At 38.5% G+C, this 72,089-nt stretch overlaps 1 protein-coding gene across 2 annotated transcripts; it reads right to left on the bottom strand.

Annotated features, from left to right (window-relative positions):
- Window positions 1-4,986: 4,986 nt before the first annotated feature.
- LOC145978048 (salivary peroxidase/catechol oxidase-like) lies at window positions 4,987-52,497 on the bottom strand. Of its 2 annotated transcripts, none has more exons than XM_083110451.1 (14): window positions 52,397-52,497; window positions 39,310-39,444; window positions 37,307-37,592; window positions 36,593-36,801; window positions 31,235-31,408; window positions 28,958-29,154; window positions 26,274-26,469; window positions 25,075-25,272; window positions 24,057-24,204; window positions 18,218-18,356; window positions 17,613-17,783; window positions 13,420-13,618; window positions 9,630-9,735; window positions 4,987-6,148 (listed from the first exon to the last, which is right to left on the bottom strand). In XM_083110451.1, the coding sequence occupies exons 1-14, from the start codon at window positions 52,446-52,448 to the stop codon at window positions 6,055-6,057; spliced, it is 2,304 nt and encodes a 767-aa protein (XP_082966577.1). In that variant the 5' UTR covers window positions 52,449-52,497; the 3' UTR covers window positions 4,987-6,054. The 2 variants fall into 2 exon arrangements, with proteins under 2 accessions (XP_082966577.1, XP_082966576.1); XM_083110450.1 differs by lacking the exon at window positions 52,397-52,497 and adding an exon at window positions 45,912-45,987.
- Between the last annotated feature and the right edge of the window lie 19,592 nt (window positions 52,498-72,089).

Below are 72,089 nucleotides of genomic sequence, written 5' to 3' on the forward strand. Positions count from 1 at the left end.
TAAATAGTGACCCTCGTAGATGTATCTTTGTTTGCAAATTTTCACATTTCGAACTCCTGATTTTCCATTCCGTTAAATTCAAATAAGGCCAGAACGAAGTCCAGAGCTTTATATGTTTCAGAATTGTTATCTGGTTTTAAAATCTGTTTAAAAAAACATAAATTCTAAGAAAAACATAGAAAAATAGTTATGCAAATTTTGCATTAAATAACAGGACATTCGTGTGTGCTGTTCTAAAATAGAATATTTCCTATGCCTTCACATTATACCTAAGTATCAAAGATGTATTTAGGAGGGGGTCCGGACACTCCCCCGAAAGACTTGCCAAGAGGTAAAAGTAAATAATCAAAATATAATTGTTTAGCATTTGTTATATAATCGATGGTTATTTCCGCTTAACTTATGAAAAGGGAAGGCAAGGAATTTGGCTCATACGGCTTTGAAGGGTTCCAAAAGATTTATGCACACAACTAATGATAATATCCATAAAATATTAATCAGAAACTTTACTTTTCGTTAATTGGATGTAACTTATTTGTTATTCAATAAATATTCAATTATTTTTTCTATTTGACATTAAATTCCTTGCCAGGGCAGTTGTTTTATGCAAATCTTGGCGATCTTAACTACACGTAAGCTAGATAATGAATATACTGTATGCTTTTATATCTCTATTCTTTTACTATCTTTTACCTATTCATGTAATAACAACAATACAATATTAATTAACTTACATATTTAATTAATATTTATATTTAATTAAATATAATAATTATAATTATTTATTATTATTATTGTTATTATTATTGCAACACTTGGTTGGACCCCCGAAATGTATTTCTAGGTGCAGTAGCATGTGGTTTATATATACATGGGAGGCTGAATTTTGTACTCCCCCAAATGAAAAACGTTCCTGCGCCACTGTTGACAGAAATCCATAAATGACTGCATCACTGCACTGGAATTGGTTTTCTGCAACTCATACATGTTTAGTAACATGGGCTTAACTTCCTCACCTGTCAGAGGAAAAACCAAAATGTTCAAAACATATCGTTGCATTGAGTCTGTCGTCTCATGCAGAATGACACTTATATCGCAATCTGACACTTTCACCTTAATTTTACGAACAGTTTCTTCATACTCAGGTTCAATATAGTTTTTCCTTAACGTACTCTCATCGGGCACTGACAACCGTGTGTACTTTTCAAGGAACCCTTTCAAGGCCGGATGGTTCACCTTGTTGAGTGGAATCCTCGCCTGTGTAAAAGATGCACACAAGTCAACATTAAATTCCTTTAAATTTTGGTTCTTGGAAGAACACTGCTCAAATGCATTGCGTAAGAGAGGCTGCCGAGATTTACTTCCTTGCAGATTCTTGTTCTTTTGATGCTTAGAGCTGGAAATATGTTGCTGGATGCGATCTCTCTGGTGTTTTTCATCTAATGTGATTCCCGTATCACAAACCGCGCATCGAATAACAGTTCAATCACTTTCTATGAACTCGTGCTTAAATTCTTGAGCCAGACTGAGAAATCGGGATCTGGGCACTTTCGGCATGGTAAAGTACATGAATTAAAAGGATCTAAGAGAGTGAAAAAGCAATCAAGGAACTTACATCCACAAACAATATCTGTCCACTGCGCACACATGAAACGTGAAACCCACCACTTCAGAAACACATTGTTGCTTCACTGCTTCCAAGACCAAACTGCGTTTCCTTCTTCCTTCTATCTTAAAAAAAATAACGGTGATCTGGTGCATATCAGTAGCGGTCTTTCCATTGTTGATTTCAAATAGGCAACAATCAAGCACAGTTTAAATACATTCAATTTCAGTTAACAATGTGAAAACATATTAAAGAGAAAAGTGTCGCGAAAAAAGAAAACAAAAATTCAATGATTTGCTGAGGAAATATATTTAACAACACCAGTAAAAGGACACAAAAGGGAAGGAAAAGCGATTAAGAACACGAAAAAGGGGAAAATAGATAAATGTCCCAGAAAAGGGAGGGAAGGGGAAAGTTTATCAAAAAAGGGGAAAAAAGGTGCTGGAAAATTACCTCCATTCTCACGTTGAGGCAACATTTCACACACTGAGTCCTTCCAGAGAGGTTTCACTTTCACTACGAAAAAAAGGTGCGCACCTAAAAATCCTAACTCTGCTTATCACATTCATTTACCAAAAGAACCAAAGTACAGCATTAGCCATTTTTACATTGGACTGTACGTTCTAACAGAAAATAACAACATAAAGTAAATTTGCATAAGTAAACTGACTTAAAATTTTGCCAGAACAGTTATATAAAACGTGCCCGATTTTCAGAAATCTCTATTTGGTTTGGTATATTATTGTATTAGCTGAGTAGAACAAGGGGACACTCGATGAGACAAAATCTTGACTTCTTGCAAGCAAAAAAATTGAGTGCGCAACTCTATTGGTGTCAGGTTTTTAACTTGGAAGTCAGTGTGTGCATATATTAAATTGGACTGTACCATTAATAATTTTCAGATCCACTGCAATAACAACAAACGCCTTTCTATCTGCCTATGAAAGATCTCACTTTAAGAGCAAGATTTCTTCAAGTAAAAACAAATCTGAAATACATGCCTCTTTCCTTCGGCCACCTTGATTAGAAAATATCTTTTGAGACATTTCTCTGCTCATATAAATAAAAGATTTGAAGGAATAGTATCGATAACATGTGTGTTTCATCTACGTCACAAACTGTTCCATTGTGGCTTCGAGCAGCCATGTTTGAGGCTAGTTCTTGTGAGCATACGGAATTCAAACGGGCGGGCGGGAGATACTATGCATAACACAGACATTCGTGATTTAAAAGAAGCGTGAAGTTGGTACAGATGTTACGAATGCTACGTGATGGACATTTCCTTGGAAACGATAAATGAAACTGGTTTCAAACATGGCGGCTGTGCGGATGCTGACGTCACATGAAACCCACCTGTATTTGATTGATTCTTTAACATCTCGAACGAAACTTGACATTAGGCAAGTTATTATAGACATTATTATGGAACGTTCTACTTTTTTGATAGCTCTAAGTCAATGACACGTGCACCCTAGAAACCATGTCCAGCAATATTATTATTTTCTTCAGCTTTTCTGTAAATGGTAAAGTATAGCTACAGAACAAATATTAATGGTAGAAGAGTTTAATGTTAAACTAGAAGAACTAAGAACTACAGTGGGGATACTTAAGGCATTCGATCATAAATTCCTGTTGATCCCACATCTTAAGCTGTCTCGTAGTAGGTCCATTGATATTCAAGGTGCGGCAGAAAAACACTCCCACATTTCAAAGGTTATAAATAGAAGCATGAGGAATGCTATTCCAATTTTTTCACTTGGTTTGGAAGTAATACCGTCAAAATGGTGGCCTCTTTTTATCGCGATACACATTTACAATCAATTTCTTAATAAGTTTTGCATCACTCCTGGGTGAGTTGCATTATTATCGCTGCAATTTCTTGGCGTGCAGCAAACTTCAGTTCACCAATTGTTCGTAGCGAATGTCAGTAAGCATTAGCCATCAGATGACCCCAAAGGACAGATCGCAGGTCACCGAATGTCACCATGTAAAGCAGTAGCGGCTCGTGCTTAAAATAACAGATGAAGAAGTACATTTATAGGCAATGAAAAACAAATAGTAAGTGTCACTGGGCCCCCCACAATTTAAAACGTCTTTTTTGTCTTCATCCGTCCATCTGGAAAATGGTGTCTGCAACAAACATGGATGTCCGCAGGATTTTTTCCAGGGAGGGGCAAGGAAGGTATTTTTTTCCAGGGGGGGGGGGCAAACAAGTCACATTTTTCCCCAAAAGAGTGTTGTTCCCTAAAAAAAAATTGCTTAAATTTGAATTTATGGTGTTCATGAAATAATTAATACATATTATTTTGGCTAAAATGAAATTTTATGTGTGAAATACATAATTTTTGGTTGACTTTCATTTTCCAGGGGTTGGGGTCACGGCCCCCCTTGCCCCTCCTTCCGGACGCCCATGGCAACAAATTACACATTAAGTCATTTACTGGGTTCATTGTACAAACCACAGCTCAACACATGAATACAACACACGATAGGTAACGCGAAACACACACGCGGAACAAGTTCTCGCGAGAACGGAACGATTTTGCCTCAACCACTGGATGCAATGTTTTCTGTCGACGAGAGAACTGCTGCACCTAGATGGCGACACCCGTTCAATTCCAATGCTAGGTGACGTCACCGTTGCCATGACAACCGGCTAAAGTCTTCCGCAACCTGGGGGCGTCTGCTCTTGGTTTGTTTATGCTACGACGAACTCTTCACGTGCGTATCGCCGAGCGGTGTATTATTTGAGTATTATCGTGTGCGTTCTGCTGGGAAATAGTTTAATTTAACAAGCAAATGAAAAATGTCAATAGTAATTTGAAAATTAGGTGAAAACATCTGCACTTGTTGCACTTCGCCAGCCGCCACTGATGTAAAGAGATCAAACTTCCAGGAAACAGTTCTCTTAGAATATCCCATCGATCTTCTGGCTGTGTGAGCAGTGGCCCCATCTTGTTGAAACTACACTAGCGCGGTGAATGAGTTTTAGTTTTAAAAAAGTGTCTCTACATTAACTCTAATCATTTGGCCTTATTCCTCAGATAAACGTAAGGGCCATAAACACCACAATTTGCAACAGGACACAAAACAGTAACACGTGGACTCTGTAGAAGCCTTTCACGAAACTGTCGAGGTTTGCTTTCTACTCAGTAATGGAAATTCTGCTTGTTCACAGAGCAATTCAAGGGAAAGTGAGCTCTGCATCGTGATTTGTTATTTCGAATAAATGATTCAATAACAAACGTAAGATGAACGCCAATCGAAGCCATGGTGACATCTGAAGGCTACCGCCGGCGCAATGACTCCGCAAAATACGAGAGATTTTTCTGTCTCACCCTGTACAATAAATACCACAATTAATTCCCAGAATCTTGTTTGAAAATAAAAAATGTATTTGCATATGAATGTGTTTACAAAACTTACATTTGTACCCCTCAGAGCACTAACGAGCATTAACCTCATATTTACAGACATGAAAATTCTTAATTCTATGTGTTACAACTTGTGTTTTTACACACCAATTAACATGCATGGTGCTTTATTTTCCAATATTAACTTAAAACGATGAACATTACAATGTTGAATATATATGCTAAACAAGTACAGATTATTGTGTTACTTTTCGATCATAAATACAGTGAAAAATTGTACATGAATGCATTTTTTCCAGTCTCTGCATCACCTGTTCTTGTGTTACTATGAAAATACAAAAATAGATATGATTACCATAAATATCAAGCCATCTAACTCCATAATATCAACAATTCCGTGTTTCTAAACTAACAACAGGACTATATACATACACGAAATATATAAGTAAATAACAGAGTAAATAAGAAATCAGTCTTTAAGATTTTGATGTAATGAATCATATTATTGGATTATAATTCAAGAAATACTGCAACTATATGATGAAAATATTTAATGAAGAATACATGTTAACGTCTATGGAAGAAATCGTGTTACAAATCATGGTTTACTTAAAGGGCATGTGGATTGGAAACGGGCATTGTTGAGCTTTCTTTAAGTGAAGTTGTTTTGTGAAACAATCTTATTTGATTTCTTATTTCAAACCGAACCTACTCTATGCAGATGAGAATTAAGTTTCAAGCTGTTCCTTTATCAGGAAATATGTTCCTAGTTCGATGAACAATGTGAGCTTTATAAGCACTCGGGTAAAAGTGAGATGTAGCTTATGAAATTCACTATTATCAAAGTATTATCACTACAAACTATTATAGATAAAGACTGCTGGAATTTGTCTTTAACAAAATGATATTTGGCGACTGATGATAAATGAATTCACATGAAGTAACATACATAAATGAGTTTCTATGATCAATACTGGATGATTTTATGTACAATTCCAAAGTGTCACAGTTGTACATTGAGATTTCTAAAATGAAATCTTCCTAGCTGTTCACAATGTCTTATTGCCCTTCTTTTCATCTGTTGGTACTTCTGTCCTCCAAATCTTCTTTCCATAATGATAGATTCAGTCGAGCAATTGTCGAACCATTGCACGGTGCAACAGAATTCCTGTAAGAATAAAGAATTACTTGTTAAGTCGTATTTCTAATTTATAAGCTATTATGCATATAATATAGAAAGTTACTTATCATAAAGTACGTTTTTAATCTTGTGGTAATATATACTTGGTGCACGTGTTACACGTATAATAACTTTTCGTGCTTCATGTGGATTTATTCCGAATGTTAACTCATATTAACATATTTTTTTCTTTATTTGCCATTTGTTCTTATACCAAGCACCACTATATATTTCATATGGATATCCTTTAAATCGTATATTGGTATAGCACTGAAACATATTTTCTCTTGCATATAACCAACCAACCATCACTCATAACACAACACATGAAGAATTCTAAAACTATAGAGTATAAACGCCATATCTTCACATTAACAGCATCGTTAATTTGAAGAGTTAATATTATAATTATCAAATTTATTCAGATAACGTATTAATGATGGAAAGCAGGTGAAATAAACCGCATAGGGCTTCTTCTAGGACTAAATTGAAATTACACAGAGTATGAGCACTTTCGTCACCTTTCCACACTGGAAATTGCAACTTTTACATGCGGTCTTTTGGACCCCTCAATATTAATTCTAGGGTTAAGAAAGATTTTTTGAAAGAAATATTATATTGCGGGTTGAAGCACAGATATTATTTTTGTAAGTAAAATATATGAAGTCTTTGGAGAATATGTGCTAGAACCTGCACTACAACACTATGAATTAGAAGTAGATTTTAGTTTGATTGATTGATTTGGTTTTAAGTCCAGTTTATGCACAGTAAGGCTAATTTGGACTCAACCTACAGTTTAACGTGGGATCCGAATCACCATGTGCCTCCACTGGGTACTGAGGATGTTTGACCAAGCCTTTAGGCTAGCTGAGGAATGTTTGGCAGAGCCTTGTGGATACCTGAGGAATGTTTGGCCGAGCATTGAGGCTAGGTGAGGGATGTTTGGCCGAGACTTGTGGATAACTGAGGAATGTTTGGCCGAGCCTTGAGGCTGGCTGAGGAATGTTTGGCTGAGCCTTGAGGCTAGCTGAGGAATGTTTGGCTGAGCCTTGAGGCTACCTGAGGAATGTTTGGCTGAGCCTTGAGGCTAGCTGAGGGATGTTTGGCCGAACCTTGTGGATAGGTGAAGGATCTTTGGCTGAGCCTTGAGGCTAGCTGAGGAATGTTTGGCTGAGCCTTGAGGCTAGCTGAGGAATGTTTGGCCGAGCCTTGAGGCTAGCTGAGGAATGTTTGGCCGAGCATTGAGGCTAGGTGAGGGATGTTTGGCCGAGCCTTGTGGATAGCTGAGGAATGTTTGGCCGAGCCTTGACGCTAGGTGAGGGATGTTTGGCCTAGCCTTGAGGCTAGGTGAGGGATGTTTGGCCGAGCCTTGAGGCTAGCTGAGGGATGTTTGGCCGAGCCTTGAGGCTAGCTGAGGGATGTTTGGCCGAGCCTTGAGGCTAGCTGGGAGGATCTTGCAAACATTTTGCTACCTGGGAGGATAACACCTCACGCACCCCCTCTCACTTCAAGCACTAAAGTATTAAAGGTAGAATATCTATTTGTGTTGTTGTCTCTTTAATTAATGTAGTTTCAAGTTGAAAAACATGTTCCTATCAGGAAATTAGATCCACAGTGGTAACGTAAAATAATATATAGTGCTGATTCGATATGCTAATATGTACAGTCACCGTCCTGAAATACTAGCGTCTCTGCAAGGTGCTATGTGGGTTGCCTAACTACGGCGATAAGTGGATTTCAAGATTTCAATAGCAAATTTTCAATGGCAACGTCTACCACAGCCCTAGAGTTAGGCAACACACATAACGCCTTGCAGGGAAGGGAGTATTTCAGGATGTAAGTGTCCCATTTTATTGCCGGTGACTGTATATGTTTCAAACGACTAAATAACCTGAGAAAACCTATTCATCACCATTAATTTGGAAAGCTAAACAACTTATCTAAATGAAAACCTTTTGTTATAACTGCGATAATCTGACAAAGCTGATTGGCTCAAGTCAGTATTTCACTCCCTATTCAAATAGAGAAGAAGAGCATTATCTCCTATTAGTATCCAATGAGACGAGACAGTAAGATAAGGAAAGAAGGAGACAAACTTTTAGGTCTCTTCTGATAATTTGATCCAGTCTTCATGCCGGAATCAATGTAGTGATCTTTGACGGTTTCCATGGCAACGACGTTGGTCCAGAGTCATCCCTGACGCCGGGCTAATGAAGAGAAACTTCACCAAAGAGGGTCAGGGAAGGCGTTAAGAAGTAATTAACATGAAGCAGAAACCAAGATTGGGGCGGTTTCTATAGGCCTGACTCAATTAGCAAAGCTTGGGAACTTGGAGAAAGTTTGTTTCGTTCGTTGGATGAGCAGGAGAAGAAGTATGAAATGATGACGAAAGAAACTTTATTTCCAAGAAAATTTGAGAATTAAAGATGGACTGTCAAAGATGAGGCTTATGGCTGTAAAAGTCTCAAAAGTTTTGCTCAGATATTGGTCACGTGTTATTATGAAGAACCAACTCGAAAGCTATGGTTAAGTCTAATGAAAATTTGAAGTGCAAGGCATCACCGCATGTTGGCAGCATGCGTTACCGCCAGTGATGTGCGTCTACGCGTAAACAACGATAGTCTACATTCTACACGTAGACTATTTTATACACGTAGATTACCTAATCCATGTAAACAACATGGCGAAAGGTGTAAACTTAGCAAAGGGCGCCGTGGAATTAAAATGAAATTATACTGCGTATCAGTTGCAGGTGTGTGAGGAGAACTTTTCATACTCTTTCTTCAAAATTCGAACAATTTCTCACCTAGGAAGAAACCTAATATAAGAAATATTCTAGTGTTTTATGGGGAAAAGACCACTCTTTCCTCACAACTGCCATCTGTTGTCTTTCTTGCATACTATTTATCTTCTTTCATAGTTGATGATAGAAGAGAAGATAATTTTTGTTGTAAATAGGATTCTTTTCATTTCTTTAGGAACCAATATAGTTGAAAATGTCACTTTCCTTTCATGAAACCCTTGAAAATTAATTTTAATGCACTTTAAATTGTCTACGTAGTCTATGTAAACTACAACCCAATTTAATCTACGCGTAGATTACGTGTAGACAACGCACGTAGACGTAAACTTATAGTCTACGGCACATCACTGGTTACCGCTGGATATTTGGAGCCTTACTCTTGCAGTGTTGGCAGAACAAATGCAAGTTTTTATGTCTCCATATAAAAACCAAATGACAAAGTATGGAGTTAATTTGCGGATACTGAAAGATACATTCAATTTTTTACCTCCTTAGTTTTATAACACCGATTAGAATAAGTAATGAACTGAGAAAAGGATGAAGCACACAGAAATTTCCTTCCAATCGCTACTATTGGATTAGACTATAAACTAGAAAAGCGACGTTAAATATGCATTGAAGCCAGTGCTTCAGCAACCTAATTTAGATGTGTATAATTATACTTACCCTGAAGTAGGACTTTGAAAGACCATTGGTTGTAGAGACGTCAGGGTGTCGCTGTTGTCGCATATTATCCTAGATAGACTCGCCTTCTTGATTTCGTTTAATTGATCTGAAATAAGAAAAAATAAAGTTACTCTTAAACGAATAACTCAAAGGAAACTATATTTTAAACTACTTTGCTCTTTTTAAGAAATGTGCAAGAACTAACGTAACTTGTCACAAGAATTATGACAATTGTTGTGTTTGATTTCCATGTTGCATGTATGGAAAAGAGGCATCAGTGCTGTTTTTCTTTTGTCAACGGTTGAGATGTAACATATACTTACAGAACTGACCCTAGAGGGGAGAAGTAGACGTATTCTCTCAAGTCAACAATCTCACATTCGTAATAGAAAACAACAACTTGGTAATGGCACTTAATTGCACACAAAATATGAATTTTCATGTGATATTTAAGAGGTATAACAAATGTGAGAACCCCAACAAATTACTACAGTCCTCGTCTACACTTTTGCTGGCGATGTTACTGTGTCTTGTAGTGATCTTAAACTTGAATAAAAATCCTTGGATTCCACCAGCCATTAAGTATGGATTTATGGTTGACAAAAATTAAATGTGTGTATATTAGAGAGAATTTGGTAAAGGCATTACTATGCGTTTTGAGTAACATTCGGGAGCAATTGAAGGTGACGGGAGTGTTGGCGATATTTCTCCGGAAAAAAGTGAGTTTTGTGGAATGTAGCCACTGATTTGCGCTGTCTACAGTGTTGCCACACAGTGTGTTTCAAGTTAAGCTTAGTGTTATTTGAAGTGTGTTTGCCAAACCTAACGTAACTTAACCTAACCTAACGTTACGTGAAATTTTCAAGTTACAGACGTGACCGGGAAATTGTAATGTCAGATTTGTGTTCAGAAGGCCTCATGTAGAAAGTATACACAATTTCAAACAAATCGGGGAACACTCCCGCCATCTTCATTTAAGCCAACATTCACATGATAAAAGCATAACGTTAGTGTACATATAAATGTCGCTTTAAATATAAGTTTATACATTTCTTCAAATGGAATCATATACTTCTTACAGTATTCAGTTCTAACAAATTCTGTTAATGCTGAGAATGTAACACTACTGAGATCAAGTGATTAACAAGTAGATACATATTTTGGAGATAGAAAGCTTACTAGCGTTTTTTTCTAAAAACCCATTTCAAATAAAAAAATGTTTTGTGAGAATATTAGAGCAGATACGGGGAGGGAGGATTTTAGTCAGCACTCTTAAGGAATTTTGGAGTGGCAAACATTGCCCTGTCCTCTCCTTCCCTGCAATTTCCAACTGTAATACACACAACCTAACGTGGCTTCGTTATCCTACATAAAACAAGCAACAAGACGAATATATTCGCTGAATATTATTTAATAAGATAATACAACAATGCCCGATTGCTTCAGATGAGAATAAATTTCAGTCATAGTCGAGCACTGTCTCACACAAAATTTGATCATTGTTGAAATAGGTTTATAAAATGGAGGCATGAGCTTCATAAAATGGTCATCAGAATATTGATTGTCACGTTAGATCAAATCTATAAATTGAAACAGTCTACGTTATATCCCTCTGATGAGTTCATGGAAAGTTTTATGATCACAATGCGTTTTCCTCTGACGTTGCAACAATTAGACGATTTCTATGTAACTTGCATGAAACGGCACTAACGATATGAAAGGATTATGTAATCACGTGCACATAAGCTCAAGCATCAAGGTGTAATAACGATATGGTTATCGTGGATTCTTTCAGAAACAATGCCATTCAGAAGTACCAGGTAGTAAATCAACAATTGTTATCATCACCTGGTAATTCCTTGTATTCAAACTTCAACAATTTCAACGTCATAATTTTACCCATTTGGATAATGGATAATAAACCTTTTTCGAGCAGGCCTCATCTCCAGGAAGGCATCAACTCGGGGCAACCTACCGACCAGTTGGATGAGATGGGTCAAGGCAAATGGATAATAAACCTTTTCCTATTCCCACAAAAATAGGCAATAGGCTGGAGAGTTCAATGAACCACGAAAATAGGCAATACAGAAGGTCGTTCGGGATCTCTGAGGACAATGTTGGAAGGGTGATAAGTTCATGAAAACCCATGTCGCCACCAACGATCATGCTCAATTGGAAAACCAGTATTCCGCGCTATAGCCCGACAACGTAATTTCCATTGCAACAGACTTTTCCAAAGAGTTATCATGTCCAACGTTTCCCACTCCTCCTGACAGGCTTTCCAGAGACCATTGAGAGTGCGTGGACGTCTCTTACCTAAGGCCCGTTGGAGGAGTCCAAATGCACACAAGTCCATGGGTGACCCATCTGGCGCCTTGACCGGAATTTCGCTGTAAGGAATTGCACGGATGGCAGTTTCCACCTCCATTCGCTGTAAGAACAGACGAGTCGAACGGGAGGTATGGCTGGATGCTTTATCTTGGTGCACCCAGACCTGGTTTTTGGCCCCCCATACAGTGCCGGGATATCTATGTTATAAATGGGTGTTAAAACCTCATCCTGATAGTACGTGGAGTTCACCTTCACATTATTAGCTACACGGCGAATTGCTAGCTTGCCATTATAGCAGTATCCAGCGATGATCATGAAACCCCGTGGAAAACTTTCCTGGCATTCTCGATACAATGTTTGATAATTGTTTTTGTCGCGAGGGCGGTAGTAAATCTCGCGGGGTTTGTGACAGTCACTAAGGTAGACATATGCTTCGTCTAATGTCACCACATTTTTCCATCTCTACCCTGCAAGATAGGTCTCATAGAGCTTTCTAGCGTTCGTGCGACGTTCCGCAATGTGACGAGGCAACAGCTTGTGAACTCGCCGCTTATGCCGCATTTCTAGTTGCATGTCCTTCTTGATTATGGTGTTCACTGTTGACACAGACATTCCCAACTTACGTGCGATACTCCTTTTGGGGGCAGGGTTACCACCTGACACAAGGGCCTTCTCTTTTCTCACTATGTCCGGTGTACGACTCGTAGCTGCTCGTGGATTTGCCCGTCTCTTCCCCTGTGGAATTAGGCCCAGTCGGCCTTTGCCTTTTTTGTTCAATACCGCACCGATTCCGTTCTTCGATATCACAAAACCACGATTCTTGCACATTCCTTTGATCGCCGAATAGCTATATTTAGCATCGGAAAGGGCTGTTATGTAGCCCTCCCAGTATGGTTCAATTTTCTTCGGCATCATTGTAGGTAAATGGCACAAAACTCTGCACACGTGTTCTCGGTACTGACGTGACTCAGCATGCACCGTTTGGACGGACTGACGTTGATAACAACGCCGCCAGCGGCTTTCAAAATCGTCACCAGAGATCCCGAACAACCTTCTGTAGTTAGGCTGGAGAGTTCAATGAACTAACCTATCTCCGTTTTGTTCATCCGAGTGTATGGTATGGAATGAATAATGAAATGTGTTTGCAAGGAAATGATCCTTTATGTCCTTACCTGGCGTAACAACTAACACACAACACAACTATATTGTGTACATATTTTCTTAATTTTAAGCTATTAACTTCCTGTAATAATTACCGAAAATCTTCACCTTTTACTTGAATACAAGTGCGAGCACATGTCATTGTGTTGCGCGACATCTTGCGTCAAAAATATCCCTACATGTTCTTGTCCATAAACCTGCATTGTTGCAAATAATTCACCAACTCTTGTGGGATCAAGAGCATCTCACGTATTAATGACATACTTTCTCGAAATTAAACGAGAGATTTTTCACTTACCTTTCGAGAATGAATGACTCTTGTTTCCAAGATCGTAAAAGAATCTGTCTGTCAATCTCAGGCGAACGAATTGCTCCCCAACAATACAACGGAAAGTTGGCCCAAGGAGGCTACCTTTCACAGGTCGCTCAGAGATCCCTCCAATCAGAATGTCCACATCATTAACGTGATTGTATAAAGTCTTTAACTTCCTTACAACCTGTAGAAATAAACAAAAAAAAAAACTCAATAGAAAGGTATTGTAAAGAACTGCGGAGAAATCAGGTAATGAGCTTACTCATATATCTAACGTTTGATAATAATAACAATTTGATATTTGTGAAATGTTATCGAAATCTCGAACAGCAAATCTCGATCTCGTCTCGATTGTACAGAGGTATTTGATGGTCAAGGCCGTACAATAAGTATATGTAGTGATAGTTGTAACTCTGGATAATTGAATTAATGCTGAAATAACTCGGATGAAAGATTTTAGGTAGGAAGAATGAATGGACAAGAGTAAGTACCTGTAACAGAGTTACTTCTTGCAATAGAAGTAATGTTGTCAACAATTAGTTTACGACACTTAAGTGATTATCTTGAAAATTTACATAAGGGAAGAGTTAAATTTGGCAACTCTGTATCCAACTATGTGTCTTCTCTGGATGCTAAGGTGAAATATTTTTCGTGGAATCCTCTAAGGCAAGGAGGCTAGGCTTCGATAAATGCTAAATTTAATAACATTTACGCTTTATTGCAGAAGCGTCTCCTGAAAGCATGCATCAATTGTGGGAAAAAGGACAGCTTGGTCTGCGAAGACATTAATGAGCATTTCTACATTCTAATTTCTTCATATAGGAGAAGTATTTATTTTATACGAGAGCGCTGAACTAAGATTATATTACATTTCTTGGATCTGAAGTGAAAGAAAGTAATAATTCTTTCCCACAATTGACGCATGCGTCACTTCAGATCCAAGAAATGTAATATAATCTTAATTGGGTTGTGTTCAGTTGGTTGGGTGCCACTTGTGTAGGACGTCTGTGTGTGAGATTTCCACCCTCCTAAACATCCCTCTGTCCACTGTTTCCAATGTCATAGTGAAGGGATGTGTACAACCCAAAAGCGTGCAGGCCAACCTCCCATGTTGACCTCCAGAGACCATCGAGTGTTGAAGAGGGTCGTACAGCATTATCGTCAATCATCCATCGCCACCATCATACAGGAATTCTTAACTGCATCAGGATCTATTCCAAGCACCATTACTGTTTGGCGCAAGGTTCGGCAACTTGGTTTCCATGGCCGAGCAGCTGCCCATATGTCAAACATCACACAGACAAATGCCAAACGCCGCCGCATGTGGGGCAAGGAGCATTGAAACTGGACCATAGAACAGTGGAAAACCCTTGTGTGGAGTGATGAATCACAGTACATAATGTGTCGATCCGATGGTAGGGTGTGGGTGTGGCGAATGCCTGGTGAACGACATCTACCAGCCTTTATAGTGCCGACAGTAAAATTCGGAGGTGGCGGGGTTACAGTGTGGTCATGTTTCTCCTGGAAGTGGCTTGGCCCCCTTGTTGCTTTACATGGCAATGTCACGGCACAAGCTTACGTTGACATTCTAACAGCTTTCATGCTGCCTACCGTCGAAGACCAGTTCGGGGATGACCATTGTGTCTTTCAACACGATCGAGCGCCCTTCCATACTGCAGGGCTTGTGGGGGAGTGGTTTGACGACAACAACATCCCACTAATGGACTGGCCTGTGCAGAGTCCTGATTTGTATCCCATAGAACATCTCTGGGATGTTTTGGAATGCCGACTTCGTGCTAGACCACACCGATCCACATCAATACCTCTTCTCATTTTGGCGCTCTGCGAGGAATGGGCTGTCAATCCTCAGGAAACCTTCCGGCACCTGATTAAAAGAATGTCTGTGAGAGTGAACGCTGTCATCAAGGCTAAGGGTGGGCCCACACTGTATTGACTGCCAGTGTTCCGATGAAGGGTTGCCCAAACTTGTCCTTTATTTTCAGGTGGGTGTCCGGATACTTCTGATCACATAGAGTATGTATAATGGAGAGAGTAATATAAAAATGATCATTTCAGCAAAGCTGCTTCATTGTTCTATCATTTTTATTTGTTGTAATAATATAAGACCCCATGAAGACAAGTCTAAGGTTTATGTATCAGAAACAATCGTGTCAATCTTCTCAAAATAGAGAATTGTATCAAGCCAGAGTTCATATAATCTCAATGAGCAGCCGTTGCGCTCTCAGGCATTCAAGGAATGTCATGTCAGTAGTTAATATATCTTCCTGGATCATTGGCAACTAAGGTGCTGATCAACGAGGGCAATGAGCAGGGAGACAGGGGAAGAAATAAGATAGAGAGCAACGGGTGGTGAGTGGTCTTTTGTCTTTGGTCCTAGAACGGGAAGCAACAGGAGAGATTGAGCGATTCAGTACAGGATTATTATTAAAAGCTTTCTACAAGGTTCTTCATCATCGGTGATACTGACAATCTTTATACACGCCTCACAAAAAGTTTCGAATATTGTTATGTTAGACAATAGGTGATATACACGGCCTTGGAATGCAACAACATATGATAGCTGTCTCGTCTTTTCGCCGACATAGGCTACCGGGTGGCCAGAATTAAAGTTACCCAACTCAGAGCCCTCTGTAGCCTGTTTGAGGCAACGAAATTTGGTGAATCCACTATGCAGACCAACCATGGGGAAGAGGATGGCGATAATAAAAATAGTTCAATTTTCCGCCACCAGGTTGAAATGTGGCGCTGAAATAATGAATATTGAAAGACGTAAGTCAGTGTGCAAATCTTTATTGTTGGTTTCTGCCAGTACAGCAGTGTTCAATATGCGTGCCAGCAATATTACTACCGTTCTGATAAAACGCCAGCAATGCACGTTCTTTATTACTTAATGGCATGGTGATCACTTCCGAACTTTTGTTCAGCAATCACGTTAAGTGATTTAGTTGAGTTATTAATTAGAAAGACATTTGTTAGTGGCTGGAAGTTGCGAGAAAATAATCTCTCGTTTATTGCAAGATTGCAAGGTAAAGGCAAATCCATAACCAATTGGAGCAGTTTACGTCATTATTACAACCATCATGGAAGTACAGCGCCACATTTCAACCTGGTGGAGGAAAATTGAACTTTTTAAATATATATATAGCCATTCTCTTCCCCATGGTCTGCATAATGGAGTCACCAAATTTCAGAGTTCTACGATGCCTCAAACAGGCTACAGAGGGCTCTGAGTTGGGTAACTTTAATTCTGGCCACTCAGTATGTCACCGTGCCTATCATCTATTGTCTAATATAATAATATTACAAAATTTTTGTGAGGAGTGTTTATTTATTTTATTTCAATTATTTTATCAATTATTTTATGTGTAACTTGTTTGCAAGAGTATTTCCAGCAGAAAAAAACTGTAAAAGTAACTTAGTTAGTAACTATAACTGAGTTACTTTCTTATTCTACTGTAACTCGGTTAATTTTGAACTCAGTTCCTTTTGAAAATAACTCTCAGGAATTCTATTCCTGAAATTGAATAAACTGGTTCGGTATTATTTGTTTTAATTTGCATTATTTTGTATTCTATATGCATCATCCTTATAAAAAGGATGTTCAGTAACCCTTTGTGTTTAATCTTCCTCCACACTCGAGTGATTGTTTTCCCAACAAACACGGAGAAAGCATTGTTCGATTTGCTCATTGTTTCTTCCCACTTAAATCGTTCCATTCAGGTTTTCTAGCATTCAGGATTAGGACAACCAGCACTGTATATTGATCTATAGTCTCGCCAAGTCTCGAATGATATTATCTCGTTCTCACCTCTAGTGAGTTTTGAAAAGTTCCCCCTCAATATCCTCCATATTGCAATGCCTGCATATTAGAGTGGACGAGTTATATCTTTGCGGGTGAACCTTGACCACGATTGGTTGCGCAGTAGCAAAGGGAGGAGCTACCGGCTGCCTTAGCCAATGGGTGTCATTCTCCTTTAACTTTGTAAGAGCTGTCGACCACTCAGCGGCGAGTAGGTAGCATCTACGGACTTGTATCTGTGCGAATTAGTCAAGGTCACCCGCAGACATACAGCTCGTCAACTCTAGTATATATCGATAAAGTTCAAGTGGTAGGATCATACAAAGGTGAAAAATTATTGAAGGGAAATGTTTCTTACCGACTTTGGGATCTTGTCGTAGAAGTCTTCAAACTTCCTTGCCAAGGGGAGTCCGCAGTGTTGCCTGTATTTGTTGTAGCCTGGCAACCCGTGATCGCGGCCTTTTTGAATGTCGAGGCTCACCAGATCGAATCCGTAAGGGGACGATCCCTTGAAGAGCATCTTCGTTAGCTGCATGAGAACAGACAAACAAATAAATACAGAGTGAAAAGGCTTACAAGTAAAAATCCAAGACATCATCATTTGTAATAATTATTGCGCAACTTGTATTGGTCTTTTCATACAATAATCAAAATACAATGAATTATTACTGTTGTAGAGAGTAAAGTGAACAGATTAAGAAAAGAAATGAGCAGTAATTTATCATTCGAATAATATTCGAACAGTGACGGAAACTATGGTACATGTTAAATACATATCTCGTATATTTATTCCCACGTGTGAAGAGAAATTGAGAAAATTGGATAAATTTGATACATGAGCACGATGACAAATATTTCAAAATACGCTGAAATGGCTATTTCAACAACCTAGACACGTCAGCATCTGGAACTGTCTCACCGCAGAACTACGACTTAAAAAATATTAAAAAAAGTGACACTTACCTCGTCGGCGAAGTATCTGTCCACTGATTGGCTGTTCTTCGTTACCATGTGACTAACGTACATATCAAGGTTATCTGCGACTTCTGTAATCCTATTTCCTGATGTGTTAGCAGACCCATTTAAATTGTCTCGTTCTAGCCTGCAGAAAGGAGAAAAAAGTAAGAAAAGTGTACATGTGCGTGTGCATTCCTTTTGAAATATTAAAAAATATGGGGTCAAAATATACAAAATATGTCTAAAGTACATATGCATCACAATGAAATAAGAAGACTAACTAGTAAATAGTGGAATACTATGAAGTGTGCAGATAATGTTCAGGAAAGGAAATATTTGCATGTTATTCTGCCATCTAGTGGTAGTACAGGGTGACTACTCACCGGGAATTAATTGAATTGTGCTTGAATTATTGGTTCTGGGAATTATACATGAATTCTTCGTGAATGTTTCTCCGTAGACGTGAAAAATTGCAACCTTTATTGATCCAAAATGCTATTGAATTTATACATTTAAAAATGCCCTGAGGGAAGTTTTCCACACTGTAGCTACTATTTTTATCGAGAAAGGAAAAGATAGCTGCGTGGAAAATAAGACAGAATTCTCTCAATCCGTTTACTTTTTATTGTCCTTTGCAGAACAATCTATCCGACAGTAGATGGATGCAAGATAAGCTACCGTGAAGTATTAAGTAAAGATGAGTTTGAAATTCCTTAATTAGTAGGTATCTATAGGCTATTCCGTAACAATTGTTACTTGTGTTTGATAGGTATTTCGAGTCTGCATACAACTATATGAAATGGCAAATGAAAACTTCACACTTTATATTTTAAATATACAGGGTGATTCAGAATTCCTATTACACACTTCTAGGGGTTGTAGAGGGGACTTAAGCCCCGTTTCCATTACCACAAATTTGCCGCGCAACATGACGCGGGGCATGTGGCGCGCAACATGACGCATGTGACGCGGTATGTGCGAAGCATTTGTTGAAATGGAAACTGTGTTCAACATTCCGCGGCGCAAGTGCCGGGGACAAAATTGCCCCAAACGATTTTGACGCACAACATGCGCCGCGGACAATGGAAACAGCCTGCAGCAAGTTCCCGTGGCACGGGCATGCGCACTAGAGTAGAAACAGACGACGCGACACGTGCTCGCTGTTCGGACTGAAGCGGCGTCACGAGTGTAGTTGTTGTAGTTTGTTCTGTGTAGTTGTACGTGAGTGTTTGTTTTGAGGACAATTTGGAGTGGTCGAAAGATAAAGTAGTAAAACTTATAGAGCAATATGAACAGGAGTCAGTGTTGTGGAATATCACCAGTATGTGCCTGCCATAACTGTATTGTCCATCTTTACACAAGTTAAATCACCACCAAATTATTACAATAAAAGAAAAGAAACGCTGAACTACTCTAAAGCACTGCACAACGCTACACTGCGGTTCTGCATTCCAGTGTTGTTGCGGGCGTATTTTGCAGAAGTACAGAGCATTCCCTGACATTCGCTACGAGACTCGACGGCAAGCGGTCCGACATAAGGCTTGTCTTTCCCGGTAAACGGGTTCTCGACAGTCGCTAGAGTCGGCTATTAAAATTACAGTTTTCATATTGTGTACTAACCTTCACTAAAGAAGGTGTTGAAAATGATGTCCCTCTGCTGCAACACATTCCTGGCATCTCCGAAGGAAATTGGCATTTACACGTGCGAGTTCGTCTACTGTAATTCTCCCGATTTTTCGTACAATACTCTCTTTTAACTCACGGATGGTGTGCGGATTGTCTTTGTATACTTTATTTTTTAGATTTCCCCATTTTTGTTTCCACTTTTATTCAGAACTGACCCTGTTACTCTAAACTTTTTTACGAGGTTTAATATAATGGTCCTATGTGGAACGGGAAGAACAGGAAATTTCGTTGCAAAACGTCGTCGCACTTCTCCACAATTCCTCTTTCCGAAGTAACACTCGACAAGATAAATCCTTTGAACTTTTGTGGTGCTATATTAAGCCACAATCTTCAGCAGACGGACACGACACAGCAGAACTTCCGAGGGAGGATTATACTGGCGTCAGTCTGCAACGTCAACAGAAAAGGAAAGAGAGCGAAGGCAGGGAGAGCGAAAAAAACAGACTGTAGCGTGCGACTGTCGCGGACCCGTTCACCGGGAAAGACAAGCGCTGATTCCGGGCCGCTTGTGGCCGAGTCTCGTAGCGAATGTCAGGGAATGCTCTGTAGTTTTGAATTGGAAACAGTGCACTAAATGACGCGTAACATGCCCCGTCATGCGCGTCAAGAGTGAAACTTGTCAGAATGGAAACTAGGCTTCAGTAGATCAAGTTTTGATAAAGAACCCATACCCGGAAATGTACCGTTTCAGTACTATACAGATGACAAGATCACATAATTTCACATCTCCCTCTTCACGGTAGGCAACCCGCATTGACGGAGGGCGACGTCTTCGGTCACCTGATGTCATGTGTGCTGCTTCCAACGTCCTCTGCTTTCAATCCGGTGTGCTTCCACCTTCACGTCAGTTGCTAATCAGTCGTTGCGGAAGACAGTACAGTATGGTTGAATACACGTTTGCCAAGAACACCTACATGTTGTTAATTTCCGGCGAATCTGGACGCAATGGCAGCGCTGCGCAACGTCTGTATGCAGAGCGGGATTCAATTACTACATTTGATGTTGGTAGTGGCTCACGTTCTTGTATTTGCGACAGGGTGGAAAGCGGCACCTTACTACGTTAAAAAGATTACTCTGTGTTCAGAGATACGGCCAAAACTAGGCACGCAGTCGCAAATCTAAGGTAAAAGTTTGGCAAATCTTGCACACTGTGGCAGATGAGCCAAATGGAACTGGATATGAGAAATGTGCTCGCAGTGAGCACAGGACTCATTGATTATAAAGCGACAGCATTAGTCACGATGCTAATGGAGATTTGATTGCAAGGTAGCCAGCCAGTTGATTTATTGTAGGTAGGGACGTGAAGTTTCCGCTTTAACGATAACACCAAAAAGTTTAGGAAAGCAAAATAAAGCATTTAAAATGTATTTGGTAAAGGAGACACGTTTTCGGTGCTTCGGAATCTGGAAATAAAGCGAATTATGCCATTTTTACAGAATAACACCGAATTTTGCACTTTAACGCGAAAAACGTTCGCGAATATGCAATATGAACTGGGATAACACTTCTTATGTTCAAAACCAACTACCTGAAGCGCTATTAGATCTGTCATTTGTAGTCTAGCTCGTGATATTTCGATTCAAAAGAGATTGTCAGGCATAACTTATTACAGTTTGCGCAGACATGACTGACAGTGTTTAACCTCGTCCTGAAATAGAATTTGTTCGGGGGGTTCTTCCAGAAGGAAAATTTCGTAGGAATGGAAAAATTTTCAGGGAAAAGCAGCTGTTGTGTTTTGGAGGGGAGGGCATGTGTGTGTACACAAAGGGTAATTTTGAGGTCGCAGAGGGATTTTTTGGCATTGTTAGGGAAATGTGATGTGTATGATTGTGTTCAAAGATTTGGGTGTTATCATTCAATAAACATTTCATATTTAGTTGCTGATGAGATGAAATAGCTTTTTTTAAATGGAAGAAATTTGTTCATTTCTCAAAATGCTAAGCCATAATTCGGAATTCCATGTTTATTCACTTCAAGGATTAAAGATTGAGGATCGTTAGAGAGCGCTAATATATATAAATATTTACAAAATGTTCACTGAAATTCTGCAAATTTATGAAGAAAGTCTGGTAGCGTCACCGATAAAAGATATAAATGTGTTCAAGTACTGTCATATAAAGTGAATTCTACAGTCAACGCAGCATTCGCTTCAAACGTCATTGCAAAATGTTTTCAATTAAATCAATTACTCTTCTTACTTTATGCATTTCGTGTTTGAATTAACTACAGTTATCTTTGTATGTTCTCTTTTGCTTTCGAAATATTAAAGGAAATACATAATACAATACAAGGGATTTTATATTACTATTACGACTACCATTGCTGATAAATTGTTGTATTTTTTCCAATAAGAACATACAACTAAAATCTCATGATAAACAATGCCGTTGCTCCACATCTACTTAGATTTTTCAATAAAATCTGCTTACCAACGTGACGTCATATCCCATCAAGGAGTACCCTAATCGACCAACCTGTATGTATCTACCTTGATTACGCGGAGATCTGGCAACATTGCCCTCGGTTGCCATGGCAAACGATGCTGCCATCTGTTACCAAAAAATTACCACAAAATTGCCTTTAGTGCGGCCTTAAAACTAAAATTTATCTCACTTTTCCAGAACTAAAGCAAGTGAAAGTTTTAAGCATAGAAAGAACAGAAAAAACGCATGTAAAATTACACCGATTTTATATTAATAGCACGAATTTTGCCCTAAACCATGAAAAATAACGCCGAATTGCAGTAAAAATAACCGAAATTTAGGGAAAACTAAAATTTTACGTCCTTAATTATAGGTTGTTATCAAATGCTGTAGAGTGTCGTATCAGTAAATATGACATGTAGCGCCACCGCGTGGACAGCTCTGATAGCCTAATAAGTAAGGTTATCATCTAATCAGTCTTGAGATAAATCCCCAGTTACAGCCTTGAAAAATTTCAAATCATTGTGGAGAGTCGTGGTAAAGATGTGAGATTGGGAAATAAATGCAATATTAATAAACAACAATGACTTTAAAAATGCATGTTATCGCATAGGTAAGACGAAGGATATAAATCAATAAGTGCATATTTCAACATTCAGTGAGGTAACAATGCATATGTTTACGTAAGAGAGATAATCTCCCTTTGAATGTTTCCCCAGAGCATGATCAGTTGTTGAGACAAAGGAAGCATTTTGCAATTTTGAGCGTCAAGTTTGTTTTTTAATCCATCTTAGGCTCCTGCAAGGGGGATACGAAACAATGGAAATTAAGATTGAATTACACTGCAGAATAAATACTTAAAACTATTGCGCATCCACCACAACATTAAAGTCATGAACAAATTCACGTGACTTCTGTGAGAAATTCTATTGATTAATTCAGGTGGCAGCACTTCCACTACAATAGTATGTGCAGGAATATAGTTTTTACGATAACTGTTATTACTATTAAACTAAGCGTCGTAAAGTTGTTAAACCTTGTTTTATGAACTATATTTCTGTGGCGAGTCTTATGTCTGAATTAAGAATTGTCTAAATGCAAAACATCTATTTTTCTCATGCGTTTCTTTTTTAAAAAAAAGTCTCATTTGAATCAGATGGCAGGTGTGACGCAACCGTATTAATTTGAAAGTAGTTATTTTTTGATAAACCAAAAGTTTTACATATTTCTTTACTATGACAGCTAATGTTATGGTGTGGTATGAATCGTGGTTGTTCTGCCGGAAATCGAACCAGAGACCTATAATTACAAGACGCAACTACTACCTTGTCAAGAGTGGACTCAATTATCTATTCAGTTCACTTGTATTTGCAAGAAAGGTTAGCAGTGAAGCCTGGTCTGGTAAATATGGAGGGTGTTTTGCTGTGGCGAGTGGTCTTACTGTCGGAGCTAGAGTAATGGAGATGCTGACGAGATTAAAAACGACACAGTTTTGCCTCATGTCGTGAATGGATACGCCTGTCTCGTTTTCTTACTTTTCGTCTAAATTCTTCCAGTTGTCTTTTGAATAGTAGTATAGGTCTCATCCAGGTACTGTCCCTAGAGTGTAAGAACATCTATAAACACTTCTTCCCTTTCTATATTGATTTATTTTTATAGTCCAACCCTCGGTCTCTCGCCTCGTTCTCTCTATTAAAAAAAAATAACGTTACTCACATTTATAATAATAAACGTACCTGATGTTGCCTTGCATCATGGAAGATATGAACCCAAATCCTGCAGATGCGAAGCTATTGCTGACTGATGGATCCATGTTTTCATCGTAGACGGTGCTGAAATCATTTCTCCTGACGTCCATGGCAGGAGTCTTCATGAAATCGTTTCCTGCAATGAAAAAGACACACCTTTTCATAATACAGACCTACATTCATCTCATAATATTATCAGAATAATTAAGAAGACTTTGATGGGGTGTCATTTGGTATGATTAGGAGTGGAAATGGAAGGTTTCTTGTTGGAAAGACTGACCTGTACGAGGGCTAAGACCTGCAGCAGGAGCGTACCCAGCAATTTCGAAAAGTTTGGGGTGTGCGTAAACTTCTTTCTTTTTGTAGTAACCCTCATTTTGGCATCATTTCCTGCTTTTGACGTTCTTTCTTAGGAATACTGAGCTAAAGTGGGAGATTATAACCCCCCCGTTGGCCACGCCACTGACCTGAAGGATATTGGCAAAGGGTGGTCAAGATAAGGACAGATAAAAAGCTTGTGTTGCCACGACAATAATCTACGGGCTTAGGTATGCCAAATGATTGGTACGTTAGGTTGAAATTTACAAAGATGTAACGTACCTTGCAGAATTATGAGTGTGATATGTTTTGTTTCAATTCTTGTAGTTCTCATCCATTAAAACAAAGTGAATATACATGGCAATGGACAATTTACTTGGTAATAGTTATGCATTCCACGCTACAACACGATAAACTGTGAGGAATAGACAGTAAACAATGAAAGAAAGAAAAGGGAAGATATAATGAGATTCAAAAGTAGATTGGCTACGAAATATGGAACGTATGAAACTAATAGAAACGTGGGAAAGTAAGTGTGAGAAGAAAGGAGATCTAAAACTAGGAAGACTAAGAAAAAATAGACAAAATTTGCTACAAGTTCTAAATGCTGTTAAATGACATAACACAGGAAGCGCATATCGAAGTCGAGATAGAATATGATAATAAGTGCCTGTTATTAAAAACTTACCTAGAATTATTGGCAGCCATTCGTTGTATGTAATATGCTGGAGTTCGGCAATGACAATCTTGCGCGCCTCCTGGTACAGCTCTTCGTCACTCCAGTGGGGATTTAAACTGGCGAGCTCGGTGGCCAGACGGTTGTGCTCCCTCAGCCAGAGTATGTGCATAACACTCAACAGAGGGTGGTTGTTGACGCGCGAATCTCCTGAAAGTCAAATGATGCAATCAGTAGCATTAAACAGATTTCAATTCAACAATTAACAAAACGTAGCATGTTTCTTGCCTTTGACGATAACGGCACAGGGTGGCTACAGATAATTCAGCGCATTTCAATAAAAGAACCAAACTCAGCTTTTAATTGTTGATTTCACCACTAGATCGCGTCAGCGCATAGAGTAACGTTAACGAGTCACATACAAAGCAATCCATAAGCTAGACTGAATATTGCCCATGCACAAGTGGAGCATATATAGTACCGAGTTACTGAAACCTTTGAACAGATTGTAATTGATTTAAAAGATTGTTCGTGTGAGAAAACTGTTCAACAGTATGTATGATTAATGTTTAATATACGTACATAAGTTCTTCGGTCATTTGGTTTTTGCTTTCCAGTAATTTCATTTATGTCTTTGATCTCCTGCATTACCCAAAATATAGGTCTACGCGTTGCTTTCGATTCTCTCATATTTATAACTAAATAGTGACATTTTCCCTTTATAACTAATTTTCTATATCGTACTAGAATAGGCTTTCATGGAAGTGTTATTCCGGTTTTAATAATAAATATTTTTACATATTTGCAGTAGAAAACAGGTATGCAACGCAACGAAAATATTGCAATATAGTCAGTGGCGTGCCACGTTTTGGTTGGCGGGGCATACTCCAATTTGAGCCAGATTAATGAAGAAAAGAGAACATCAGATGCACGTCTATGCTTTGGTATGAGAGTTACTGCTGAAAAGCCATAACATTCCTTACGCCCACCTTTCAAAATATCTCGGCACGCCACTGAATTATCTAGGTAACAGCGTATGATTCTCCTGAATTTTAAACATATCTAAATTTATCAAATTTAAAACAGCAGCAGCAGGGAGCTACAATAATCTGTTTTCTTTACCAATTCAGGCCGTATAATATCACCTACGCTTTCCTACTTACAACAAAATTGAATAAAAATTTTTTTTTTTTTATCTCTTGTCTTCTTACCTGACATATAACAAGGACCTTCGTTCGATTCGGTGTTGCAGTACTTCGCCCTGTTGCCGCTAGATGGGAGGAGCTGCTTTCCATTCTGTTCTGACGTAGTTAGTCGGCCTTCCTCTAACAAACGCAGAGATTTTGCAACAGAAGTTGTTGGTCCGTAAATCATCGAACCGTCCAGAAAATGTGTGGCTTGGTTCATCTGTGAAGAGAAATAATCGAGCTCTAAAATATGCTGAAGTTCATTCTGATACTTTTTTCATGAGTAAATAAAGGAAGTAGCAAGAACTTTTTTTTTCTTGATACCGTGAAATAATTGACTGTGTGATGGAAGGAGGGTTGCGTAGGTGGAAAAGCAGTTTAATGTTTTCTATGATTCGATATACCTTTCGAGAAGTTCTTTGGTTATCTTGGTGTGTGGTATATTTCTAAAAAAAATGAGGGTATCCTTGACTCTCTGTAGATAAATATTGAAAAATTGTGCATAGGTTATAATGATTATGTTATTTATGTACATTTTCCGTTGTTTTTAGCTCGCGGAGATGTGTTATGGTGAAGTAAAGTACCTCTGTTTCCTAAGCCTGCAGCAGCGCGAGTGAATACAGCACCCAAATCGACAAACCAAAACAACACCAGACGGTAAGTTGTCTATCGCTTCATAAACTCAAAATATTAATGAAAGAGTTAACATATTTGCAATAAATTTTAATTATTTTATATTAACATGTGTTATAAAGTAAATCATATGAAACACGAAGGACTGAAAACTTACAAAACCAAATTTTTGTTAAACTATCGTAAGGAGTGTCACATTTATTGGTGTTTATGATGTTACGTTGTCAGGTTCGATGTTTTGGTTAGGTTAGGACTGGTAGGTTTGGTGGTTATAATTTGCACGTATTTGAGTGTGTACTAATAAAAATAGGAGAAAGTGCTCCGCAATAGGAGTTTTTAACTTACGCGGGCCGTACTTTGGGGTCTAATATCTCGGTTATGTGGTTCCCATGAACTGAAATACATTTTATATTATATAAAACATAGAAATAAAGAATTCTATATGATACTCGACAGGGTTCCGGTCAGTCAAGAGCACCGGAATAAATTATATCACGTAACTTCCTTCGTTTTCCTCAAACATCGAATTTATTTATTCGATATCCAAGTCCACTACTCTGGTGCTGGAAGGATTTGTGACTGGGAATGCTCCCAGTTTTGCCCGGGGTACATCCGACTCTTTATGTCACTTTGATATTGATATAGATTTTTTTTTACCCAGAAATGAAAACTCATTAGTAAGATCCCTGAAATAAGTTGCTGGGGTATACACAGTGCGGCAATTTGAAATAGACTCTCTTTTTCTCTCGGTAGGTGGCGCCACTGTGCAAGCGTTCTGTGGTGCGAACAAGTGAGGGGTATCTCACGAACAATCGATGCAGAGTTCGTTGACTTTGAGCGACCTTGCCGCACTGTTGTATGTACAATCCATTTCGGGTCAATTTTCCTTTTAAAAAGAAGTCAAATGCAGGGAGAAATATGAAATATATACGAACTGACAACTTAAAATAATTGTAAATCCATTGCCGCGCTACTGGATATGAAAATAAACGAAGATAAGGGAAAGAACATTTTTTAAAATAGAAACGTTCTTAAAATAAATCGGAGAATGCAAAAGCCAGAACAATATCAACAGCATAACAAAACTAAAAACCAACTAGAAGGTGAAGATAAGAAAGAACTTAACTGGGAAAAAGACACTTAAAATTAAGGCACGTAATGCAATAAATTGGAATAAATGTAGTATGACGAGTTATTCGTTATGCAGCTACAAATAACACTTATTATTTAAAATAATGGTAAGGGTCCACATCACCTGCAGTATGGCAAAGATCGTGAGTATGTGTGATCCTACTTCCACTCCATCTATGTGCTATTTGTGGCACTTTTACATAATACGAATGGAAAAGTTATTAAATATTGTTTTCTAAGGTATCTACTTTTTGATATTAACATTTTTCATATTGTATGCAGTGACAATGGCCTCCTTCCAAAATTTAGGGCCGAGAAATGTTTTCTTGGTGGTTCGGTGTAGTCATATTTAACATGGCAAGAAATATTTAATTTGGCTGAAATATAATTTTGTTTAGATATTTACTTTTATTTTCTGGTTGCAATAAAGTTGATACCCCCCCCCCAAAGTATACACACCCTTCTTCTGGCATCATCATTAATTATAGGAATTCAACGTTTAAATATAATATACAAACCAGAAACAAAGAAGATTAAATATATTAGAAAAATATGCAAGCAATATCCAAAATATATCTCTCTCGGCTGCTGTGTACGATTATTGTGCTAGTTGCAGAATATGGCAAGAAACTTCTAACACGAACATTTGGTTTTATGCCTTTTTCACATGCAACCCAATCTACTTTTCTGCACATTTCAACAGAAGTGAACAAATGTATGGGATGCTGAACAAAATGGAAATAAAAAAACAAATCTTCATATGTGATCCTATTTATTACGTGTGACGTAACATTTTCAATTATTGTTTTGAAATTAGAAATTTCTTAGCTTTATATTTTCATATTTTTCTCAACATAATCATAATGTTTATTTCACTACGAGCTAATCCTTATAGAAAGTCTTACAGAATATCAACAATTTATGAACAATTAAGTGTACCATACCTGTTCTACTGGTCCGAATGAACAGTCTGATCTCATTGTACTCATTGACCTGACGTAAGTCATGCAACTCTGTCCGTGTTTGGAGTAGAAGGGGTCGTTCCTCGGAATAGGAATAGGTGAGCAGAGTGGGTGAAGGAATCTGGGACTCAGGTCGTATCCGTCATGGCTGCAGCAAAGAATAGGGTTTCCGGAGCTAGCTGAAAAGGTATTGCACGATGAGCCACGATAAATCGAAATCAGAGAAGTTTACAAGATGTACAATAATAATGTCCAATGGGAAATCATAAGATTTGTATTAATGACTTTTATTAGGCTCTGGGTTCTAGCGGTAGTTCCAACAGAAAACGCCTTCTCACGATTTGCTATGACTGCCACCTAGCGGCAACCATGGTAACTATATGCTCGTGTGCTATCCTACACACTATGCTTAATCCGTTGCATCTGTGGTGAATTTCTAAAATGTTTCGCGAACTTATATATCACAGTTAGAGCGTTGCAGATTTCAAATATGCATTGTGAAGTGAAATTAAGTTAACATAGTTAAAATCTGGTATGATCTCTTACCAATACAGTCAAATATGAAAATGAAATAGATGCTTGTGGGCTGAAACTGCCAGGACGAATATTTTTACGTATGAGTCATTAAATGCCAAATCAACACAAATATGTGCAATTTTCAACCTGACCATCTCCGATTTTCATGAAATTTGGGGAGTTGAAACTATGCATGGAACTTAGTAACTATGAAAATTTTGAGTCTCGTGCGTTTCGTAATTGTTAATTTATTCAAGGTCAAAGTTAGCATAAATTGCCCTTTTTAGCCCGCTTAGTTATACTAAATGTACTGTAACTCCGCCCCTATTTTACCTAGAAAGCTCAAATAAAACGTATTGTACAGGGAATTGAACAAGCTTTCCAGTGATATATAACAAGCCTACCTTTGGATAAAAATATGATTTTGTCACGTGACCTTGACATTTGACCTTGAATATCTTAAAACATGTCATCACCAAAAATTGTGAAAAAAATATATTTGGTCCCTGATTCCATACTCTAAAACATATCAAAAAATCATTCTGGGACTGCAATGGGATCAGAAGATACAAAATAATATGTGTAACTATGTAACTGATAGGGATGTGCCGAAGCCGATTACAGATGTATGAAAATCGGCCTAAATTGACACATCGGCATCGGTATCGGAATCGACAAAAATCCGATATTTAAACCGGTACAGATTATACTAGAATTTTTACCTTCTAATAAGTTTTATATTCTAATTTTGTAAGATTTATTGAAAATTAGGTTATGATTCGTCATTATTGTAGAGTTTTTGTAATAAAATTACTTTGTCTACAACTCATTCAGAGGATCAACCTAACTATAAATCAGAAATAAAACAGTACATTGCTGAACCAGGATCTTCTGTTGTATTGGAAATTCAAAAATGAATATCCAAACCTGAAGCAAGTCCTGAGAAAATACTTGGGCATACCTGCTGCATCAGTATTCAGTGATTGAGTGTTCGGTGTTGCTGAACAGATTTGCGATAAGAGAAGAAGTAGGTTACTTCCTGAAGTGCTTCCAAATCTCGTGTTTCTGAAGTTGAATCTGGCAGATCAGGAATTCATTTTATGAACTGCTTGTGTACTAATGTTTAATCTCTTGAGAATCCATGTTCTTCTTAAAGGTTCACATAACATTTTGTAGATGCAAATGTACATTCGCATCTCTTGAGAATATATATGTATATACATATGATATGCAATAGAAATGTACATAGCAAATTTATTTTTGTCATGCTGAAAATAACATCCCATTTCTGTTTAATAATCTTATGTATCGGAATCGGTTAAATATCGGCATCGGAATCGGTTCCAAAAATTATCGGTGAGTACATCGGCATCGGTAAATTTTCAGCTTCGTCACATCCCTAGTGACTGATAAAAGCCTCATTACGTGAACTATGACGAGTCAAATGTCCCTTAACACCCCCTACAGAGCGAGTGAAAGTGGTCCCATGCAGTACTCGAGTATATGCAGATCAGCAGTGGGTCCGTGATAGCTTGCAGCAAACTTATGCAAGCTTACATGCACAATTTTACTAGATTACAAAGAAACAACTTTCCCTCTTAAATGTTCTTAAAGTTACGTAAACGTATTAATTTTGGATGCATAGCTACAGTAACTTTAACGCGTTACTTTCTTTTAGTAACTTACCCAGCAAAAGATACGGGCAGATAAAAGACAAATGTTAGATGATGGTACGGTACTTACCCATTTTGGAAGTAGGGGTGTGGGAGAGATCGTGGCCTATAAACTCTCCCCACTCCATCAGGGCGAGGGTGTGACGGGCGTCAGGTCGATTGAGGTCACTAACGAGAGCGGTACTCACTTGACGAGCGCTGGGGAGGGGAGGCCCTTGCGTCGATACACGCAACCCTTGGACTCCTGTAAAGATCACAAAACAAACAAGCATTAGAAGCATCCACGACATGGTTTTTAAAATTGGCATTAGTCGAATTAGATAAAATACAGATACAAAATATTTAAAGAACTTTAAGTAAATTGCTGTACAAATTCTCCAAACTGAATGTCACATGAAAAATAGAAAGGTTAATGTATTGATTTATTCCCGGTTCAGGGTTCCTCGACTCGGAAACTATGGAAATTTCAATGAAAACTGTACTATACCAGTTGGACATTTCAGTGAAATATTTTCCCAACTCAGGAAGAACTGTTTCCCGAGAACAACGATAGATGGCAGCACGTCATATAAAGAAGAGCAGAGTTCATTGTAGAAACCAGGAGCGGAGAAGATTGATTATATATATTATAGTAAATGCAAAATACATAAAGGAAGAGTATAAAAATTATAGAAGGAGTGAATAAAATGTTGTAAATAGCCAATTAAGATAAATAAGAATATGCTCATACATGAAACAATTAGGAAAGTTAATAAGTGAACAAATGAATTCAGAAATGTATCGCCTTTTTGATCCTAGTGATCAAAATTTGACTTTATACCTCTGACGAGGAGATCATCGTCAGCTTTTGTGTTTGTCCGTCCCTCGGTGGCGCTGTGTTCAATTAGACGCCCCGAAGCACTTACGGTTGCGCTTCTTATTAGACGCACTGGGCCATAGGCAGCGCTTGCTGTTAGCGATCCTGGGCTATTCCCCTTTTGGTCGATAGGTAGGAGGTGGCGCTATTGTCAGTTTAGTCGACCCTACTCTTTCTATAAGTATAGCTTGTGTCGTTTGTATAATGCCAAACAAGCGGGGAAAACGAGCGCATGCATGTAATAAATGAGATTACGCTTTAAAGGCAAGGACAATAAAGTAGAAGAAAGAAAAGAAGAATAAGCCTTTTCCAAAAATAGAAAGAAGAAGCCTTTTTCCTAATCAAAGATAGAAAAGAAGAAGAAGCCTTTTACCAAAATAGAAGGAAGAAAAGAAGAAGAAGCCTTTTCACTAATCAACGATAGAAAAGAAGAAGAAGCCTTTTCCCTAATCAAAGATAGAAAAGAAGAAGAAGCCTTTTACCAAAATAGAAGGAAGAAAAGAAGAAGAAGCCTTTTACCAAACCAAAGATAGGAAGGAAGAAGAAGAAGCCTTTTCCCAAAACAGAAGGAAGAAAAGAAGAAGCCTTTTCCCCAAAAAATACGAAAAGGAAAAGAAGAAGAACATTTCCTTTCAATTATTCATATATGTATAAGAAGAATATAACCGACGTAAACTTGAAATCAGCATATATATATATATATATATATATATATATTTCAATGTATATACAAGCTTCGCTATATATTTTATCTGTATTGTGTACAGTTTTCAGAATATAGATCCGCATTTAACTATATCCTCTTGGCTATAAAACGCTTTCTTATTTGGAATTCTCGAATAAAGAACCTATCCCCTGAGATTAAGATATCTGTAGCCGTGGTATAAGTTTATAACATTTAAGAAGTGCACTAAAGGGACGTTGCATTACGCACACCTAAACTAAAGGTCGAATCACACGGAACTGGATTTCCGGTTAGTTGGCGCTGAACTGGCTACCTGCCCGGGTGTGATGGCTGCCTGGCTGGTTGCGTGACTGGTTTGGAGAAATAGGACATGTTATTGCTACTGGCTCTCCTCGATTGGATTCTGTGGAACAGCCAATCAGAGCAAAGTTTGGCCATGTGAAGATAATCTCTGAGTTTGCAAAGGGGACTTTTTTGTCTGTGGTTTCCGAGTGTTGGCGTGCAGTGCATTCATGTTCAGTTCATTAATATTTAGATACTTATGCAAAGCGATGAGATGTGTACTTGACAAATATGATTAACCGAAAATGAAAATTACAAGTGTATTAAGTTAAATGTTTGATTTTTGTTTAAAATTTGTGCATTAATCCTGCGAAAATCTATGCATACCCGAGTTAATTGAAAAGCTTGTTCGATTACCATATTTTTTGGAGCCAATCTCTAGTACATACTTTTCTTTCTTATTTATTAATAGAAGCCAAAGCTTTACAGTCTGCTCTGCGCAATGTCTTATGGGAACAAAAGTCTATCGACAAGTACGGTCACAAGTATCGTGAGAGGCAAAAACTAGCAAATGGGAAGCCAGTCCAGCGCCAACTAGGGCATTCCTACTGGAAATCCAGTTCCGTGTGATTCAGGCTTAACCTAACCTGCAAGCAAAATATCTGGAATATACTCAAAATATATTAGAGGAAAGAAGAAACACCCCGTAAAGCAAACTTCTTTTTCTGCAAATGGATATATGTACTTATATTTCAGGGCAACGTGCAATAACGATAAGAACCTCTCAAAAAAACAGGTCCTTCCTTACCTCTCCTCTTCCCTCCCGAGGCAGCGGTTCCTGAGTTGAGAACTTTCGTAGTTCCTGAATTGTAAAACTTTCGTAGTTCCTGAATTGTAAAAGTTTCGTAGTTCCTGAGTTGGGACATCACCAATGTATTCAGCGTTAACAACAGGGGCGTCTTTAAGGAAGGGGGTCCCGGGAGGCACTGGCCCCTTCGAGACCTTTATGTGCCCCACGAATTTTCCGTGGTTTACAAGAACATTTACTTTAATATTTTTAAACATTCTTGAAATTCTTTACTTAGAAAACTTGGCATGCAGCTCACGAGCGGTTTAATCATATATGGTATTATAGGGATATACTGTATCTTTTACGAGGTCAGATGAAAATGATACTCAAGACAACTGCTCTCTCTTTCTCTCTCTCCGCGTAGCCCCGTGACGGAGTGGTTAGCACGGCAGGCTACGACGCCAGGGGTCTCGGGTTCGGATCCCAGCCTTGGCGTGGGTGTTCTTTATTTGTGAGTGTCCCTTCATAAATTTCATCATATCGTCACTTATCCTCACCTTCGCGATTAGCCAAAAGTGGTAGAAAAGCGGAGTCAAATATACCAAATCAATCAATATATATCTCTCTCTCTCGTGTGCACGCACGCACGCACACACACACACACACACATATATGCAATTTATCTATCTTCCTCTTTTTCTTTCTATCTGCCTTCCTTCCCTTACTTTGTCTGTATTTCTTCCTCTCTCTTCTCCTTCATGTGTTTGTCTATCTCTTTAATTTGTTTATTTTTATGTTTCCTTCTTATTTGAAAGAATTCATCCATAATAGCAGAGCAGAATCAGCACTGGTCAGCATCTTAAGATACATGCTTTATTCTGTTGACAATTCTCAAGGCTTGAAGTGTGTTGCTATACATTTGACCCGTTGCTAATGCATGATGACTTTCAGTGTTTTTGTTTACATTTGACGAGGTCACGTGGAAATGAATGTGTGGCCAAAGTGCGTGTATCAAAACAGTTACCAGTTGGCCTTTGATAGCACAGAGGACATAAAGGCTGGGTTAGATTTGGGAGTGTCCGGTTATTGCTGTAATCTTACCAGCATTTGTCTATCTTTGATTCATGCTTGTTTCTGCTTTTGAGACTGAAAATAGCGGCAAGAAAGTACTCTTACTAGGGATGAGCCGATACCCTCACCGATACCTATAATCTTACCGATTCTCACCGATACCGATACCTTTACCGATTCCCACCGATAACGATACTCTTAACGATTCCCACCGATACCTATACCCTTACCGATTCCAACCGATACCGATGCCCTTACCGATACCGATACTCTTGCCGATTCGCACCGATACCGATACCCTTACCGATTTCCACCGATACCGATACTCTTACCGATTCCCACCGATACCGATACTCTTACCGATTCCAACCGATACCGATGCCCTTACCGATACCAATACTCTTGCCGATTCGCACCGATACCGATACCCTTACCGATTTCCACCGATACCGATACCCTTACCGATTTCCACCGATACCGATACCCTTACCGATTCCCACCGATACCGATACTCTCACCGATTCCAACCGATACCGATGCCCTTACCGATACCGATACCCTTACCGATTTCCACCGATACCGATACTCTTACCGATTCCCACCGATACCGATACTCTTACCGATACCGATGGCCTTACCGATACCGATACTCTTGCCGATTCCCACCGATACCGATACCTTTACCGATTCCCACCGATACGGATACTCTTACCGATTCCAACCGATACCGACACTCTTACCGATTCCAACTGATACCGATGCCCTTACCGATACCAATACTCTTGCCAATTCGCACCGATACCGATACCCTTACCGATTTCCACCGATACCGATACTCTTACCGATTCACACCGATACCCTTACCGATTCCAACCGATACCGATACCCTTACCGATTCCCATCGATACCGATACCTTTACCGATTCCCACCGATACCGATATTCTTACCGATTCCCAATGATACTGATACCAATGCTTGAGAATTGTACCAATTAAAAGTTGTTCAATATATTGATTAATATTAGTGAATATTCCACTTCAATTATAAGCATCAATAAATATACCACACTTTTGCTTTAAAATATTCAAAAAATCACAAGAGAATAGGCGAGTTCCATGTGACATCAGGATGCGCACAGCCGCCATGTTTGCAACTAATTTTATTTGTCGTTTTCATGGAAATATCCACCACATAGCGTTCGTAACATCTGCACGAACTGCACGTTTGTTTTAAGTCACGAACGTATGTGTTAGTGCCTCCCGCCCGTCCTATTGAATTCCATATGCCTACAAGAACTGGCGTCCATCATGGCTGCTCGAAACCACAATGCAACAGTTTGTGACGTAGGTGAAACATACCTATACAAAATACCTGTTATGTAATCACACAATGCGGTTTATTTTCACATAAGATTGCTAGAAAATTGTTGGAAATTTCGAATTATGCATAACTTCCAGGTATCGCGTTGCAAATTTGCGGACAAAACGCCTGAAAAGTATCGGCCGGTATCGGTAAATAAAATCCAAAGGATACTTTCCGATACCTATATATCCGTATCGGCTGATAAGACTAATCGGTACCTCACCTACAATTTAAATTGAATTCATCCATACGTGGAATCGAACCCTGGACACCGTTGAAGACACAAGACAAGGAAAACAATTAATGATGTAAGGATATCAAGTGGCTCAGAAAGTGTGGAGATATACAGCAATCATAATATACTGACAAATAACAACTTACCGTCTGAATACTGTGGTCTGAGCAACCGCCTATAAGCCGTTAATGATCTACCCCAGTTAGAGTGCTTGAGGTTATTGCACGTCCCGTCAGCGGATCTATATTTGGAAGCTTTGCAGCGAGTCTCCTTCAAGCACTTTTCAGCCAATGGCGTCTTCTTCAGACTCAGCGTTGTAATCAGGCCTCCGCACTGCTCTTCTCCAAGCCCGAACCTTCGTAAAGAACACATCATTACAATATAAATATACTCAACCCCCTAGAACAAGCCCTCATACAAGCAGAAAGGACAACAGTCCTGAAAAAAGCGAACCATAGCAATATGTTGGAACATTTATAATACGAGATCTCGGCACCTCTGGCTAGAAATCGCTAAGAAATACCCGGTGTGAGCCTATCTTCATAAAGAAACATACTTGGATATCTGTGCTTAACTGTATCGTATCTTTTGCTATTGTGTCACACAAGCATATATAATATTAAATCAAATACGTGCGTTCGTACATTTTTATATCTAAATATCTTTAACACACAATAAAATCAACACAAAATAAGTTTGAAATTATGGCCGATTCAGCCCATGGCTGCAAACTTAAACACTTCTGGATTGTAACGACTCTATTGACTTTTAATACAACCGTTACAGCCCAGAAGTGTCCGTGACTGTACAATGGCAATCTCTAGAGACATGACTACCCTTATTGATCTGTAAGCACTTACTTCTGGCACAGCTCGTGGGACAAGTGCAGAGATGCCTTCGTGGCGACCAGAGACGCTTCGTTCAGCTGGAGTGCCTCGGGTGATGGAAGGGAATCGATCAGTTGTCCTTGGGCTGGAGTACCTGGTGTTACCTTAATTCCAGACCGTTCCAGGTTCCGCTCCAGCCGCCCTAGACGAGACACTACGTCCTGACCGAGACGCACGGCGAATGACAGAGTGTCGTCGCCTATGTGGGGAACCCTTATCGCTTGACGTTTCTTCAAGTTGGAGGTTTCGTGTAAAGGGCCTGGAAAGAAACATTGAAGAGTTTATTTGATGATATCAAATTCTCTAACTGCTTACATCTCAGTAAGATAATGGTTGAAGGCTTGGGCGTCGAACGGGTCGGTGGACCCCCCTGGAAATTGACATCGTACATTTAAAGATACAATAAAACCGAAAGTTTGTTACTTTTATTGAAAGAACAGAAATAAAGTTAATTTAGTTAGTATTCGAACAGAATAATCAAAGTAAAAATGCATTGGATCGAAAACATTGAACAAGGAATAAATGGTTTAACAGTTTTTCAAAATTCTAATAATTAAAGTTGTTGGTGAGAGGTCACACAATATACTTTATGAAAAACAATTCCCCCTAACATTTAAAGCCTTTTTCTTGAACGAGACGTGCAAAAGTTAATATCAAAATGCATTTCAGATACTAACTGCATAAATTGCAAAATAAATAATGGAAAATGGTTGTTCTCTTATTCACTCGTTTGGTGGATCGAACCTCCCCATTTATATAATAATAATAATTATTATATTATATTATTATTATTATTTAGAATAAAATTTATTATTGTATAATACTATTTATAACCGCGGTAATAATAGGTACTTATTATTTTTCTCCTATTCAACTTTTATAATTTGCCCGACCCCCTGCAAAAATTTCTGGCGACGCCCATGCCTCAGTTGAACATTTCAAAGTGTTTGTTTGACAGTTCCAAGTCCATTATTGTTAGTGGAGAAATATAATTTCTGAGCGGTTTAGTACATAATTTCAAATTGCCTAATAACTTGTGAGCTTAGTAAAATCATGTCCGAGAGGTTTAGCTGGTAATTTAAAATTCCATAACTGCTTAACGTTTGTGTAAGATCATGGATCAAGGGTTTCGCTGATATTGAGAATTCCCTAACTACCTACAAATTGAGTAAAATCATTGCTGAAATGTTTAGCTGATAATTTCAACTTCCCAATGTACTTACAAGTTGAACAAGGTCATCGCTGAAAGATTTAGCCGATAATTTCAAATTCTCTAACTGTTTACAAGTTGAATGATATCATGGCTGAAAGATTTAGCTGTAATATAAATTCCTTAGCTGCTCACAAATTGAGTAAAATCATGGCTGAAAGGTTTAGCTGATAATTTCTAATTCGCAATGTAACTACATACAAGTTTAGTGGTTGGTGGGTTTAACTGATAATTTAAAATTCCCAACCTGATCACAAGTTGAGTAAGATTATGGCTGAATAGCTTACTTGATAATTTAAAATTCCCTAACTACTTAAATGTTTATTAGAGAGTTATCTTCCGAAATTAATACTTTCAAATTCAGCTGCAAATATGAAGATTCTAAGTACCCACTGAATACTGTGCAGCCAAATGATTAGAAAACAATTCTGCCCCATCTATGGGGAAGAAAATGAAACCATTGCTATTTAAATATTGTTATATAAGGGAGTAGACAATGAGAGAAAATTTGGATTTATTTTTAATACTACCATTTCGGTGATATTAAACACTAACCCTACTTTGGGCACGCCTTTGGTTTCAACGTGGTATTTTTAGTATGTGTGTGGGTAAATTATATCGTGTGAATACGATTCTGACAATGTGTTACGACCCATGGCCTATTAATAATGACGTTGCATAGTCTCTGCGCAGGCCTTGTTTATAAGAAGGCATCGGTGCATTTAAATGGGGTAACTGCACAGAATAAATGCGAAATATTTCTTACCTCCTTCCAAATTCAGAGACTGGAGTAGATAAAATTCTTCTTCTTTCGCAGAAATTCTCCATGACGTTGTAGCCTCTACGGCCACCCAGACTAGTAGAAGCATAACAATTACAGCCACTGCCCAGTGGGTGACATCTGAAAAGAAATTGTACCATTCTTAGGTTTTTTATGATGCTGTTAGTTGGATATATTGAAATAGTTCTATCTTTTCTTAGATTATCATTGATACATAAGGTGTTAGTAAGCGTTAATTTAAAGTTACCAATAGTGTGGTTTCGGGAGACACAGCCTGTAGTTTTGATTCTCATTACAGTAACTTTTGATTTGGTTACATTAGCGAGCACAGGAATATTAGTGGGATATTCGAAATGGTTCTCGTGTGGAATTATTATAACATTGTAGATAATTTCTAACTAGTTCCTTAAAAACCGACAGTGTTGCCACCTTCCACCTTTCTTTAACTCAGAATATTAGTGGGATATTCGAAATGGTTCTCGTGTCGAATTAATATAACATTGTAGATAATTTCTAACCAGTTCCTTAAAAACGGACAGTGTTGTCACCTTCCACCTTTCTTTAACTCAGAAGAACGCTCGTTTCAATTTTTTATACTACAATTAAGATAAAATTGGAGAAAACAAAAATATATAATTTATCGCCTATTTAGTACTAAACCACATTTGTAGCGGGAGGCTCCAATATAGAATCTCGGCTTTGCAGGTCATATGTACAAACGTTAACCAACATTTTTAATAGAAGTACAACTTGTAGAAACTTAATTTTGAAATTACTATAGCCCTTTGGTGCAGAGGGAAGAACACGCACTCGAGCATTGAAATGCTTCCAATTCGATTTTGAAACCTACGATTGTGTAAACGTATAACATGTTAACATTTCGTTTCCATTAAAATTACTTGGCGTAATGGTAGCGTCGTCGCCTTGTAATCAAGGGATCCCGGGTTCGATACCTGGTGGAGGCACATACTGGTTCGGATTCCACTTTAAACTGTAGGTCCAGTCCCGATTAGCCTTAATGTGCATAAAGTGGACTTAATCAATAAATCATTGATTATGAAATAGAACCAGGGTTGTTACAGGTTCAGGAACCCATAAATTTTAATGGGTTCTACTGGGTTGAGCTGCAGGACCGGAACCTTTCTTTTCTCTCGCACAATTTAAATTCGGTCCAAGTTGTGTATTGTTTTATTGAAAATAGGTTCCTGGACCGAATTTAAATTCAGCCGGAAAAAAGGTTCCTGGACCGAATTTAAATTGAGCCGGAAAAAAGTTCCTGGACCGTATTTAAATTGAGCCGGAAAAGTTCCTGGACCGAATTTAAATTGAGCCGGAAAAGTTCCTGGACCGAATTTAAATTGATCCAGAAAAAAATGTTCCTGGACCGTATTTAAATTGATCTGGTAACAAGGTTGCTGGACCGAAATGAGATACTTTACAGATAAAAAGGTTCTTTACGGTCCAGAACCCATTTACGCTTACTGATTTTATCTCCTGGACCGGAATTGAATTTATTTAAAAGTCTTGGACCTTTAAAAACCCTGAATAAAACAGTAAAATCGGTAGAGTGTTCAAATGTGGCCCAGTCCTCCATCTGGTAGGCTAACAGAGTAACGACGTTGTCGTGTAATCAAGATGCCTCGAGTTTGAGTTCCTGTGGATGCAAATAGAACCACAGTTATAGTTTCAACTATAAACCGTACGTCTAATCCAGATTAGCCTATCTGAGCATAATAAGGTGAACTTAGTTTGATTATTGATAAGGCCTTATCAAAATACAAGGTTTACAGAAGCAAGGCGGGTTTGGCTGGAAAGGACTGGAAGTGTTTTTCACGTATTGGAAATCCAGTTTGAAGTGGAGCGGAGAGGAGGGTGGGTGGACACTGATCTCGGAATCCCCTAGGCTGGTTACTCCCGCATGACACACCGGTTCACATCACTTTCACGTGCTTGGCTCGTGAAAAAGCGCAAGGAAATTCCTCGATTCCTTCCTGCCGCGGCAATCTGTGGCCTTGAACCCGAGGAAGAAGAGGTTCGCCTTCAGGAAGTGGATGTAGAGAGGGGGGGGGGGGGGCGGCATCATTACAGAGAACAATCTCGACATACGGAGGCAAGAAAACTAGTTTTCCCCAAGATTGCTAAAGTTTGCTTTAGTGGGCAAGCGAAAGCGAAAATCGCCTGTGCTGGTTCTACCGAGATAGGATTTGTTGATGTTTACGTGCGGCGTCTTTGGCTGTGGTGGCTCCACGATGTCGCTTTCGAAGGTTCCGAGTACGAAACGCGGACGTGCGTTTCCCTATGTTCCTGTCATAATGTTCATTCTCACCCAGGCACGCATCTAGTTAAGGGGGTCCGAACAAAGTGTCTCGTAAAAACAATAATGTTTAAATTAAAATCATTACAATGATATTCAATTAATTAAAATAGTATCAATATTATATATGAATAGCCAGTTCCCGTGGGGGAGTGGTTTTTCACATCGCTCCACGAAACCATGGGTGCCGGGTTCGAATCCCGGCCTGGGCATAGGTTTTTGTGACTTTACATTCATCAATTTCATCATATCATCACTCATCCCCATCTTCGCGATTAGCCAAAAGTGGCAGAAAAGCGAAGTAAAATCAATCAATCAATAATTACATGAATAGGTATATATACTGTGTATATATATTCATTATGTAGTTACGTATAGTTAAGGTAGGCAAAATTTGTAAAAAAAAAATACTAAAAAATGAACTACACTGGCAAGAAAATAAATGTCAAATAGATAAAGAATTGAATGTTTATTGAATATCAAAAAAGAATGTTAGATCCAGTTGACGAAAAGTAAAGTTCAAGGTAATATTTTATTATAAGTAGTAATAAATGTTGCATAACTCTTCCTTGCTACTGTCATTCAATGTCGTAACTAACTAACTCTCTAGCCTTCTTAAACCCGAAGGTTCATGGCTGCAGCAACCAGACCGTCCATCTGTCCCTATCGTGAGCAATATCTATATATCAATGTCGTATGATCACAATATAATCATTGCCTTCCAATATGTTTGGCGGAACTAAATAACCCTTGATTAAAAAACAAGTATATTTCCATTACTTGATTTTTGTACTTAGTAAGTCTTTCGGGAGGGAGGGGTGTCCCTAAATACGTCTTTGTTCTCACCGTCATGATTACCCTGAAGTTGCAGGAAAGCGACTGAAACAAGAGAAAGATACCTGTATCTTAAATCAAATGTGTGTTTTTCTTGTAATAATGCCGAGCCTGCAAAAGTCAACATAATCGCGAACATTTCAACGTTTCTTGGCATTAATTTCTTGAGTAGAAAATTGTGCGCGTGTTCATTGAGGAGAAGACACGAAGACAAACATGAAAACATAAAGAATAGATGGATTGACAGTGAGGAAATCCCCAGATAGTGAGAATATAAACGACATACACGGGGAAAAGAGAGAGAGAGACAGTGACATATAAGACAGTAACAACAATAAAATTTGTCATTTCGGGTTGTAAGTTCGTTATTTAACGGTGTAAGTGCAAATTTAGAAGCAAAACGACAAATAGTGAAAATATTTATGGGCGGGGAAGGGCGAGTGGATAAATCATTGGCAAGTAGATACAAGGAGATACCTGAGGAAGAGAAAAATAAAAATGTAATACAGAAGGAGTAAGAGTGACTAAGGCGAGTTACAGAAAGACTGTGGGATTGATATAGAAGCTTTGAGAGTGAAAAACTCAATATAAAAAAAAAAGGTAAAGTGCTCCCCTGTGCATAGCACCACGCCATGAAGGCATATAGGGGGTATGGGGGTAACGCCCACACTTTCTTGATCCGGTCGTGAGTGGGGGTGATGTGATCAGCATCACGCCCCTGACCGCCTTTACCCCCCCAGGATTTCCCCCAGGTACCCATGTTATTCGACGCTGGGTGGGTGCCGGGGCCGCTTCCACCGTTAGAAAAGTTCCCGGATTTGAACCGGCCAGGGATCGAACCCGGGACCTTTAGCATGGCAGTCAGACGCGTTACCGACTGAGCCACCGCGGCCACACTAAAAACTCAATATGCTGACCAAAAATAAAACATAAACTAAACGTAACGTTTCAACCTTCTAGCAAGGTCTTCTTCAGACTCTGCACCAAGTACAAATGTAGCAAGGTACAAAACAGGACGATATATATACACAAACATTACTCCCCTCCAGACTATTAGAAAGTAGTTCTGGAACAATCTAGCAGGTGGCTTTCCCTTGTCAACTGTACTTTCACCTGAAAGAGAATGTGGTTGGACTCTTTATCTCACGCTCTCTTTCCTTCATTCTTCTTCCTTCTTCTTTCCTCTTCCTCTCTTGTCCTTTTCACTCTTTCTAACACCTTCTTCCATTCTTTGTTTATCATCAGTCCCCCATTCCAGTTCATTGTGTCTTCTTCACCTTTCTTCTCTATTTCCTTGGCCTCCTTCCATTTTCTCACTAGCATTCTCTTCTCCCTTCCTATCTGCTTAGCCTCATCCCACTCTATGTCATGTCCTGTTTCTCTCGTGTGTTTAAATATCGCATTTCTCTCTCTCTCTCTTAAGTCGTACATCATCCCTATGTTGTTTCAACCTGTCTTTCAGCCTCTTTTTCGTTCCTCCTATGTACACACTCTGACATTCTTTACATTTCACTTCGTAGATAATCCCTTCCTCTTCTCTGTTTTCCTTTTTCTTGTTTGCATTCTTCGCTATTCTTAAGATGCTTCTTCCTCCCTTCCTGTAAGTTTTAATGCCCGCTTTTCTAAGCACTTTGCATATCTTTTCTGTGGTCTTCCCCATACTCCTTATTCCAAACCACCTCTCTTTAATAAATTTCTGCCTTGGTCAGCATATTGAGTTTTTCATATCATGGAAACAAGGCTTAATGGTGTTATAACATTGAGAGTGACAGGAAGAGTAACAGAGACAGAAGGAAAGGCTGAGAGAGGAGAGAATAACGGATATAGAGACAGGAGAGGAGAGAGAGAGAGAGAAATAATAGATGCATCAATATTCACATTTACACCTACCCACCCAAATTATCAATATACACCCCCTGCACACCCACTGAATTTCTGGCATCTAATTATTGCACTAAACGGCATTGTTGAAACCTAACTGAGGCACTGGTGAGTGCTTTTGAAAGTGTTCTCCTTCTACCTGAGAAAAACCCGGGTCAATACGCAGTGGTTGGGTAACCTTGGAGACATTCCAACATTACGAGCTCGTTCGTTGTGGAAAAACTGGTTCTCTCACTGTATTTCATGGCCCGTGTTTCTAATGGTTAGGTGCGTTGAGTGTTCGACTCAGTAGTTCAAATTTAGCTCTTTGTGAGTATCCCTTTATCCAATCCTGATCCATCCTCATCGTTACGATTAGCCCACAGAGGCATAAAAAACGACTCAGAAAAAGAACAAGCACTGCATATGACATGGATGTGCGACGTAGAAATGTCATTGTTCGGGAATCTGAAGCAAGCGAACGAAAACAAGTCTCTGCGCAAGTAGTGACTCGAGACGGATAGACCAATGAACGCATGAGAGGGAATGGGATTGCGAGGAGGGGAAGAGGCGACTGAAGCTATCCTGCTGGTTGCACAGACAGGATAAACGGGACTGGTCCTACAGTTTAAGGTGGGATCGGAACAACTACGTGTCTCCACAGGGTACTGAACACGGCTGTAACTCAGATTCCATAATGCAATAAACGCTACAAGCATGAGCGTAACTTGTTAATTTTGAGGGGGATAACAAGAGTACTTTTATTTTTGGTACTACTTCCGTATAGAGGAAACGCCTAGAAATCATTTATTTCGCACTTTTTTACATTGGTAACGTACAATTCTGCATTGCGGAACATTTCTTCAGATGTAATAATGAATTTCTAACGGAAATAATGCATATTTCTTAAATTTACTAGTACTTACTGTTCTCCCTTTTCTCGGTTCTGTAACAAGCAATATGGCGATAGCGTACTGGGTCATCGCGCGTTGTGGCAGTGTTTTGTCGATTTGGAGTGCGTTTGCAGTGTTTCAACCTTCTTCACCGAAAAATACCTAATTTCGTGGCCGGATTTGAAATTATGGTAATACCTGATTAACACGACAAACCATTGGCGTTAGCCCCACAAACCATTTCCGGTAAGGTTAGGTTAGGCTAACATAGTTCTAATTTTCGAAAAATGAAAAAAATCTTGCCAAAAAATGCGTCGTTGGAAACATTGACAGGGGGTTACGTCATCACACGGAACATCCTTGACGTATAGAAGCAAATGGACGCAATAGGAATTGCGTGTCGGAGAGATATTTTTATAGAAAATAATAAGATTTCACGCTAAAAAATATTACAGGGCGCAAGAAAACACATTGAGGAACTTCAACGATGATACAAAAAGTGATTTCCGTAAGTAGTTTCTTCTGTAAAAATGAAGAAATCCGTTGAAGAAAATGAAGAAATTTGGGTGTCGTGCCCCCTTGCCCCCTCTAAGTTACGCCCATGGTTACAAGAATGAAATAGTTAAAACCGTGTTTAGTGTATATAGAGGAAACTTTCGGTTGGAGAAACAATACAATTAGCTCACCTTCGATTTTCTGCTGCGTACTGGATTCCTGTTCTGACCAGCTCTTCCTAAGCACGTTCAACATCGTGGCACAAGATTTTCGACTCAAGCCTGAGACTGTGGACTTGGTACGAGTTGGTTTTACATACCACGTGCTCTCTACGTTCTCACGAGAGTATGTGTTGTGGCCTTGACTTCTGGAAGACCGCTGTCAGGGAAATACGCGCTTAGCTGGGCAAAATAACTATGGGGAGCCACTTTTGTTTTCATCTTGAGGCACTTTTTTGGGGGGTGGTAGGCGTGTCGTCATGAAGTGAACGAGATACTGTATTTTCAGATTGGGTTTACTTCTGTTGGCATTGCTTTGCTACAATTCTCTCATTTTCCCCTCTTTTTCACTCCACTATTATCTTCTTTTTCTCCATAGTTCACATTTCTAAATTTTTCCCCCCCTCTCTCGTTCGCTAATTTCTTCTTTCACTTTTCCCTCTATCTTTTATCATCCTTTCTCCTTTTTTAAATTTTTACAGCCCTCTCCCCTCTTTCACTTTTCTTTCGATCTTCTTCCTTTCTCTTTCTTTTTATTTCTACAGCTATCTCTCCCTCTCACTATTTCACTTTTCTACGTATATAATTTAATTTATGTCTCTTTATTTTTATTTTTACATATCTCTCTCTTTCTCTCTCTCTCTATTTTATCTTCCCTTTTCTTTCTTTTTATTTTTACATCTCTCTCTTCTCTCTCTCGCTCCTTCTGTATTTCAGTTTTTTAAATTTTATCTTCCATTCTCTTTCTTTTTATTTTTACACAAACACACACACACACACACACACACACACACACACACACACACATATATATATATATATATATCTGTATTGCAGTTTCTATATTTATTTTATCGTCCTATCTTTTTATTTTTATAGCTCTCTCTCTCTCTCTCTCTCTCTCTCTCTCTCTCTCTCTCTCTCTCTCTCTGTATTTCAGTTTTCTCTATTAATTTTATCTTCCTTTCTCTTTCTTTTTATTTTTACATCTCTCTCTCTCTCTCTCTCTCTCTCTCTCTCTCTATTTCAGTTTTCTCTATATACTTTATATCTTTCTCTTTATTTTTATTTTTACAGCTCTCTCCCTCTTTCTCTCTCACTATTTCACTTTACTCTATTATCTTTTATTTTCCTTTCTCTTTCATTTTTTCCTTCAGATCTCTCTCTCTCTCTCTCTCTCTCTCTCCAAATCTTCCCACTCTCAATTTCTCTTTTGCTAGGGCCTCCCAGTGGCGTAAGCCCAAGGAGTCCCGGGTTCAATCCAGGTGAGGCTTTGTAGACTGTAAATTTAGTCCCGATTAGCTTATCTGATCATACATTCAATCGCCCTGTGTCTTCCTTTCTGTTTCCCTCTCACTTTCTCTTTCCTCCACTTCTACTTCTCTATTTTCCCTCTCACTTTACTATTTTCTCTCTATTTTCCTTTTGTATCTTATCTTCCCTATTCTATTTCTCTCTCACCCTATTGTTCTTTCCTTCTCTACATTTTCCTTTCTTTTTCTTTTCAATGTATTTCTCTTTCTCACTCTATTCCTCTCTCTACTGACTAATTTCTTTCTCTATTTATCTTTAACTATTTCTTACGTTTTCTCTGTCTCACTCCACCATCTTCCCTTTTCTACATTTCTTTCTGCTTGATATTGTTTGATGAAGTTTGTCGGAGTATGTTTCGAGCCCACTTTACACACAGATAGGGTAATGAATTAATGAGGACTGGACCTACAGTTTGAAGTGGGATCAGCAGAATCACGGACGATGGTTTTGTCTGAAATTTGGGTTGAGCCGAAACAGTTTCACGGTGGGTTCCAGTCTACCCTGCAGTATAGATCCCAACTGTACTAGCGTATAAAAAGTAATGTAATAATAAAATGTGCAATCATAAGAGGGTATAATTATTTCAGTAACATTGATGAAGTTCTTACACTATTGGCATAGTCTTAATATGATGAATAGGCTTTAAGAATTAATTCCAGATTACACACGTCATCACCATGTTTGGAAGTCTTGATGCTTTTCTTGGAAGGAAGTTGGTTGACACATTTGAGGATTTCCTTGATACGAGACAACAGCTTCCTCTTTGTCAAAAGATGGGGGAAGGGGTGGATGATAATTCATTTTTTCCAGACGACTATAAATACATCCGAATGATATCATTAAATTTGAACTATGAAGAGGAGGAAGAATCGTGTGTTGAAACTACTGTATGTTTTTTTACTCAGTCTGGGCGTAAGTGGGCATTGTGGGTTGTAAAGGGATACCTCACTTCCACGTAGCGAGACCTTGGCGCCTGGACTTACAAACCAGTATAATTCTCTCTGAGGGTTCTCTTGTAACGTAATACGTTACGTGTATAAAACAAACCAATCAATACGTGAGCATAGTGAATAAATAACCAGCACTGACACACACTATTGCCCTTCTAGATACCCCCTTCAGCCCCCAAGCCCCCCTTTTGGCACCGCAGATGAAAACCAATACCGTTTTATATACGAAATCTCATTCACATTCACTACTTAAGACTTCTATTCGTTTTGTAGCTATTTCGTAGGACTAACTTCGCGATTACATTTGATTTTGAACTCGTGAAGTATTACAGAGAAGCAAATTTGTTGGATTTGGAAATCAGAACACATCACGACACGGTTGACTACAGATGTCATCTTAGTCTAACCTAACGAACATTCATAAAGTGCTTAGTGACATTCCAGGAAATTTTAAAATGAAAATGTGGTCGTTAGATGGTGCCAGCTCCTTTTTCTTATATTGAGTACTATATAGTAGTGCAATGACCGAAATGGGATATCAACAATGGAGGTAAGAATGACTCAATAATATTCTAAACTTAAAACAAAATGAGACGACATCTGTAAAATGAAGACTAGGCAAAATTTGTTGCCTGATATTCTCGCTCTTGTTAGAGATTTTGGTGAACTAGAGTATATAAAAGTCTGAAATATTTTTTATCACGATAAGTCAGTTATACCTCTTTACTTTGTGAAATGTCATAATACTTTTTTGTAGGAATTGTAAGGTTAATTCCTTAGTGGGAACTGCGTACCTGTTCAGCGTATTTGCATAAATTCGGTATAAAACTTGGTTTTCTAAAGTTTGTAGCATCGAAACTAGACATCTGAAAGTTGGTTCAGTGACTCTTCTTTCTCTCTACATGTTTCTTGTGTGTGTGTTTGTGTATGTGTGTGTGTGAGAGAGAGAGGACGTGTGCAATCTCAAGACGAGACGCAAGCAAGACCCGTCTCGTCGTTTCGCGCATCCGATATTTTTTTGTGAAAATCTGGGTAAAGAGGGGCTATGGACCATCCGCAACAACCCCTCCTGTGATGACGCCTCCAAATGTGACTCAGCCTTTTTCTTGCACTGTTTTCAACATTTAATTTAGTTTCTGCTCTACTTCCGGGTGCATTCTAGCTCATGAGAAGTCTACAGTGTGTGCAATAAGTGTTACAAGATTGCAGGTCCAAACTAGCTTAAGTTCCGGGTTGACATCCCAGATCCTTATGACTCGTATTGCTATCTCCGGAAACTAATTGCGTTGGTAAAAGAGGAACATATTAAAATACTGATATTGTAGCTGTGATGCCATCGACAAAATAATACAGCCACTGAATCATGGGCGTCGTTTGGTAGAGGATAGGGGAGCAAAATCCCCTAATATATATTCTTGACAAAATTGAACATTATCTTGCATCCATTTTGAAATATTTCTGTGATGCATTCTAGGTGAAGTTAAAAATTCTCGTGGCGTTATCATACAAACAGTATGGAAACACTGAAATATCGGCAAATAAGTAATGCACGTTTCTGGGACAATAATAATTTACGGAGACTTGCAAAGGACGCTTTTTGGGACGTGAAAACTCGTGCGAATGTCTTGGCTACAGCCGTTCATTCCCGTCGAAGCTTTCCCCGCTCATCGGCTTCACAAAAGGTTCGTGAAAGGAGGTAGAGGTGAAGATTACAAAAGCCAAGAAAATGGAAAGAAGCGAAGAAGAAAGAAAATAGACTATCGTAACGTATTGAACGTGATAGCGAGAGAATCGGGCCTGACCCCTGGTGCCGCGACGTCAATGGGGAGAGATAAAGAGAAGGGATGTTGGAAGTTGGGGAGAAGACGAGTGGAGCAAGATGCTGCTGAAGTGGAATGCCCATCGTCTTCTTCCGGAGAGAAGTTTTCTGTGATAGCCGCTATCTGTGAGAAAATTCGGATTCAAAGATGCGCGATGTATACTATAGCACACATGAGGGATGAAATATTCAGAATCAAACAGTGTACTAGATATGTACACTCCAATGCTGTAAGATTGAAATACTGGATCGAAAGTCCGTATCTTGAATACTGGATCCGATATCCCAATTCCATAGATTCGATATCCCAATACCAAATCCTAGTTTTGATATATAAATCCCGAATCCTGGATCCCATATCCCAATCCCGAATCCTTGATCCGATATCCCAATGCTAAGTCCTGGGTCTCATATCTAATTCCCGAATCCTGGATCAGATACCCCAATACCGAACCCTGTATCCTATATCCCAATACCGAATCCTGGATGAGATATCCAAATACCGAATTCTGGATCTGATATCTAAATACAGAATCCTGGATGGGATATCCCAATTTCAAATTGTGGATCGGATATCTCATTCTCGAATCCTGGATCCGATATCCCAATCTCGAATCTTGGATCTGGTATCCCAGTCTGGAATACTGGATCTGATATCCCACTCCTTTATCCAATACCCAAATTTCGATCCAGAATCCGATGTCTGAATCCAGAGTACTGGATCCCGATGTTCGAGTATAAAATAGTGAATCTGATGTCCAAATCTCCTGGATACGACGCCCGAATCTCGCATTCTTGATCCTATATCCTGTCTTCAAAGATGCGCATCCATTCATCCATAATGTACGTTTCACATTCTGAGATTTCTACTAATTTTTAGTTTTTGTTCAGAAATAAAATCTCTGTGTTTTCAGAGACAAATGAGAAGGAATATGTTTATTTTTTCGCAAGAACTGACTAGCTAGTGCCTCATTGATTGATACCGTAATCGTGAGTGAGTGATGCTATTAGCTCACGTATAATATTACTTACGAAGCGGAGATTTCTCCCATGGGGCTAATATACATAGTAGAGACCTATAATTGAACCACCATAATTTTAGGATTCAGCAAATCCATATTCTTCCTATGTACGCAATATAAGAGGAAGACTGTGTTAGGATAAATGAGTTCATTCTCAGACGTTTCGCAGGATAATTTGAATGCAAATATCCGAGTAAAGTAGTTTTCAGTCAAAGCTGATGACTCTTAACGAAGGTTGTTAAAAGTACAAAGGAGCCGATCGTTGACTCAGGTACAGGCTAATGGACTGCCTTCATTTACATACATTAAATGAAGCTTTGCATTAACGAATTCAATGTTTACCTTTTTTTCTCTCCAAGAGATAACGAACGACGAATCTATCAGGGAGAAAAGAACGCAAAGATGTTTGATTTGAAAGTCAGATTGAAAGGTGAGAAGACACGAATATCCTGGAGGGTCTTTCTACTTTCACGTAATGCCTGTATCAACATTCAACTTGACCTTTATTTGTTCTTTGGTGCTTCTATCTTTGATATTTCATGCACATCGTTTCTCTTCTCATTACCCCATCCTATCTTTGGCGATTCTTCAGATACTTTTCTTGGCCTTTTCTTCCACTTTCTTATAGTTTCTTTTTTATGTCTCCCGTTGCTTTTCGTCACCTGTTCGTTCACTTTCTCATTCTACCTATTTGATATGCGGTATATTTTTCTTCACTTACCCTCGCTTCTTTATCTATTTTACCGTTGATAGTTTCTAAAGAAGCTACCCCTTGCACATGTCGTGAAGACACATGGCGGATGTGGTGACAGGGCCCCACACCAGTCTCGGCCATTTGTGGAGGTGATGTGATCAACACCACACTCCGTCCGCCTTTACCCGTCCCCCTTCTCTCAAGGACCCACTTGTTAGAGGCTGGGTGTAACCCAAGGGCGCTAGAAAAATTTCCAACCGAAACTACGCACCCTGAGAATCGAACCCGAGTCTCCCGTGTGGCAGTCAACACCCTACCGACTGAATCGGTAGGGGTTTTTGGGACATCTACTACTTTGTAATCAAGAATTAGCAAAATAGTAGATATAACTGAAAGTCTTCACGGCATATATAAGTAGTAAGTAAGTAAATGTTATTATGTACTTTAGTATTCTGACCACTTCTTCCGAATGAATAAATTCTGCTAGTGCTACTGTCTGTCAAGCGTTGTTCACTTATAAACATATGCACATATTTCATCACATTTAACGGTATATTGGTATCTCTCTCACTTTACATTCCAAAATAAAGACATAAAAAGCACTGGTGCCACCTGGCGAGAACCATAATAAACAATGGGCAAAAAATCAGTAAACTTACGTTTGCCATCGCTAACAGAGGGCGTCAATTTCTGCTTCTGTTCGCTCCCCATAATGTCTTAGAAACAAATGATTGAAGACGAAGAGGACTTGTCATAGATATCATCTGACTTGTGTTGCGTAGTCGTCCTTCTGGGGGTCAGTCCACTTACGTCACCGTGACGTAGTGTCACTGATGAATGTTTCAGATTAATGCAAGAAAAGAGAAACAGGACACCGATGCCGAATTTGTGTCTTCACTGTTTATTTGTGACAAACATTCACGTCTAGCATCTTTGATATGTTGAAAAAAAACCTCTTGCTTTCTAAAGGATTGCGTCACTTGGATATTATGTATTCATGGGCTAGAAGGAGTGTGATGACGTTGTTCTCAAGTGCTCGGATCCCAACAAAGAGTAAAAGCGGAAGTCGTGGGCATCAACAACTATATAAAAGATACATACGACTTCCAGTTCAGGGACGCATGCGTGGTAATTGTTCTCTTTCGCGTTGTGTTAGTCAGAGCAATTCCTAGGTCAGAGCACATATGCATCTGTGTGGGGTAGTCCCGATAGTGGAACAGTCGTTATGAAGTGGGAATATGGGCTGTAGCCCACCGTAAAATAGCCTTAGACCACCCTGTTGCCCATCCAGATAAGATACATGAGCAAGTTGCATAATTATTTGTGGTACAGGAAATATGAGTAAGAGAAAGAAGGAGATATAGGATATATAGAAAGAATGAAAAGAGGACGAAACAGGAAGAAAGGAAGAGTGGAAATATAGAAAGAGAAGGGAAAATAAAAAGAGAGGGGAAGAATTAGAAAATATAAAGAATGAGAGAAATGGAGGGGGAGATAACGAAAGAAGGAGAGAAAGAAATAGAAACGGAAAAAGTAGAACTGGAAAGAAAGAGAGAGTGAATGAATTGAAAGAGAAAAATAATTACAGGGAGAAATAGAAGGAAAGAGAGAGACACAAATATAATGAAAGGAGGAGAGAAAGAATTACATAGGAAATAGAAAGAGAAAGAATGAAATATAATGAAAGAGATGGATAAAGAATTACATAGGAAATAGAAGGAAAGGGAAAGAAAGAAATGTAATGAAAAAGGGAGAGAAAGCACTACATAGGAAATAGAAAGAGAAAGAATGAAATATAATGAAAGAGATAGATAAAGAATTACATAGGAAATAAAAAGAAAGAAATCTAATGAAAGAGGGAGAGAAAGAATTACATAGGAAATAGAAGGAAAGGGAAAGAAAGGAATGTAATGAAAGAGAAAAAAAGAATTTCAGAGAAAAAGAGAGAGAGAAAGATATAATGATAGAGGGAGAGAAAGAATCAAAGTAACAAAAGGGAAAATAAAGAAAAGGGAGGAGATAGAAATAGAATTAGAGAAAAGTGAGAGAGAAAACAGAAAGAAAGAGGGTAAGAAAGAAATGAGGGATAGAGAAATTTCTGGATACACACATCCATAGCGATTTACACTGCGGAAAATGTGTGAAGACACTCTCTCCGTAACTTGGAGGGAAAAATCAAATTAGTTTTCATTTATTCATCATGACTGTTGGACCTTTCGAGCTATATGCTTATTCCATCGGTGGATTTCAAGCTTAAGAAAGTTTTCATGACATCATAGTGCAGTCAACTGTCAACGAAACTATTCGTGCCATCTGTGGGCAAGAAATTGAGAACACTACGATGTAAATGTGTGAATATTAAATAAGTCGATAATGGAAGCAAAAATGTTCATGTGTTGTGCTTTATTTTTAGTATTATTACTCGCAAGATATTTGAGGGGCGTTGAACCCCCCCCCCCCAAACACCTCTCGACACGCCACTGGTAAGGAGGTAAACTAGACAAAGAAAATTGTCCAATTATCATTGCCTGCTAAAAGATATACTTGTCGTTGCTTTTACTATTTTTTTTTTAAAATTTTTACTAAATCAATTAGGCGTTCATTATGTGAATAATTCTCAATATAGTAGCCTATTTACTACGCACAAGTGCTTAAATACTATTTTGCATTACATTATAGCATATAGAAATCCTCAACCAACATTTACATTCTTGTACTCCTCATTATATGTTTGCATATTTAAGTTTAGAAAGAAAATGATACGTTCGACTTTGTCTGGTATTTTGTAGGAATACCAACTTTTATTTTATTGTAACATCAACGCTGATTTTGAAACTAAGATTCAATAGCGGCGATTAAGGGAGCGAGGGGGGCAGTTGCCCCCACCACTTTTTCACACTATTGCTCCCGCATTATGCTAAATCTTATCTACCAAGAGAAAGTAAACTGTCCTTGCCCCCCCTTGTTTTGGAACCCAATTTCCGCCACTGGTAACATTACTTCACAAAGCATGGATCAGTCCATATGAAGTTGCCCAGCAACGTTTGATTCTTCCCCCTCAAAATTAGGCCCAGTTTGATTCTGCCGATCTCAAAATTAGACCTAGTTTGATTCTGCCCCCTCAAAATTAAGCCCAGTTTAATTCTGCCCTTCTCAAACTTTGGCCCAGTTTGATTCTGCCCTTCTCAAACCTTGGCCCAGTTTGATTCTGCCCTTCTCAAACTTTGGCCAGTTTGATTCTGCCCTTCTCAAACTTTGGCCCAGTTTGATTCTACCCCCTCAAAATTAGGCTAAGTTTGATTCTGCCCCTCTCAAAATTAGGCCCAGTTTGATTCTGCCGATCTCAAAATTAGGCCTAGTTTGATTCTGCTCCCTCAAAATTAAGCCCAGTTTGATTCTGCCCTTCTCAAACTTTGGCCCAGTTTGATTCTACCCCCCTCAAAATTAGGCCCAGTTTGATTCTACCCCCCTCAAAATTAGGCCCAGTTTGATTCTGCCCTCTCAAAATTAGGCCCAGTTTGATTCTGTCCTCTCAAAATTAGGCCCAGTTTGATTCTGCCACCTCAACATTAGGCCCAGTTTGATTCTGCTCCTCTCAAAATTAGGCCCAGTTTGATTCTGCCCCTCACAAAATTAGGCGCAGTTTGATTATGCCTCTCTCAAAATTATGTTCCAAGTTACGACCATGAGCAACGTAACTATAGTTCAAAATTGGAGGTCCCCTTTCGACCCCTCGTCTCCTCCTACATATTAGACTTTGAAAATTGGGGGGGAGGGGGAGTCGCGCATTCACTGAGACCGTAGACCTATGCTGGGTCGGCCTCCTCACTCTATGCGGCGTTCCTTTATGGACCGCATTTCACTATTTTTTCTTCTTCATTTCTAGTCAACTATTGTCTCACGTTTGAAGCAAGATTAATTTGCATCGTCCTGTTTCCCACGTAAGTACAAATCAAAGACAATATGCATCAACGCGTCCCACGTAACGCCCATACATGCTTTATCTATATTCATATATGTCCTCAAACTCTTGTAGGGGAAGAGATAGTCTTGTGACTGCAAAAAAGGAAATTGAAGAGTACAAAAAATGAAGATAACTTTAAGAGGGGTATTCATGCGTTTCAAAGTTTACTGTCGTCGGTACTTTGAGTCCAGTTCAAAGTTTGAACAAGATAAAAGGACGGGTCTTAAGTAAACTTTTAACCTCTGGCAACTTGTCAATCAAAAGATTATATTTTGCGACTCAGTTGCCACATTATCAATTCTCCCCTGCCACATTTGTCTGGCGGATAAGAATTTACGGGGCGGAAAATTCTAGATTCGTCCCTTGCCAAATCAAGTTGTGTGACTCCAAAGGTTAGATATTACAATCCATCCGGTTTAGATGTGTTTTACTATTGGCCTAGGAGGTGAGGGCCTGACTTTATTCGTGGGTGATTCGTCGTTCGATTCGAATAGTTGGCGTAGGAATTTTCTTGAGCGAACATGAGCCATGTTTGTTTGTGTATGTTGACTTTCAAAAACGAAGTTCTGATTCTAATGTTTTTTTCTTTTGTTTACTCAAACTGCTTTATTGTTATTTATTGTCGTTTCAGCTCTGCTGCTCCCCGATGGCTGGCCCCTTGATATCAGGAGGTCGTGAGTTCAATCCCCGGTGGGCGTATTTCACATATGGGGCAAAATTTTACACGCAAAATTTAACGTTCTAGACATGATATTTTATTAAAATAGTCATAATGAACTTATTTCATGGAATTATGATGTACTTTATGGCGTCTGCTAACAAAAGAAAACAAAAATTGAGTATGATGGCTAGACTCGATATTTTGCATGATTTAAATGATGATGAAAATATAAATGAAACAGACGTAAATAAGAATTGGGAGCACATACGTAATGCAATAGAATCAGCAGCTATAGAAAGTATAGGCAGTGATGTGCCGTAGACTATACGTTTACGTCTACATGCGTTGTCTACACGTAATCTACGCGTAGATTACATTGGGTTGTAGTTTACATAGACTACGTAGACAATCTAAAGTGCATTAAAATTAATTTTCAAGGGTTTCATGAAAGGAAAGTGACATTTTCAACTATATTGGTTCCTAACGAAATGAAAAGAATCCCATTTACAACAAAATTTCTCTTCTCTTCTATTATCAACTATGGAAGAAGATAAATAGTATGCAAAAAAGAACAACAGATGGCAGTCGTGAGGCAAAGGTGGTCTTTCCCCATAAAACACTAGAATATTTCCTATATTAGGTTTCTTCCTAGGTGAGAAATTGTTCGAATTTGGAAGAAAGAGTATGAAAAATTCTCCTCACACATCGGCAACTGATACGCAGTATAATTTTCTTTTAATTCAACGGCGTCCTTTGCTAAGTTATCACCTTTCGCCATGTTGTTTACATAGATTATGTAATCTAAATGTATAAAATAGTCTACGTGTAGAATGTAGACTATCGTTGTTTACGCGTAGACGCACATCACTGAGTATAGGATACCATAAACCAAGAAAAAGTAAGCAATGGTTTGATAATGAATGTCATAACCTAATAGAAATAAGAAATCAGGCTAGACTTAGGTGGTTAAATAACTCTGATGATACAAATTTAAGCAATTATAATAGAATAAAGCGAGAAGTTAACTGCACGTTTAGAAGTAAAAAAAGAGATGACTTGAAAAGCAAAATTAACGAAATTGAAACAAACAGCAAAAACAAAAATATCAGAGATTTATATAAAGGTGTAAATGAATTTAGAAAGGGGTGGCAACCTAAAATAAACATGATTAAAGATAAAGACGGTGATTTTCTAGCGGACCCAAGCGATATTCTAAATATATGGAAGAACTACTTTAATGACCTTTTAAATGTTCATGTAATAGATAACTCAGAAGTAAATGAAGTCCACACAGCAGAACCTTTAGTTCCAGAACCTAACTTGACTGAAGTTAAAGATGCTATTAAAAGGCTAAAGAATAACAAAACACCTGGCATTGATTTAATACCAGCAGAGTTAATTAAATATGGTGAGAAGTCGTTAATATGTCAAATTCATAAATTAATTTGTTTAATATAGAATAAAGAAGAAATCCCTCAACAGTGGAAAGAATCCATAATTGTTCCTGTGTTTAAAAAAGGTGATAAAATGAACTGCAATAATTACCGTGGAATTTCTCTACTCTCAACAACATATAAAATATTATCTGACATTATTGTAACAAGACTAACCCCATATGCTAATGAAATTATAGGTGATTATCAATGTGGATTTAAACGTAACAGATCAACTACAGATCAAATTTTTCACATCAGACAGACACTTGAGAAAAAGTGGAAATATAATCAAAATGTCCATCAGCTATTCCTTGATTTTAAAAAAGCGTATGATAAATTATGTAATACATTAGTCGAGTTTGGAATACCTAAGAAGCTTGTTAATATGATAAAAGTATGCATCAGTGAAACAGAAAGTAAAATTCGTGTGGGTATTAATGTGTCTGACAAATTTACAATTCATGATGGATTAAAACAAGGAGATGCATTATCTCCATTGCTCTTTAATTTTGCCTTAGAATATACTGTTAGGAAGGTAAAAGAAACTAAAGAAGGACTAAAATTAAATGGTGTGACTCAGTTGTTAGCATATGCAGATGATGTAGACTTATTAGGGGATGATATAAATACAATTAAGAATAATGCTTAAATATTTTTCAAAGCAGGTAAAGAGATAAGTTTGGAAGTTAACAAAGAGAAAACTAAATATATGCTTACAGGCCGAAACCAATTGTTAGGTAATAATCAAAATCTAATTATTGATAACAACTCGTTGGAACCAGTTTCCAAATTCAAATACTTAGGAGTAATATTAACAAATGAAAATTAAATTAAAGAGGAAATAAAAAGCAGGCTTAATTCAGGAAATGCATGTTACTTTTCTCTTGATAAACGTTTGTCTTCTCGTTTAATATCTAAGAAACTAAAAGTTAAAATATACAAAACAGTCATTTTGCCTGTAGTATTATATGGATGTGAAACTTGGTCCCTTACATTCAAAGAGGAACATAAATTGAGAGTATTTGAAAATAAGATCCTTAGGAAAATATTTGGACCTAAAAGGGATGACGAGACAGGTGAGTGGAGAAGGTTACATAATTTAGAACTACATAATTTGTATTCATGTCCAGATATTATTAGAATAATTAAATCAAGAAGACCTAGGTGGGCAGGCCATGTGGCACGAATGGGAGAGGAAAGAGGAGATAAACTCATAAAGTTCTTTACAATACGTCAACACGTGCGTAATTTGTCGCCCACAGAACGCCTAAGCGATATTGAATTTCGCGCCATGTGTTGTGCATCATTTTTTGGGTGAAGCTAGGAACGCCTTAAACTTGTCAAACCACGCAACGATGCTTTTGCAATCAAGTGGTGGTCGTCCATATTTCTTCCTAAAATTTCGCTGTACATTAATCAGTGACTTGTCTCGTGATACCATAAAACACATTGAACCATTTCATGCATTGGCGCCATTTTCAGTTCCAACGACTGCAGCGCCTTCTACACCAACTCAGCGTTTGCCTAGAACAAAAGGGAAGAAATTTATGAGTTTCTCTTGCCACAAGTCCCGTTTCAGAGGCATGTCCCCAGTGATGTGCGTCTACGCGTAAACAACGATAGTCTACATTCTACACGTAGACTATTTTATACACGTAGATTACGTAATCTATGTAAACAACATGGCGAAAGGTGATAACTTAGCAAAGAGCGCCGTGGAATTAGGAGAAAATTATATTGCGTATCAGTTTCTGATGTGTGAAGAGAACTTTTCATACTCTTTCTTCCAAATTCGAACAATTTCTCACCTAGGAAAAACCTAATATAAGAAGTATTCTAGTATTTTATGGGGAAAATACCACTCTTGCCTCACGACTGCCATCTGTTGTTGTTTTTTGCATAATATTTATCTTCTTCCATAGTTGATAATAGAAGAGAAGAGGAATTTTGTTGTAAATAGTATTCTTTTCATTTCGTTAGGAACCAATATACTTGAAAATGTCACTTTCCCTTCATGAAACCCTTGAAAATTAATTTTAATGCACTTTAGATTGTCTACGTAGTCTATGTAAACTACAACCCAATGTAATCTACGCGTAGATTACGTGTAGACAACGCATGTAGACGTAAACTTATAGTCTACTGCACATCACTGCATGTCCCCTCGATATTAGTAAAAAAAACACTATTTGTCCTGTTTTATAAAGATCTAGCAGTCAGCTTGAAAATCATATTTGAATCTGAGATACATTTCATGCTAAAAAAAATTACTGTGGCAAAAGCTTAACTGCATTTCAAACACGTCCTAACAATCAAAATGTCCCATTGTTGTAGACAGGACTTCACTGTTTAAGTTCGAGCTCTGTTGCTTTGTGTGTTCCGTTATTTGTAGAGCAATGAATACTATAGGCAAGAAGCGTATATGTAGTTTCAATACGAATGTACAAGATTTTAAATTCCTTCGTCTTGTCACAGGCTCAAAAGACAAATCTAGCATAGGCGTGCGCAGGCCCTCTGCTTATTGGGGGGAGGGGAAGAAGAACCTAATTTCATCTCACTGTTTTATTACAAGGGTTGGATAAAAAGTAATGGCAACACTGCTGTCCCGTGAAAGGGGTGAGTCACAGCGCCACAAGCGTTTCGTGGCTGATAAAGGAATGTCAGACGAGGAAGTCAGGGGGTGCTCGTTCGGCGGCGCAGATCGTATGCGCAGTTGTCCGTGGATGCATTACGTCATCGTCGAGAAGCTCGGCACGGAAAGGGCTGGTTCCTTATGCAAATATTGAGATATTTGACAACGAATATCTTCTAAAATATAGTAGCAGGGGAAAAGTTACAACTTTTACTGTTAAGATTCATCCTTTCTAATCAATTTATCACAAAGTTGATTCAAATGTGTAAAATGGTTTTCAAGAAATCGTGTTACGAAGGAACCCCTGTTTTGTTCTCTCAAGCTTCCAATGTAAGGGAGTTTTAACTTAAGCGCGTTGGATTTCTTTTTGCTCTATGTTTCAAAATAAGATTATTTTGTTCTTGTCAACTGAATTCATGCCTAAATGCTATGGAAAGCTGTGAAAACTATTATCAGAAAACTAACGGAAGAAATCTAAAATATCATTGCCTTTCCAGTCGGTAATTGCGCAAGTAAACGAAAAGACAAGATTGTTATAAAAAATGCAGGATTGCCCATTTTTGTGGAAAAGACATTGTGCGAGATCTAAAAGCAGAACATTTTAATATTTTATGTAAATGTAAAGGCGTAATAAACGTGACTGCTACCCGTAAAATATCACTGCACTCTCCACATTTCTCTTCTGTCTTTTCTTTGGCGCCGTCAATAGCTTCAACACGTTATTTTTTTATATATATTTGTCACATATTTGTTTTAATTAGTATTCTGCTCGTTCCGCCACCTGAACGCAGCAGCTAGGGCTCAAAGGGCAGTGCAGTTACACCGGAAGAAGGCTCGGAAATGGCAGGCTTTAGAAGTTAACTCATCCAAATTAAATTAAACAAGTATGTGCTCTCTCTAAATTTAAATCATAGTTCACAAATAATTTGATTAAAAGTTTTAAAAGTATCTGTTTTATTTAATAACGTATTAATTAGCGCATTCTTCTCCAGCATAGCTATAGGCAGTGACCACACTACGGGGGGGGGGGGGAGGGCAGGACAATTTCTCTCTCTCTCTTATCTGCCCCCAGTATAACGACAAAAATAAATAAATGAATGAATGCTGTTTTAGCCAAAATATGCATTTTTGTGTCGTACGTAACGGAATAATAAACATGATTGCCCCGGGAAAATATGATTTACCCCTCCATCTTTTCTATTGCGCCGTCACTAGCTACAACATATTTTGATTTCTATTGTTCCCACATATTTATTTTAATTTTTGTATTGTGAATCATATTCCACTCACCACTGTGTTACCTCACATAGCCACCCCCCACACATATGTACGATTTCAGTTGCAAGTTTTAGACTAAGCTTGTCAAATGTCCACTTATATCTTTGTATTCTTGAGCCATTTCAAAAGAATCATTTCGCACGATGTTTTCCCACTGGAAGCCCCTTTGCAGATCGTGATCCGGGGCTATAGCCTTCCCAAGCCACCGTCCCCTCCAAATACTGTCCTGGCCTCATGAAAGAAAAATATATGTATTTATACGAAATATTAATTTGACTTGGCAGTTTCTTTTTTCGAACAGGAATAAGTTCTAAATGTTAATAGCTTATAAATTTACACTACCAATTTTGAGTAAAGGTTTTGCGTAACCCTAAAAGTACATTTAGAGAGTGCAAGGTCAACTCTCGATATTTCAGATATATTAATAATTTTAATCACAACGTCTAGTAATAATTATTTGATACTTCAATAACCTCCTCGCAAATGTTTCTCGCATATTAAAACATAGATGCCATATGATTGTCATTTTCTGTTTATTTCCTTGAAATGCTGACTTCCGTGGCGAAGTGGTTAGCACAACGCTTTACGATGACAAGGGCCCCCAGGTTCGAATCCCCGCCCTGGCATGGGTCTACTTTCCTTTCATCAATTTCCTCATATCATCACGCATCCTCATCTTTGCGATTAGCCATATGTGACAGATAAGCGAAGTAAAATAAACTAAGTCTATTAATCAATAATTTTTAAAACTCTTTAATTCTTCTTTAGCATGCCACGTTTTTGTTAAAATTATATTACGATTTGTAAAATGACGAAATTCTAAAGGAGAACACGCAACTTTCTTTGTAGCGCATCGGTCAGAAAGTTTCAGGAATATGGATTTTCAAAATACATTTTTTCACTTGTACTTTGCCCCCTTTTAAAAGTAGCGCGTTTTCAATTATGTTACTAATCATTAAAAGGATGCCTCAATACCATCTTGGAGGATGACAATTAATATTTTCCCCCTCCTAAAAGTAATAATATACTTTTGCTCTCTGAATCTCCCATATAAATGCTAGGGGCCGTCTGCTTCAGCCAAGCTCATTCCCTCTCTGGTGACGTCACGCGTTCGTGCAAGATCGGCAATCTTCGGATGGCTTTACCTAATCTCTATCTACCTTGCGAGGAAGTATAGTGAGTGGGAGCGATTGTATGTTATTCTGTCAAAAACAGCAGTGCTCTTAAGCAGAGGACGAGAGTGCAAGCGCCTTAACAATATGTTTAGGCAAGAAGAACAACGTCTCTCAGGCAGACGGTCAACGCAGCCTACTTGTGCACCTTCTTGCAACACCACCTTCATCTCGCATTAAGAAGGAAGCGACGGCACGGTGTCCCATCATCCTGCTTGACAATGCAAGGTGTCACACTGCGAACAATGTGACGGCGCTCCTGCATAACTGGTAGTGGGAGGTACTGGAACATCCGCCGTATTCACCGGTATGAGACCGTGTGATTACGACCGTTTTGTCAAAATGAAGGAACCACTGGGCGGGAAGCACTACGACACGCACGAAGCCATCATACGTGCTATAGGGCGGTCACTGCGGGACATCGACAGAGATGGACGCGCTGACGGTGTACGACGCCTTCCATACGTGTGACAGAAGGTCATAGAGATGAGGGGCGATTACTTTGAAGGAATGTAACACGTGCTCCTCTGCCAATACAGTCAAGTACCAATTATACCAGTGTTGCCATTACTTTTTATCCATTCCTTGTACATTTGATGGGTATGGAACAGCGTGTATATAAAGCGTCCGTACCCGCCGAAGATCACTATATTGGAACAATTCAAACTTTCGTGGCGCCGATGTTCTTTGTCCCCCCCCCCATTATTACCCCTCTCTGAGGTTGAGGAACTATTTTACATATAAACATGGTTTCGTACAGCAAATTCCAAACAACAACTTAATTTAGTAATTTCCAACAGGAACGGCAAGTGGCAGTTGCCGCCGCACTATGGCCTCTTAATATTAAGTCTTGTCTACAAACCAATCGTATTCTCCGTACACATAGAATAGAATAGAATAGAATGTGTGGGAGTGTAAATAACAATAAATTTGCGAGAGAAAGAATAGAACTATCGACTTTGATAGTTCAATTTCATAGGAAATAATACACCTTCCTCCCACTTCGTAGCTGCTTGGAACTTTCGTCTGCTTGAAAACACTTAATTTTTTAAAGAGCATAATATTGTTTAATAACAGTAATAAGATCCCAAAGTGACAGTATTAGGGGGCAATTGCTCCCTCCTCCCCTCATGCGCACGCCTATGAAATATCGCATTGTGTGTCAGTGATGTGGGAAGTTGTATGAACGGTTGATGAAGAATAGAGTTGTTCTCAAGAAGATTGGTTCTTCTGATAAATACTTCTGCCACTCCTCAATTTCAGCGTAAGAGTAACATCAAAGGTTGTTCAAAAGGAACCAGAAACACTACATACATGTAGCCTATTAGAATTAGGTCTAACCGACTTTTCAGATAAGAGGGGGTGGGGGGTTAACAGAACTCCTTGAGATGCCCCGTTTTTGGGTCAAAATATTATGACTACCCTATTACAAGCGCTATAAAGAAGAAGGCAGTGCGGAACACTGGTTTATGGCAAATCGTCTACTTTCGCGGCTAAGTAACGCTCAGTCCATCGGCGATCAACACCCAGCAGAGAACCTAGGAGCTGAATTGTGTACTTTTCGACGGGGGTCGTCATCAAATTCATCTCTGTGTTTGCCCCCATCCTTTATTGCTCAGTTTAGGCTATATAATACCGGGTGATCCAAAAGTCCCGGAACGGTCACATATCGTGAGAAATACACATCGAATCGGAAAACGAAGAAAAAAACGTGTTTAATAGGTGAAAGAAAGCTATTCAATGATATCATACTTGATTCCCCACCCCAGCCCCCTGGGGGTGGGGCGGGGGCAACTGTAAAATTTTAAATAGAAACCCTCATTTTGTATTGTAGAATCGGAAAGAGGACTTCATTCCGAGCCCAACGAGCTATCAACCATCCTCCTAGCTCAATTAGGAACGGAGATATGGCGATTTAAATCTTCGGAAAAGAAAAAAAAAAGTCAAAATTTCATAAAACCCCCCCAAAAAATAATTGAGCTAGAGTGGAAGAGATTGCAGATTCGGAATCTGCACGTCAAGATCTTTCAATAGAGTATAGCTACGGTCTAACCTCCTTCCATATACTCTATTGAAAGGTCTTGACGTGAAGATTCCGAATCTGCAATCTCTTCCACTTTAGCTCAATTAGGGGGCGAGCGCCCCTTTGAATTTTTTGGGGGTTTTATGAAATTTTGACTTTTTTTTTTTTTTTTTTTTTTTTTTTTTTTCCCCAGAAGATTTAAATCGCCATATCTCCGTTCCTAATTGAGCTAGGAGGATGGTTGATAGCTCGTTGGGCTCGGAATAGAGTCAACTTTCCGATTCTACAATACAAAATGAGGGTTTCTATTTAAAACTTTACAGTTGCCCCCCGCCCCACCCCCAGGGGGCGGGAGTGGGGAATCAAGTATGATATCATTGAATAGCTTTCTTTCACATATTAAACACGTTTTTTTCCTATTTCATATTCGATGTGCATTTCTCACGATATGTGAGCGTTCCGGGACTTTTGGACCACTCGGTATATAAATGTGGGACAAAGCCCCACAACCCCCGCTGCGCTCTCAGCTGGTTGCTCCGCAGAATTATACATACATATATTACTAAGTCACGTTGTTAAAAATAACTGTTTGCCTTATCTGGATAGATTACTAATTAGCTATTCTGGTGAGCAGACATGGAGCCAACGCCTATTATCCCCCCCCCAATGGAGACGCCTTTGTGAGATCGTGAAACGCATAATTTTAAAGCTGTTTAAGGAAAAAGCTTAGACTCGAAACATTTTACCCAATTTAAAAATAAATTATAACAGTGTGCCTAACAATCAAGAAAGTCAAGAAGAAGTTAAGAAATTACGCTTGTGGTTAAGAATTTTTGTTATTTTTTTTTTTTTTTACAGTATAGTGAATTTACATTATTATATACCTGTACTGTATTTTGGTGAAATTGAATATTTAGAAATCTAAAATTGTATTTAGTTGTGGTTATGAATTGTTCACTTTCTTTCTTAAGAATTACTTTCTTATATGCGTGAAGTTCTGTAAAAATATTAAAATAATGTAGCCATTTCCCAACCAGGATGGAGTCTGAAACATTCAGTTTTACGTGCATTAATAATTAAAGCAAGTCTAAATCTCTTGTTAAAGTACGGCTTCAGTTTTCATCTTAACCGCCCTTGTGGTAGGCGTCTCTCATTGAATAAAAATATCTATTTTCTAAACTTCCAACCATGAGGATGATTAAATAAATGTTAAGAAAAAGGGGGGAAAGAAATGTGATTAAAACGTCACGAAATTTGGATTTGTTATTATGGTAGACACCCTGTATGAGTAACGGAAGTAATGACACGATTGAAAAATGTACAACTTATGGGAAGCCTACGAGGTGTAATATTAATCCCACAAAAATGACTCTTATCTCACAAGAAAGGTAATTTTGTTAGCAATAATTTATCGAAGAAGAAAAAAGTTTCGTATATGCGATACTAAGCAAGATAAAAGCAAAATAGTTCACTGTGTGTGTGTCTGTGTGTGCGCGTGTGTGTAACAGTTTAAAACTGTGCATGATAAACTTAAGGTTGTAAATAACCTTTGAAAAGCAAACAAAATAGCAATGACAAGAAGTGGTTGCTGTAACAGTCGCCAGAGTTCTCCATTAGAATAAACTGATGTGCATTTGTTTGAACTACCGTATGCTCTCTACTATAGAGCGTCTCAACCTTAAAAGTCAGTATGGGTTAAATGGAGCGCGGCGTTGCCAGATCAACAAACGGAGGAGCATCGAGTCGCTGTTAATCGCTAATGATTGTGGCAAATTTACTTCCTTAATATCGTATAGGAAATCTTCAAAATCTATATATTTGATGCATTTTGAAAAAAAAAGCGATAGTTACCTCAAGATTTGCATATAAATCTTTATATTTCGACGTAACTATTTACTATTTAACATTTGCATTATATGTGTAACACACGCAATTATTGTTACTTCTTTCGTTGAATGTTGTATCTTTTACATAAACAGAATTAAATAAATACAAAAACAAACATTAAGATATATTTTTTTCCGGAAAATAAAGCACATTGCACTTCCTACGAACTGGGGCAAATGCCTGCAACTGAATTGTAATCTTGGTGGCGCGCAATGAATTTGATACGCGAGACAGCCCGCATAAACAAACTACGATTGTGGAATAAATAACGGTGCTGTGGAGTAACAATGCATTCTAAAAATAACTTCAAACAATGGTCAACACTTTTCTCGCTTGGTCTGCACGTGTATCGCGACAAACCGAAAAGTTTCTCGCTAACCAACTTTTTCGTGTTACGGTCTGATGATTTATACAAAATATCCAATGTGTGTGTGTGTGTGTGTGTGTGTGTGTGTGTGTGTGTGTGTGTGTGTGTGTGTGTGTGTGTATATACGGAGTGTCCGAAAAGTCACGCAACCCGGTGTTTACGACCGTATAACGGAATAGCGAAACGGAATGAGAAGAAACGCTTTCTGCCAAGAGAATGCCCTGTATATTGGGAAAATTTAGAGAGACAAACATGTGTAAGAACATGCATGTTTTAATAACAAATAAGCAAAGTGTTGCCAAAGGCGGAAAAAAAATATTTGCAAATCGTGTGTATTGATGCACAGAACCCATTGAGGTAAATTATCGCAACATTTCACAATACCAACGAACAATTTGGATGGCCATCTAATGAATTTGACAGAAAAAGAACTTTGATGAAGTTTCAAAAACATTGCAGACGGGAATAAATGGGCTGTTCCAAAAATCGATGTTTTCACAATATTACGCAGGACACTGGCAACACTGTTGGTGTCACGTGTCACCAACAGATGTGTGTCACCTCAGGCTATCACACTAAGGCACTTTTAACGACAAAGGAGAAAGTTGGTTATTCTCGAACATATGCAATAAATTACATACACCTTGCAACCCTGAAATGTGGGTACAGAAGAACATGTATCAATTGTTATGTGTTCTGTGCCTTAAGTGGTTGCTGTTTGTCGCGAACGGCATTCCAGATTGTGTCTACTTATGCTGACATCTTGTGTGTGTTTTCAAAATGCCATATTCTACACAGAAAAGAGTGTTTATTGTTGATGAATATATCCGAACATCGTCATATTCTTGCGTAAGAGATGCATTTAGGGATACCCACATTTCAGGGTTGCAAGTTGTATGTAATTTATTGCATATGTTCGAGAATAACCAACTTTCTCCTTTGTCGTTAAAAGTGCCTTAGTGTGATAGCCTGAGGTGAAACACATCTGTTGGTGACACGTGACACCAACAGTGTTGCCAGTGTCCTGCGTAATATTGTGAAAACATCGATTTTTGGAACAGCCCATTTATTCCCGTCTGCAATGTTTTTGAAACTTCGTCAAAGTTCTTTTTCTGTCAAATTCATTAGATTGCCATCCAAATTGTTCGTTGGTATTGTGAAATGTTGCGATAATTTACCTCAATGGGTTCTGTGCATCAATATACACGATTTGCAAATATTTTTTTTCCGCCTTTGGCAACACTTTGCTTATTTGTTATTAAAACATGCATGTTCTTACACATGTTTGTCTCTCTAAATTTTCCCAATATACAGGGCATTCTCTTGGCAGAAAGCGTTTCTTCTCATTCCGTTTCGCTATTCCGTTATACGGTCGTAAACACCGGGTTGCGTGACTTTTCGGACACTCTGTATATATATATATATATATAACTCTCCTCGTAAGCAAAGTAATTTACTCTGGAGAAGAATATCATATCTACAAACACCACAGATCCCATAGAAAAAAACTGGCGAAATTGTTCAAGCGGTTTGATATTTATGGCTTTTGAAGTATTTACTAGAAAAAAATTAAGCGTTTTGCAAAATTGCATAACTATGGAAATTTCAGATCACATGAATTTATGACAGGTTATATAATGCCGTCAGTAAATAGAGCATAAAAAACTCTACAGGATAATGATTTCACTGTTTGAAATTTTTTACTTTTACATTTTTGTAAATTTTGTAACATCTGGCAACGCAGCGGTGGTAGAGAAGGACAGAGCTATTGGCAAAACTCATGTATTAGAGAGAGAGGGAAGTACTCCATTTACTTCCATGCTGACTTTTAAGGTTGAGACACTCTATAGCACAAATGAAGTTGTTTTCATAACAGCAAGTTGAAGAAACATGGAAATCGATCAGCAAATTCCTAAGCACCCAAAGTGAAGTATCTTTACTGTGGCTGGTTTTATTCATATAAAATTACTTTAATACAAATTTGGCAATATGTTATTGCTTGAAATCGTTATAAATAAGCCATGAAGTCGTGTAAGAGCTATTCTGATGTTGAAATGTTTCGTCAGTATGTGCGGTAAACATGGCTTCCATCTTGTTTATTTACTATATCCCTGCCTTTGGATCACAGGCGACATCTACTGACCTATCCTTGAAGGTATAAAATTTCCTATAAGCCGTGAGGATCTGCATATAATCTAATAGTTCTAAAACTATTACCTTTTCTATAGATGAACTAAGGAGCTCTGATAGGAAAGTCCAAGCCTCCATTTCCAAAGTAACATCGAATATTTTCCACTTTGAGGACGGGAATAGTAATTCCATGCAGGGAATTCCATTTATTCATTTCGAATTTTTCATTCCGCAATCTGATCGTTATGCAGACGTTAATCAGATTGCGGTTGTGTTCGAGTGAATGCGATCTCCAGCCAGCTGAGTGCAAATTAATGAGAATCATGATTGCGGCTTAATGTGGAAGAGCACTCTTGAAGATAAAAGCATATTTCCATTGGTTACCATGGAAAAGAGGCCTTACCGAAAAGCAAAATATCTATCTGTTGTTGGATAAATTGGTCCCACGGAACGAATTGCATGTTTGGGAATTTCGTAAAGGAGACCACACGAGAGAAGCCCTATTTTTACCATCATTTTCAAATATCCAGCTTTAGATTTTCAGTAATCAGGACAGTACTCTTTGAAACAAAATTTTCAGCAAACATTGCCACTAGATGGTGCACAGACAAAGATGTTAATTACAAGCGCGTCTCGAAAAAATCTCACCAACAGATTAAATTAATCAACACTGCCAATTGTTACCATCCTAGTGAGATGGCGAATGTTAGCTATTTTGGACGCCAGAGCGAAAATTTTAGAAGCACACGTGACCTTTCCTGTGGGCTCTACCAATTATTAGCGTTCGTTTATTCCATGGCTCATATTTCCTATTCTTACTTAATTGTCCATTCTTATGCTTGTCTCGAATTCTCTTGCCCAGCAATTATTGTAAAAATGGTAGGTGAATATCTTCTCATAATTGTTATAGATCATATTACACACGAAGTTTTAATTTACCTATTTCTTTCAAAACACAAGTTCGAAGCGTTAGACGAAAATTTTTTCTCTCGTTCAAGATCAGTAATCAATAAAACGATAACCCTTTGCCACAGCGGCGGCGCCAGGATTAATCATCAAGGGGTGCTGAGGGGCTTCGGAATGAAATTTAGAGGGTGCGATGCTGAAAATAAGGAAAACCATGAAACGCCAAAACTGGGGAGCAAGGTGACAAAACGTGGTGTAGGCAAGGACAGTTTAGCATAGTGCGGGGGCAAAAATAGCAAAAAGCGGGGGCAACTGCACCCCTAATCGTCGCTACTGATTAACAAAAATTACTGACTGAAATGAAATTGTATGTGTGAAATATAATAACTTTAGATTGACATAAATTTTCCAGGCAGGCTGTGCCCTCCTGGCTTTTCCATGGACTTTCATGATCGTATGTATTAAGTCTTATACTCCAAGAAAGTGGTCGTACAGTGTAAACATTCAGATACACGTTGCAGTCTTATTGAACTATGTAGTGAAATAAAAAATGAAATTACCCTCGTCTTTAATAAAAACACAATTTTTTAACCTTTTCAATATAACCAATGGAGGTACCAAATACATAAATACAAATACATAATACATAGTACATAATACATAATACATAGTACATATGTCTGCTACTTCAGGACAAAACGCAAAGTGCACAGCAACTTCGTCTTCGTTAAAATCCCTTCTGCAGCACTATCCCAAACAACGAATTGTAAAATTTATTCGTGAACATTGGGCCTCTTTCTAACGGCTTTTGAAAACAATACACGGAACGTATTAACAAGAAAACGATCCTTCACGTTACAATGGTAAGTCTTCACGTTACAATGGTGAGTAACATTTTGAAAAGGTTCTAGAAGCTATACTGTAGATAAATTGTTTTAGTGTTGTGTTCACCAATTTCAGAAGGCTTCACTGAGACAAATGCAAATTGTATGGCATGGCAATTTCACTCGAAAATTGGATGACGCATTTTACATTGTAACTCAAAAAATAACCAAAGTGTGACGACTTACCATGTTTTACACCCGACCCCTTCAAATAATTTCCCGATCACGACTTGGTCAGTGACTTGGTCATACCTTGAAAGCAGCTGAATTTTTTTCGCCAGTGTGAGGAAGAACAAATAAGCGGAAAATAAAATGTTTATCAACAATGCAAAAGAAACGGAAATAAATATATAACTCACATTAATCTGTAGGTAATTATCGAAAACCACAAACAGACCACTTGAAGAAACAAAGGAAGAAAAAATTCATAACAACAATGCTGACGAAAGAAAGAAAACGACCGCTGATCTTTATAGAGGCTGCCGCCAGTACAGGAAAGTATCTGCATCTCTTTCAGTGCTTGCATGTTGCATACAATACTAACGGTCTTACTTCAGTACCTAACACTCGACGCTCGATATGACGACATGACATAATATGACACTCATAGGGTTAGTGTTTTCAGTTGAACGTAGGGGGTGCTGATGCGGGTGCGGAAGAAAATTTAGGAGTGCGCAAGCACCCCCTCGCGCCCCTCTGCCCCCGCCCCTGCTCTGCCATTCCTAAACCTGAAGGTTTTTTACTGGATCATCAGATTCCATCTGTCCTTACTCTGCGCAAATTTCTGGTCACTTATGGAAAGAGGAATGATTGATTTGTATTCTTATCTTCATTTTAGTTCTATTGTTGCCCTTAGGTACAGAAGGGTGATCTTCCCCACTCATTCAATGTTCCCATGAAGAAAATATAAAATGGAAGGTGGATATTAATAATAAATGATTCATGTGTGTGTGTGCGCTTGTGTGTATAATCATATATAGCTATTACATATTTTATTATAGGAGGTGTGGCT

This window comes from Lepisma saccharinum, chromosome 24 (genome assembly GCF_977018435.1).
Source record: "Lepisma saccharinum chromosome 24, izLepSacc3.1, whole genome shotgun sequence".
In the NCBI taxonomy this organism is placed as follows: Eukaryota; Metazoa; Arthropoda; class Insecta; order Zygentoma; family Lepismatidae; genus Lepisma; species Lepisma saccharinum.

Excerpts from the sequence above, each read along its gene's own strand:
- LOC145978048 (XM_083110450.1), bottom strand. The coding sequence starts at position 45,975 with ATGTTGAACGTGCTTAGGAAGAGCTGGTCAGAACAGGAATCCAGTACG. Across the intron at positions 13,619-17,612 it reads ACGACAAGATCCCAAAGTCG|GTTGTAAGGAAGTTAAAGAC; the intron begins GTAAGAAACATT and ends TTATTTCTACAG. Across the intron at positions 9,736-13,419 it reads GAGTCATTCATTCTCGAAAG|ATCAATTAAACGAAATCAAG; the intron begins GTAAGTGAAAAA and ends TTCTTATTTCAG.